Raw genomic sequence first — 67,490 nt, forward strand, 5'->3', positions numbered from 1 at the left:
TATGCTGTATCTATAAACGCGCAGAGCTCGTTCCATGATATCAGAAATAAGAAAGAAGGCAATTGTTGACAACCTGTGCCTCGTGCATTATTCAAATCATCCGCGAGATCAATCGTTTCTAGGAGAAGTTGGGGAACTGTGAATGGTCAGACAATGCGTGGAATCTCAAAATCTTCGTAACTTACTATTGGTCGTCCTGGCCTCCCACGGCTCGTCCAGGCGTTCTAGGCGAGAACGATGGCGACTGCAAATCTGTTAGTCATGACTTCATTATACCTCAAGGTAGTTCATACCGTAGGAGAATAGCCTGGGCTGGTGGGTGATTGCACCTGCCCAGGGGATCGCTGGAAGGTCGGACTCGTAGGAGAGTATGCCTCTGGCGATGTTGGAGACCAATTTGGAGAAGCCGGCGAGTAAGATGGGGAAGTCGCGTTGAAGTTCGGTGACGCCGGGCTGTAGTTCGGACTGGCTGGAGAATAGTTCGGAGAAGTAGGCGAGTTGTACTGGTTGGGCGACGTAGGAGAGTAGTTCTTGCCAGCAGTCGGCGAGGCCGGAGAGTAATTCGGTGACGTTGGGCTGTAATTGGGGCTAGCTGGGCTCGTTGGCCGAATATTTGGTGACGTTGGCGAGAATGAGGGAGACACAGGTGTGAACTGAGGTGAAGATGCATATCGTCCACCATCAATGAGCGGCGACGACGGCGAGTAACCCCCAGAAGGTGAGACCGGTGAATAACCGCCGTATCCACTGCTAAATGGCGAAGTGGGCGAAGAGCTGAACGGACTTGTGGGCCGGGGGCTTGCGCCTGAGTAGGGATTGACCGTACCCATTCCAAAACCACCACCATATTCCGTGGCAAATCCAGCCGGAGTGTCTGAACCAGCACCAACAATTGGCGAGAAGTTGCCCAATGCAGGTGAGCTGATACCGAGATAACCATCAGCCATCGGCGATCCGGTATCGTACGGGGTGGCCGCACCCTCGATGTGACCCCCTTTGCCTGTGACACCAGAAACATTGTTGGCACGCATGTCATCCGACATGAGAGTGTCGAGCATCGCCGGATCAAGTTGCACCTCAAAGTGACCTGTTCCCATTGGTGCAAGCTGTCCCAGCATCACATTCTCGGATATACCGCGGCAGTCATCCAGTTCACCAGTGGCCGCAGCCTCCAGCAGAATCTCGACTGTTTCCTCGAAGGAGCAACGCATCAGAGCACCCGTGTCAGCGCGGTTGATACCATGTCGAGTGACAGCAGCGATACTTCCCCTGTAAGTCATGACATCGACCAGAAGCGCCAGATGGCGATGGTTGACGTAAGAACCGTCGAAGGCCAAAACTAGAGTCAACTCGCGCAGAAGTGCCGTTCTAGCAGCTTCGATACCAAAAACATCGACAACCTGGTGCAGCTGATTGGTGTAAGTGCGTGTTGGATCCACACCTTCCACAGCAAGAACCTGACGAAGAGCAGTGCCCTGAGTATCCAAGTACCACTCGTCGAACATTGTATCGTTCTTTGCAGCCTTGAGCGAACCATCAGGCATCTCTAAAAGCTTAGTCTCCTTGTTCAGGAAAGCTCGTTCAATGCCAGGCACTCCGCGGAGGGTCAGCTTGTCAAGCAGATGAGTCTCGAGACGCTTGAGCATAACATCGTCTTCGATACGTCTGTTGCTGTCTTCATCCTTGTCATCGTCCGTACGAAGTGGTCGAATACGCAACACCTGCTCATCAGCGTTGTTATCACTGAAAATGACGGCCAGATCGCTGGAATAATCCTCCTTGATACGCGAGGCAACGTCCTCAACAGTGAGACCCTTGTCGAGCATCTTTTGACGATCCAATGTGATACGTAGCAGCCATCGGGATTGTTGATCCGTATTGTCAACGGCTTCCGAATCAGGAATGAGGAAGTATGATTCGACGATGTCAATATCGGCCTCAATGTTGGTCGATCTGATGTCGGGATCGTAGTAGATCTCTGTCATGGCAGTGACTGATCGAAGATTGGTATGCTCGACAGCGCTTCGCAAGACCTTGGCAGCCTCCTGTGTAGCGTCTTCTGTATCAAGGTAAACCACCATGCCAGGAGTCTTGATGTCGCTAGCGACGTTGAGAATTTCCTTGAGACGCGGCACACCGAGCGTCACGTTCTTGGACGACACACCAGCAAAGTGGAAGGTGTTCAATGTCATCTGTGTTGCAGGCTCTCCAATGGATTGGGCAGCAAGCACTCCAACCATTTCACCAGGGTTGACAAAAGACCGTGCCCAACGACTCTCGAACTCTCCAAGGAGATGGTCGAAAGCGAGGCGGTTGAGGCGTTGATGAACCGCGAGACGCTTGTATGCAAGACGTGACCTTAGTTGAGCCTTGTACAGGATGGTGGAATTATAGTCAGCCTCCTTGGAGATCGGATCGTCACCACGGACGACTGCCATTCGGTCTAGCAGGCCTTGAACAGCTGGGATGACATCTTGAGGTCGTAGATCGCTGCGCTGCGTATCATCGATCTTGAATAGCTTCTTGGCGCTGTCAATGATACGCACGATGTTGAGAGGAAGCTGCATCATTTCCTCGTCCTTCTTCCTGGAGTTGATATCCCGAACAAGCTTGCGGTCCTCCAATAGATGCTCGTACTCTGCATCGAGGAGCTCTTGCGCAACGGGATCACCAGATATCTCATTTGCATACTCCAGCGCTTCGAAGGCAGCTGGTCGCGACTCATCCATGACATCAAGTTTGTATCGGTCCGCAAAAGCAGCATTCGACATGTTGAGGTGATCCACTCTCTGCTTTTCAATGTGCATACCGTCTAGACCGTCCTCACCGTACAGGAATTGAATGATATCGTTGAGAGAGTTCCGAACGGTGCCATCGTACTTAGCACTGACATCCTCCAGAGCTTTGACAAGACGACGCTGAATGTATCCAGTTTCAGCAGTCTTAACGGCTGTATCAATCAGACCTTCACGACCAGCCATGGCGTGGAAGAAGAATTCCGAGGGTGTCAAGCCACGAAGGTAAGAGTTCTCGACGAAGCCACGGGCCTCCGGAGAATAGTCGTCCTTGGTGAAATGCGGAAGTGTTCGATACTTAAATCCGAACGGAATACGCTTACCCTCGACGATCTGTTGACCGACAAGTGCAGACATCTGAGAAATGTTGATAGAAGAGCCCTTGGAACCAGAACGGGCCATGGTGACGGCGTTGTTCAAGTCCTTCAGACCTTTCTCAGTGGTTGTACCAGCCTTGTCACGAGCGGTGTTGAGTGCCTTGGAAACCTTGTTCTCAAAGGTTTCTCGAACGTTCATACCAGGCAAGGCTTCAAGCTTATTGGCCGTTGCCAAGGCAGTCAGCTCTCTGACCTCCTCCTTTTGGTCATCAATGTGTACTTGGACCTTCTCAATGGTCTTTTTATCTGGAATCGTATCACCGATACCAATGCTGAAACCGTTGTGGAGAAGCCAATAGTTGACAACACGTTGGCATGAATTGAGGAAGTTCATGGCAGCTGTAGAACCAAGCTCGTTGTATACGATGTGAATAATACCACCTCCTGTAGCACCGACAATCTTCTTGGAGAGCAAGCCGTACATGAGCTCACCGGTCTGAATCAGAACACCGTCATCCCTCAAAGGCGCGTCCTCCTTGGTGTCGTTGCCAGAGTGCAAGCTAACCTCTTTAGGGATGACCATGCTGATAATCTGTTTACCAGTCCATCGAGGTCGTGGTTTGAGAATAGCAGGGACGGGAATAATGCCATCCCAGCCAGGGACCCAGAGCATGGCATTCATGACTTGCTCCTTGGTGAGAAGAACATCTCGGCGGCAGAGCTTGTAGACACCAGCCAAAGTATCCTGGACAATGCCCATCAATGGACCGTTTCGCTGAGGCGAGACGATGTTGAGAGGCACCATGCAAAGATTCATGACCTCAGCTCGAGTTTCCTCAGTTTGAGGGACGTGAAGATTCATTTCGTCACCATCGAAATCGGCGTTGTAAGGCGAGGTGACTGAAAGGTTCAATCGGAACGTGGAATAAGGCATGACACGCACTCTGTGACCCATCATGGACTCCTTGTGCAGCGAAGGCTGACGATTGAAGATGATGAAATCACCATCAATAAGATGACGCTCGACCTTCCAACCATACTCCAACGAGATTTGACCGGCACGTCGATGATGGCGAAGATCAATTCTGGTTCCGTCTGACCGGATGACATACTTCGCACCAGGATGCTCATTAGGCCCATTCTGGACGAGTTGATGCAATCGGCCAATATTGTATGGTGTGACGGTTTCCGGATAGGTCAGTGTGCGCGCAATGCTTCGCGGCACGCCTACCTCGTCGAGAGAGATGTTGGCATCACCTGTGATGACAGTACGTGCGGAGAAATCCACTCGCTTACCCATCAAGTTACCACGAAGACGACCTTCTTTACCCTTGAGACGAGCTCGAATAGCCTTGACAGGACGGCCGCTCTTCTGCAGAGCGCGAGGCTGACCAGCGATATCATTGTCCATGTACGTGGCAACATGATATTGAAGAAGTTGCTCAAAATCTTGGGCGATATGGGCTGGAGAGCCTTCCTGCATGGCCTGTTTGACGTTTCCATTGGCGCGAATGATGTCACCAAGCTTGAAAGTCAAGTCATCCTCGTTTCGCATACCTTGGCCAGTACCGTCCATGGAGATACTGGGTCGGACAGGCGGTGGCGGAACAGGAAGGACGGTGACGATCATCCACTCGGGACGAGCGTAGTCTTTGTTCAAGCCCATGTCTGAAAGGTCAGAGTCGCTGATCCGACGGAGAATGTTGTGCGCCTGTTCGGCTGTAATGACTTTCTTCTCCTTGACCTTGCCACCCTCTTCCTGTGGAACTTCGTACGCCGCGAAGAGGTTGAGTGCCGTATGTCGGACAGCAGGCTGAATATTACCGCAACCGCCATGGTTAAATGCGGGGGCCTTAGGCTTGCCTTCGGGATTGAACTCGTCATCCTCCTGCTTCACCTCGTTCTCACAGCGCTTCTTCTTCTTGCACGCCTCCCAGACGCGCTGGAATCGGACTTTTGGATCTCTCGTCATCACCGCGGCAGCGAACTCGGGGTCGCTCTAGTGAGGAGATTAGCAGCAAGAAACGGCAAAAGCGTAATTAGTGTAGACAAACCCTGTCAGCCAGCACCTTGCTGCAGTTGTGGCAAACCATCTCAAGGATCTTCTTTGTCTTCTTGATGAAGCCAGGGTGGTAGACAGGTTTGGCCAACTCGATGTGACCGAAATGACCAGGACACTCGGACATGTTCTCTGTGCACGTCTTGCACTTGAACTGACGATCAACAGAACCTAGGAGAGGATCATTGAGACCACCGTCGCGTGGCTTCATTCGGCTCTCATCCATCGTCTCGGGGTACAAGATATGCGCCACACTCATGTTCTTGATCTCCTCAGGCGACAGGAGACCGAACTGGATCTCCTGAATCGTCTTCAGAGGCGCACTAGAGTGCGTGAAGTAGAGATTCGCCATGTTGTCGGATTGTTCTCGATGGTCGAACGTTAGATGTATGGCGGGGTGAGATCACGGTGAGAAGTGATCGATCAAGGGAAAGTATGCGGAAGCTCCCTTCGCGAAAACTCTTCTCGATGACCGAAATAATACAGGTGCGCAGTCTGAGTCCAGAGGAAGACGCGCGGCGATGGAAAAACGGACAGCGATGAGCGAGGTGATGAGAAAACCTGACGTCCTCCGCGCTCAACCCAGGCCAAAGGCCCCGACGGAGCGACGATTTCAGAAGGTCGCCTCCCCCAGCGTCGCGACCACCTGGAACACGGGGAAAAATCGAGAATCGCAGTGATATTGTCGAGATCTCGAGTCGGAAAGGCGCTGGAGGTGGATGCGCGGGTTCCGACGCGCTTTGCGATGATCGTCGAAGTCGTGAGATGAGGTTGTGTGGTGTTTGAAAAAAGAGCACGACAGCCCCCGACTGCCAGGCTGTAAAATGGCCTGGCGCCACCCTCCTCCTCCTGTGAGCTAACCCCGATTAGGACGAGCCTCAAGTTGAGCACCCCTGGAGACCTCTACGGTACGTGTCACCCTTCTCAGCTATTGGTTAAGGCCGTACCAAAATCAGACTAAAGCAAGTACCTTTTTCGTACTGAATGCACAAAGGAGCTTCCCCCAGCCCGCCCCATCTTTTTTCGTTCCGGTCTGACTCCTCCCTTCCATTCAAACAAAGCCAGGCTGACTACAACCACACTCTGGATATGCGCCATTCCAGCCAACCAAACGCTCATTGTTGTGTACTTGGTGGGATGCATTGGTGCGGTGTAAAGTGTAAGAAACAATGGGGATATCACTGGCTTTTATTATTTGACCGAATGTTTGCGGACTATCAAATGACTCATTTCCTTTTGTTCCGACCCCTACCAGTCGTCTTCTTGCCAACGGCCTTCTCTTCCGTGCCTGTGGCATCACCATCCGCATCACCGTCTGCGCCGGGAGTTCTCCTTCGCATGGTGCCCGTCGAGACCGTGACAAACTCCTCCTCGCTATCTGACTCACCCAGGTTGAACAGGATCGGCATCCGAAATCCCTGGTCATCGCCAACCTGATCTATTGTCAAGACATCGATGTCCTCGTCCTCCTGATCTAGCCGCCGCTTGTGTATCTCTTCCTGCGGGTGGATGTCGAACTCGTCTTCGCGCTCCACATACTCGACATTCTCCTCTACCTCTACAAAGTCTGGAGCCAGGGCAGACCAACGTTGCGGGCTGGTGACTGACCATATGTTAATCCGGCCCGTCTCCAGGCCGCACGCTGCCAGTAACGCCCGGTGCGGATGCCACTCTATGACTCCCTGCTCTTCCTTCGGCCCTTCCAACATGCGTACTAAACTCCCGTGATTCCTCTCCCATATGTAAAGCTCGTGGTTATTGTATGTAGACGCCGAGACATATTCGCCCGTTGAGCTGAATGTTACGTGGTTCCAGGACAGTCTGTTTACGACATCCTGGAACTTGTGTTCAATCGGTAGTTGAATCGTGTCCGGGTCCAAATCCTCCGCTGAGAGGTTTGGGACGTGGAAAGTTCTGATGATCCTGTCTTGCGCATTGACGAGTAGCTCTCTTCCCGACCCAGTGAGGCGTAAAGTCGTAACGACTCCGTTGCAGATCTTCTCTGAGAATATGATCTCATGTGTCTTCGCGTCGATGATGTTTAACTTGCCCTTGCTAGTGCCAGCAAGTATATGGTCGCCCGTAGCCGTATAGATAGTGACTGTCGTCATCTGCTTCGCGTCTTCCTTCGCCTGTTTCTCTCGTAGGGCTGCATTGTCGTCTGTGTTGGTGCGCTTTGGCGCTGAAGGGAGGATATGCTTAACATCGATCGGTTCGGAGATGTCGACGAGGAGTGGTTGCTCTTCGAAGAGGGAAACAACGAATTGGTGGCTAAACTTGATCAGCGACGCCATGAATAGTTTGTCAGTGGCCACGCAAACTCACTGGTTCCATGGGTGAAGCTCCGCAATGTAGACGGGAGCGCGAAATCGCACCTCACGATACCTTGTACCATCTTGTAGATCCCACAGTATTGCTTTCCATCCCTGGCAAGCAGAGAGTAGGTACCGACCGCATCTTGACCAGCTCAGCGAAGAGATGCTCTTGGAATGACCGCGTAGCTTGCGCGCAACGCCCATCGTGTCCAGGTCCCAGATGACGACGGTGCCATCAACGCGACCGGAGGCGAGGTAGTCGCCCTTGCGGTTGAAGCGCAGACATGTCGAATGCCCTGATCTGATCGTATTCGTTATGTTCTCGGGATAGTCCTGCAGAAGGTAGTCATCCGACAGTAGCAAGTTCATCCTTGCGCATTCAGTCGCACGCTTGCGAGGTGCCGGCGTAATGGCGGAGGAGTGTAATCATCTATCTCCTAAGCATCATGATCTCGAAAAGCTAGCCTACCAGAATTCACATAAGCTTCTGAAATGCGGTCGTTCCTGGCAATCTCAACTAAGCCGTGAAATGGATGAGATTTAGGGCGATCTGGGCTCCCTGAACATGCAAAGTGACGTGCTATTTTTTCTTAGGTTTAGCGGACCCCGCGCTATGCAGGGAGCGGGACGGGACTTGGTAGAAAGATCCCATACCGTGTACGGACCACCAAGAATTGCCAGTGTACCGCTGTTTAGAGGCTGAATTTTACAACCATACAACCGGACAAGAACTGAGACGTATGAGTATTCGACGTCAACGCCCCGTAATTGACATACAACCGCCGAGGCTATATGCGAGACTAGCAACCTTTTGCTAGAAAAAGTCCAAGTTGATTTCTCGTAGCTCGACACAGGAACCAGAATGGCAAACTCGAAGTAGGCATAGACTGCGTCCCTCGATTACAGTTTCCTGACTCACCCTTGAAAAGATGGGAATACGTGAAACAATTCGAACAACCTGACAAGCTACTTCAGAACACCTGGATTGTAGTGAGAATAGATGGGAGGGGATTTACGAAGTCAGACAAATCTCATTTCTAACGTTAGAATCAAAGAGCAAGAAACTGACTACCTAGGTTCGCGAATAAATACGGCTGGGAGAAGCCCAATGATAGGAGGGCACTGGATCTGATGAATGCCGCCGCGAAGGCTGTCATGACAGAGATACCTGAGATCACCGTTGCTTATGGAATCAGTGACGAGTACAGGTATGAGTCTCAAAATGGTTGAATCACTTTTGGGGTCTTACAAAGGGACAGCTTTGTCTTTCACAAGACATGTACTCTGTTCGAGAGACGATCAAGGTCAGTATCTCACAAGAAAGTGCGTTTGATATGGACCATCGTACTCACAATGGCACAGCAAGCTAGTAACTACGGTGGTGTCGACATTTACATCGTACTATATCTACCTGTGGTCGACGTTTTTCCCAGATCTACCACTCTCTCCTCCCTTGCCAAGCTTTGATGGGCGAGCTGTGTGCTATCCTGCTGTTTCCAATTTGCGCGATTACATGAGTTGGAGGCAAGCAGATTGTAAGCAAACCCTCATTTCATGCGTGATTATGAAGGCGTGATTAATCCGTATTCTAGGTCATATCAACAATCTTTATAATACGGTTTTCTGGGCGCTGATCCAACAGGGAGGCTTGGATAATAAAGAAGCTGAGAAGACTCTCCTGGCACGAGTCCCTCTTCCCATTTAGCCTGACCAAATGCTGACAATGGAGGAAGGGGACACTTTCCAGCGACAAGAACGAGATTCTCTTCTCAAGGTTCAAGATTAACTACAACAACGAGGCGGAGATCTACAAGAAGGGCAGCACCATATTCCGAGACGTAAGTCATCCATATGCCCCTTTACAACAGCTACTTATGTGCTCCAAAGTATGAGCTGGTAGAGCCAGGCAGTCATCAAGCCGCAGAGGATGCAGAGAATATTGCTGAGCCCATTCAACAATCAAAGTCACAAGCGGAGAAGGAAAAGAAGAAGCGAGCCAAGGCCAGAATCTTGATCGAGCATCTGGATATCATTAAGGACGAATTTTGGGATAGGCGGCCGTGGCTGCTGTCCAACAAACCAGGAAAAATTCCCAAAGAGACATGAGTAATTGAACTCTCGCTCCTGGTGAGAGTCACTCGAGGCTACGTTGAGCTGAGTTATCTTGACGACGGTGACGTTTGGGAACTACTCGTTGTTAGGTGTTGAGAGAAAGAAGCAACTAAAAGCATAATGATACCAAACACCACCCCAAAGGTCAAGGAGATAACACAATCTCAGGGATGAAGGAAGAGACACCTTGCGTACCGAGCGTACCTAGGTAGATAGCTAGCCATCTCCGCGCGCGTGCTGGTGTTGCCTTAACCTTAGTCATGCTTCGAGACCGCGAACGAGGCCGCTGTTTGGTTAGCTTCTCAACACTATACTTAGTTAGTGGAGGTGGAAGTAGAAGGTGTTAGACGCCGAAAGAACGATAAGAGTGACCTAAGCACAGCCGCTAAGAGGCTCGGCACCATCGTCTGTCTCTGTTTGCTGTGGCGTTGCCTGTGATCCATGTGCAAACTGTAATAGCTCATTGATCTGGCCTTTCCATCAACCACAAGATCAAAGATAGAGATATCGCCTAATCACTTTCCTAAGACTCGGCTTGCCTCATCAAAATCCCAAACAACTCCGTCAGCAAGCGACACAGGCTCGCCGCGCTCTCTGTGCACTTACTTACAGTAGCCACAGCATACACATACATAGTGGGGTACAGCTTGATTGGCCCCTCATACAGCTCGTTGGTCGATTCTCCCGACCTTCCCTAACACTTATCGCTGCACGTCGCATTCACATCATTCTTCCTTCCTCCTCGTCCTCTTCCTCCTCCTCCAACCACCTGCACTCTCTCCCCCGTCTCAAGCTCCTCGCCACCTCTCTAGCCTTAAGCTTGAACTCGACCTGACAGGGGACTGCTCGTCCAAGCTTGAGAGCTTTTGACCGGTGCTCTCCGAGGCCAGCCACAGAGAGCGTTTATCAATTGCTGCATCTGTCGCCACCCAGACTCTCATCGACGCCATGGCCGACAACGCGGAAGGTAGCGGCGATCCTCAGATCACCTTCAAGGTCAAGACTTCAGGCGATGGGAACCATACCATCACCATGGCAGAGACCGCCACGGTCTTGGACCTCAAGACTAAGCTTGCCGGCACTGACTACGAGAATATTCCGGCCGAGAGGCAGCGCCTGATCTACTCAGGCCGAGTAATGAAGAACGACGACACTCTGGCAACCTACAAGATCAAAGCCGGAAACACAATCCACATGGTGAAGAGCGCTGCGAGCAATCCGGCGCCGGCTCCCAGTGCAGCATCTGCCCCTCCCCCCCAGGCTATCCCCAGCAACATGGCCGCAGGCACCTCCGCGAATAACCTTCTAGCTGGTCTGACTGGCGCACGTTTTGCTGGGCATGCCAACCTTCCGGGGCGAGAGATGTTTGGTGCTGACGGTGGTGTATGTACAAAACCCTCTTGCACGTCCTCACGCCGCTTGCTAACAAATGCTTTTAGATGGGTGCCCCGCCAAGCGAAGAGCAAATGGCCGACATGCTTTCCAACCCGGCTATTGCGCAGACCATGAACGAGGCTCTGAACAATCCGCAGATAGTCGACTTCATGATCCAGCAAAACCCCATGCTGAGGAACATGCCGAATGCAAGGGAGATGATCCAGTCACCATATTTCCGCCAGATGATTACCAATCCGGAGGCTCTTCGTATGGCGGCACAGATGCGCCGAATGATGGGAGGTAATCAAGGCGCAGGCGATGCTTTCCCGGCTCCTGGAGCAACCGATTCGACACCAACCGGCGCGCCAGCCGCAGGAGGTGAAGCCGGTAACAATGCGCAAAACCCAATGCAGTTCCCAAATCTGTTCGCCAATCCGGGAATGTTCGGAGCGCCTGGTGGTGCGCCTGGCAGCCCGAACTCAAACCCCTTCATGGCTCTCTTCAACCCATTCGGAATGCCGGCCCAGACAGGAGCGACACCTACAACGTCTCCTCCTCCTGCCGGACAAACACCGTCGACGGAAGGTACAGCACAGCGAGATGCTGGCGCAGCAGCTCATACCACTGGCTCTACAAGCCCACCTCCAGCTGGTGGGGCGAATGCAGCAGCGAACCCTTTTGCCAGCCTGTTCGGACCTCCGCCAACCCAAGGAGGTGCGAATGCCAACAACAACCCTTTCGGCCTACCTCCTCTGTCCCCTGAGATGATGCAACAATTCATGCAGATGATGGGTGGTGCTGGTGGAGGTGGTGCGGGAGGTTTTGGCGCGGGAGGCTTTGGCTCCCCGACCCCGGCCTCACCTCCAGATAATCGTCCTCCAGAGGAGCGTTATGCTGATCAGCTTCGTCAACTGAACGAGATGGGATTCTATGACTTTGATAGGAATGTGGCAGCATTGCGACGGAGCGGTGGAAGCGTGCAAGGGGCTATTGAGCATCTTCTGAGCGGCTGAAGGGTTCGAAGGAAACAAACCATCTCACTTCTCTCAAGAGCTGCGGGAAAAGATGTTTGGGACCGAGATATCATGCCGTGGCTATAGTTGTGTTGGTGGAGGTGGAGCAAAGTAGTGAGCCGAATGATGGGTACTACACATAAGGGTTACGCTCAAGCAGCCGGAAGGCTCTCCAGAGGGCTAGGACAGGGATAATTAGTGTTCCGTGTCTTTCAGAAGCGACTTATAGCATGATCAGCCTTAGATTGTCTGGTCGAGGTAGGAATAAGACGATTGACGAGATCACAACTGAGCCCACACATTAAGTAATAACTAGGAAGTTCATGTACTTCTACAGCAATTCAAAAAGGACTGAAATTTCTCAGTCGCTTGACAGACTCATGTCTTGCATCATGTCCAAATATATGAGTTTGAGTGGTAGACTTGCATTCCAGGAGGCGGTCGACGTTGGCCAATAATATTAGCGTACCAGACCGCAACTCAATTTCTTAGCTTTCCGGCTCATGATGCTGGTAGTACTTCATTCACTCATTTTCACCACCGCGACTCACAAAGACTGCTTCTCACGAGCCTGAGGCAATGTCAAAATGATGCAGCCAGCATATCAGCTGAGGCAATCCAAAGACGAGGCTCGATGAGGTGATCAAACCCTCCAGGTGATAAGATAATTTGGTCAAGATGATTCAGGGCATATTCTATGCAAGATTCCTGCCACAGGAAGGTAGGAATACCCCAAATTTCCTTGCAATGAAACCATGGACTACCGAAACTCTGCAATTGAGTCCGAGTTCTCGAATTTTCCTTGTCTGAAATCGCCCGGTTTAACACATGTACTAGGGACCAGGATCGTTGCCCAAAGCCCTCCTGGCTGCATCGTCCCAGTAGACGGCGTGGATAAGCCGTGCCTCTTCGACTTCAACGTGCTGCAAGAATACATCATTCCGCGCAAGGCCTTTTACAACCGCTACATCACAGTCAATGATCCGGAGGACAAGTACACCGTGCTAGGCTTCCCGGTCTCCATTCCCCATCACAAGTATCAGCGCAATGAGTTTCTCTTCAATTTTGGCCTGGTCGTCGAGTCCGATGTCGACCAAATTCCCTATGAACGCGTGGTCCGGCGGCTTGCTGTCACGTTTGCCGAGATGGAGAAGCAAAACGAGTATCTCAGCCAGGACCAGCGCAATATGAACAATGAAGCAAGACGGCCGATTGAGTCGCTGCTCGAGATCATCAAGGAGGATCTCAATAACTATGGAGAATGCATGATCCCCGTTGGTATGCTTCCCTTCCTTTCAGGCAATATTTCTAGTTCATAAGACTGATGCTCAGAATAGATGATGCTAACACCATCAACATGAAATTGTTTCCTCATCATAAAACTCCACCGGAGGTCAAAGGGTGGCATGTGCCCGTCGCCAAGATGAAGTTCTCCGAAGTCGTCGACCCAACTTGGGACCTCACGATGCAGAAAGTCATCGCCCAAATCGATGGCGTTACAGATGTCCGACGCATTGCCCACCAGGCAGACATGTCCCTTGAGCTAACCCAGATCGCCCTTCGCCACCTACTCTACTACGACACCATCCTCCTACTCGACATGTTCTTCTTCGGGGCATGCTACGCGCCGCGGCCGGGGATCCGTGACTTTGTGACCAACGCGAATGGCATCGTCGACGAGTGCGCCAATTACGTGTGCATCCACAGCGGCCAGCGCGTGAGCAACTACCAGCTGATCAAGCTGATGATGTCCTTCTGCGTGGGGCGCACCGTCATGGAGTGGCTCAAGGGCCATATGGACTCTGGGTTCGAAGTGCTGCGCTACGTAGACGTGCGGCGGCTCGTGCAGTTCGGCGTCATCAAAGGGCTGCTGTATCGCGTCCAGAAGTACGTCGTTTCGAAGCAGTATCTCGCAGCGCTAGCCACAGGACAGGCACTGCCTAAGGCGGGAGGGGACCCGTTGCAGAAATATACTGACGGCCTACACAACTTTGACCAAATCATCACCGAGCAAAACTTGACAGATGCTGAGATCATGGAGAAGCTAAAGAACTTCCCTGGACCTACAGGGGATCTGACTGTATTCTATAGTTGAGGTGTAATCGTTATGGGTATCATGATTAGAGATTCTATTTTTACATATACATACAGTCTATATATACATATACAGTGCAGGTGATACCCTCATCCATGTGACACGAAGCTTTGCTATTGTACAGACTCTGAGCCCGCCAGCTACAATTCGATGTAGTGATGTTTACGACTCCTGAGGTGATGACTTCGAAAGCTGCTCTATCTTGTCCTCTAATTGCTGGACATTCTTCCGCTTGGGGAAGACGATCATCGGCTCAGAAGGATCATCTGGATTTGGTTCGTAGGTGCCTTCTTTCAGCGACTGAAGCTGGTCCCGTAGTTGCCGGATCTTGCCAGTGCCTGGTTGCCCTGGGTATTTCTTCCCGGATGCCTCCCACTCCTCGTCGCTCACCATTTCTATGATTCTGACATTGTGCTTGCCCTTTCGTAAGACTAGCATTTTGCCATCGATGAGAAACCTCTTAGTATCTTCAGGGAACCAAAGACCAATTGGGGTGAAGTCAAGCTGCCCAATGAGCATACCCTTGTTGACGTTTGGCTTTTGCCCAGGTGATCCGCCGATATGGGCGCCCTTTTGCTGAGCAAGTCTATGGCCATCTGATGTACTGCTGGCTAGCCCCGCAGCGTACAGAATGCGTCCAATGGATTTGCCCATAATCAAAGACTCAGGGAGCTGCATATCGACTCGAGGTGCATTGTTCAGTGTTGTTGGATGTCCCTCTACGGCAGAGTATTCTGATGTTTCGCCGGAATCTGTCACCGTGCGTTTTCCGTACATAGATCGATGTTGCTCCTGAGCGTCTCGGGCAGCTTCCTCGCCATGCACCAAGCTAACCACCTCGTAGGCAAGAAGATGCTGGGCTACACGCTTAGAAGGGTCGATGTTGTGCTCTTCCACCTTTGCATGGATCTCCTCGAGCGGGAGAAATGTGAAAAGCTTCAGTAGCTTCTCTACATCAGCATCTGGCCGCCGTACGAAGTAGCCATACAGATCAAACGTATTTGTTAACCACTTATCGAGCCACACAGCATTGCCTGCACTCTTGCCGAATTTGACCCCAGATGAGTCTGTCAGGAGGGGTACTGTGAATCCCACGGGATCATCCCACTCAGTCTCTGGGAGTTTCTCGGCCGGGTTTGGCTCATTGGCTCGGCAAATCTTGACAGTATCAATTCCTGTGACGATGTTCCCGTATTGATCAGAGCCACCAATTTGCATTTGAACTCCTCGGCTGCGGAACATGTGCCACCAATCCCAACCCTGCATGAGGGGATAGGTGAACTCGGCGAATGACATACCGTCGCCCTCGGTGAGTTTTCTTTTGACGGTGTCGCGAGACAGCATCGGCCCAATTCTGATGGAAGCACCTAGTCGCTTGAGAACCTCGAGTAATGGCGTTGAATTCCACCAGGCATTGTTATTGACTAAAGCCCGCTTCCATGCCCATTCTTTCTTGTATCCGTATTTCCTGCCCTGAGCTTCAACATTAACCCATACCTTTTTTAATTGATAGTGGATCTTGGTCATGTTCATGGTCATTGTGCTTGGCGGGATAGAATCTCGGCTCTTCAGTCTATCGGTGGGATCCCCTATCTTGGCTGTTGCTCCGCCGATCAAACTGACTGCTTGGTAGCCATGCAGATACATCCAGAACAACGGCATTAGTGGTAGCAGATGTCCAACGTGTAGTGATTGTGCGGTGGGATCTATTCCGACGTATGCTCCGATTCGTTTGCGTCGCATGAGTTCTCGGATGTGGTCTCGCTGTCTACGCTGACGTTCAGTATGAAGCAAGGCTTGTGCTGGAAAAGCCACTTACCCAGCAAGGTCTTTGATATACCCTCTCTCTTCAAAGATATCCCAGAGGTTTCGCAATTCGCCTGCTTGGATTCTCTCCGCGCGCTCGTCCCACTGGTTCTGTGCGGCATCTTGCTTAGCTAGATACTTCTGGCCAATCCACCGTCTTTGCGACCTCGCAACAATTGCTGTTTGTAGTTGGAAGCATCTGCGACAGAGCTGGCTTGAAGCTCCCATCTGGCTAGGCAGACCAACGGAAGGGCGCATAACGACTAAAGGGAGACGCAGAGAGCGTCAATACTCGAGGACTATAACATGAACGTCCTACTTTGCGATTCACAATTTGGGCTCGTGGTATGTCGTGTCGTGTGCTTGTCCACGCGCAAATTCACCAATGCGCCGGTATTTCCATGCAAGAGCTCCCAAAATTTACTGTCATTGATGGTCCGGCAGGCACTTGTTCGGTAGCTTGATTGTTCCAGCCGACCGTGGGGCGGCATCTTTCTGCCTGACATATCAGGGTTCAAGCTCGAAGCCGCACCTATTGAGCGGACCAATCACAACGGTTCCAATTCATGGATTCCCTCGGCAATCATCACTAGGTTTCTCGGAACTCTCGTGGAAAGCAAGCCGACGACTTTCTGCCTTCCGAGTAGCAGATCCTCTACCAACGCCAGATATCAATTGATTGCCAGGACACAACCTTCGCGATGGCATCGGTTGCTCGCTCGACGCTGCTACGGCAGTCTGCCCTCCTCGCCGGCCCCGTCTCACAATCTGCGGCGTCGACAACCCGGGCTGGCCCGTCCCTGATCGCTTCCGCCCGCCCAAAGTCTCTCGCGAGGCCGACCACCAGCGTTGCCCAGATTGCTGCTTTCCATGCCAGCAGCCGAAGAAACATCCTACCGCCTCTTCCTCGTAAGTACTAGGGACACGCTTGTTGTCAATCGAGGAGGAGGGACATGCTCTGACAATCCCTAGAAACCGTGCAAGGCACAGTCAACGATCCCGCGCCTGTCCCCGCCCCGTCGCCTTCACACGGCCATTACCACTGGACATTTGAGAGACTCCTCGCTGCCGGTCTGGTCCCCCTGACCGTTGCTCCGTTTGCGGCTGGCTCGCTGAACCCGACTACCGACGCCATCCTGTGCGCGGCGCTCGTCATCCACTCGCACATGGGCTTCCAATCTATCATCATCGACTACGTTCCCTCAAAGAGGTTGCCGAAGACCCGCAAGCTGTTTTGGTATGGGTTGAACGCTGCCACTGTTCTAGTCGGCATTGGCCTGTACGAATTCGAGACAACGGACGTTGGTTTGACGGAGGCTATCAAGCGGATTTGGGCAGCATGAGTGGAATCTGGTGGGCCATTGTGTCTCGATGAGGGCGTCCTTTGAAATCATTAAACCGGGTTACCGCCGGAATTGTTGGCCTTCACAGGTGCCAATGTTGTTATACTAAGTTATATAGGTCAATTGAACGGATGAGATCAGGTGTCACCTGGTATAGAAGAATGACTTTATCGATATTACTTCAAAAAGTTGGCTCGGAAATCCCTGTTTCTGCGAAAGGGCATCGCACTTCAGTGATAATCGTTAATTCATTACATGCTCATTACTGGTATCAAATGATTTGTACATGCAAAAATATTGAAGCATCCAACAACACCGAAAACGCCTTCTCCCCGCCCGGCCCCATTGAAGGGTATCACCTCTTATGCACAACACCACTGACCGATTTAGAAGGTTCCTCGATAACATTTACGGCGATTCAAGCTCTGCGAGCATTTGCTCCAAGTTTGCCGTTCGCAATGGTGTTTCCAACTCCGCAGGGTCGAACCCACCCTCTAGACGTGGGGATTGGAAAGGGGTCAAAGGATTGCAGCGCAGCGGATCGATCATGCGGGGAGAGCTGTCCCCACAAACTTCATGGAACCTCTTCTCTTTATGCTCCACGTACAGCTCGAATGGGCCTCGAATCTGGCCTCGAATGCTCGGCAGCTTGTCCTTCGGCGGCACGGCAGGCGGCCGAATCCTAGCCCTCCTCCGCCTCCGCCGAAGCCATAACACAAAGGTAACGATGCCCGCGATGAGTAATGCCAACGCAGCGGACCCGACTCCAATGCCTGCAGCTGCTGAGATGCTTACGCTACCGTTGCTCTTGCTTTGCTTTACGGATTGCGTTACTGGTGACTGCATGGTGGAAGCTTGCCTCGTCGGTGCAGGGATAACCAAGGTCGTGGAATGTCCGTTCCGAAACGAAGGCGACGCAGTCTTGAGAGGCCAATTAGTTTCATGGCTACTCCCCAAATTATTCGCCTCACTTACAGCAGTATCCAGACTTGATAGAGCATATGATGCGGGCGTTGAAAGGCTGGCTAGATCGCTCGACTGAAGCCTGACTTCGATGCTATGAGCTCCAATGCCACTACCAGCACTCTCCAGAGCAGAAGCCACGGGATATGTGTTCCCATCGGACACAGCCGTTACTTGCACCACAACCCACGGCTTGTCGAATGTCGTTGTGCATCCAAGAAAGGGCTTAGATGCGAGAGCAGTCGCCGCACAAGAGTAGTCAACGGCACTATCATCATCTCAGCCATGAACGACAATCAATGCTCTCATGAAAAGCACTCACGTTGGACAGCATGTATAAGCGGTCTCTGTCGAGGTCCCGAATGCATAGAGGTTTGAGCAAGCCGCTGTGTAACCGCCTGGGCAGACGCCGGGTGAGTAGTAGCGCTCAGTAGAATAGCCGCTGGGGTAGCAAGAGCGGTTATCGAGGAGCGGCCCTTGTTGGTAGGAGTGGCTGTCATTGTGGTTCCAGATCTGATAGACGCCTGTGGCCGTTGCGCAGCTACTCGGGGCCGTAAATGTTGTCGTTAACGGTCCCGCGTTGGTCAAAGCCATTCCATGCACAGTAGAACATCAACCCATCTCCAGAGAGAAAGAGGTTTCATGAACAGAAAACAGTTCATGTTGGGGGCGAGCGGGCATTGACAAGCTTCATATTGGAATTCTGACAAGCCTCCCCAAGCTGTTGAGAGTGTTGCTTCCGTGACTTCCTCGTCTCTGCTGGCCGCATAATAGGCTGCTGTTGGTTCACTAACACATCCTCTCCGAGGATCAACGACTCAGAGCCTAGGACTCCCCGCAGGCCCCAAGTTGGTGACTTAGTATTGCATCCATCGCGGGCAAAGTCACCCCAAAGCAGACGCGTTTCTTGAGCTAGTTGGCAGCAAGATGCAGGAGCTGGGTTGATCAGCAAGCAGCACCATACCTGTTTTGAAATGCTGTGCTGAGCCCGTTACACTGATTCGATCAACCTAGACGAGACAGCCGCGCTGTCTAAGATCTGGGATTCCAATGATGAATAGATCTATGCATGGCCGCATTTATCAGGGATTTGCTCCGGGAGAAAATGATGGTCATGGCCTGCCAAGTCATGTCGTGATGTGAATTGAGGCTGGTTGCAGGAGGACAACCTTGAGGTCAATCACGGGTTGAGAGCCGCAAGGCCGCTGTAAATTAGTAGTGCTTGACCAATCGCGTGTTGTACCGGCATGATCCCTGGCAACGCCGGGCGGCTATCTCAGCTCCTGACTTACGCGCCGGCGACGCCTGTCTCACATTGTTGCATTTCTTGAAATCTGGATGGATGATAATGATCCTTCGTGCAGAGGTGGATTCGTAGCTACTAGATGGTGCATGGAAAGCTATCACGCTAGGTCGATTCAGCCAACGTGCCGACCCGGGAATGCGGTCGCATGTAAATCGACTCTCTCGGGCCATGTAAGGCAGACTTTGGTACAATACATTAAGTGTAGGCTGTGTGAGATTGCTAAGAGTGACTTGATGCAATGAAGGCCTGTATTATCAACTCGTTCTAATAAGTGTTCATAGCTTTTCGGATCTCAACGTTGACTTTCATCGATACCTGTAGGTGTAACGTCTCGCTTCCCGAACCTTGCTCCCAGCCCACCAATATCCCTGCGGAAGAACTTGCCAAAGTTCTTGAGGTTCTCATTGATGGTAGCATTCTGCGCAGGAGTGGCCCCTGGTCCGGCCGCAGCGCCTGCACCCGCTCCGGTCCCAAGCCTGTCGACCCCATCACGAGCTGCGCTGAGCAGCTTCTCGCCAAGAGAAGCTGGGTCAAACCTGGTCTGCCCCGCAACTCCCGTAGCCCCGGCGAGTGCTCCTGCTGGGTTGCTTATTCCAAGCCCCGTGCTGCCCAAACCAGCAGTCGACATGAGCGGTGTCAGAAGCGGTGAGTTTTGTACAAGCTGCTTGTCATTACCGGCTCCGTCACGATGGATAGCAAACAGCTCCAGAAGATGGTTCTGGTCTTGCTTACGAATGCCCTTGAGTTCAAGAATCTTCTTGAAATTTGTATCAGAGCGATCTCCGATATGAATCAAGTAGGCCTGGACTAGACCTTCGGGCGGTGATGGCCGCACTTGCAGTGTCTTCAATAGCGGGTCAACCCTCGTCATGCTATGATTTACACGTTTGAGGAAACCAGCTGGTGGATTATGTGGTTCTGAGGTAGAAGGGTTGTGATATGAAAGGAGCTTTTCAAAGTCCTTTGTGAGAGTATACTTGTCAAGCAGCATCTGGACAAGTCAGTATGAGAATATGGGCGGTTGGTTCGGAGGAGTCTGAAGACATACCTGTTCAGCACCGCCCTCGGAAATGGGACGACATTGTACTACGTTGTTGATATAGGCTGTGGCCATATGCTCTACAAGGTTGTCGCAGAATGCTCTGGCATATTGTTGCTTGACAATAAGGGGTAGGATCTCCTCCGTTCTCCCGTTGACATGCTTCAGCACTTCGCTCACATACGAGCTGTGATCGGTGACGCTCTCCATCCTGCTCCAGTTGGTGTTCCTCATTTCTCTCCATGCCCCCTCGCAGTCAACTTCCACCTTGTGAACGGCAGCTAATACGGCGGCACTTGCAACGCCCAGGAAGGCATCAGCCTGAGACGATAGGTCGACTTTGGATGCTAGTTCAGCATCGATTCTTTTCTTGATATTTTCTTCAAGTTGCGTGGTGTTGATATGCCAAAAATCGGCAGTATTCAGCACTAATATTATATCCTGCACAGGAGGACCGGGTTGACCGCCTTTCTGCAGAAATCCAAGCAAGACTTGCTGAGCGTACTCGTCCAAGTACTTCGCCAAAGTCTTGGCTAGATCAAGCAGTCGCTCTCCGGTAGATAGTTTCGCACACTGCGAGAGCGTAATCTTATAGAAGTGGAATAGTTCTATGGCTGATGGTATGACAGCCTGTGAGGAGAACTCTTCATCTTCGGCGAGCAAAGGTTGATTCTTATACTTTGGTATCATTGTAGCCAAAGCCTTATCCTGGGATTCAACCCAGAGGCTTAAATACGGCTCGAACGCAACAGAAATGGAGCCGTTGAAGTTCTGAGTTCGGTCATCTGCTGAGCTGAGCGTGTCAATGCTCGCCCGCGGCAACTCGCTTGTGAATCGCTTTTCGAGGCCCTGCTCAAAGTCCATGGTCTCCTGGAGGCAGCTCAGAAGTAAGTTCACATCGATCTTATTGCCGTCCGCTCGTCGCATACTCTTCTCCAAGATGCCCTTGAAATCTTCTCTCGTACCATCGCAAAACGCCATGGCCAGCATCTCATTCACCCTCCAATGTGGGGGAAATATCATGATGTGCTCGTCCTCGTGCGTTTTCAACATCCGCTTGAACCACGCATATCGTCTCCCGATGTTATCCAGGCTACCAGCCTCGTCATTGCCCCGGAACACTTGCCGGTACTCCCTCAGCTCCGTGTTGACATACCACGTCACCAATCTCGACCGAGCACTGTCTCCCAGAGCATCCATCACCAGGCAAGCCTCAATCAGCATATTCCGTCTTAAACCGACCTCGCTCTTGGCAAATGCCATCTCAAAGTCCTCGCACACCTGCTCCAGCAGCTCGCGCTGTAGATCTGCCACATTGCGACTCAGGACGGCAATTTGCTCTATGCTCCGGTAGCTGTTGAAGTGACGCATGAGCTGCAGCACGGCCTGCAGCAGACCGGCGCACTCGCGATACTGCCGTGTCCGCGCCAGGCCACGCAGCTGCTCGTAGGCGGTGGTCAGCATCTGAAGGCGCTTGAGTGCGGTCATGGACAGCGTCAGGTTGCGCTTGGTGCCGTCGAGCCGCTTGATGTCGGCGGTCATGGTGGTGATGTCGCGCTCCGTCTGCAGGGCGCGGCTGCGGACGTTCTCGATGCGCCGGAACAGGGAGGCCAGCTCTTGTTGAGCGGACTGCATCCGCTCGAGCGACGAGTCGGGCCCGTAGGCCTGGGCGGCCTCGAGGGAGGAGATCTCATAGGAAAGATCATCCTTATGAGACTGGATCTTGTCGGACACGCGACTGACGGAGGTGACTGTGGACGGGTGGGAGAATAGGAGGTTTAGGTGGTCTATAGGGTCATAGTCCACTGAGTAGCTTGGATTAGCTGGGTGGAACAAGACGACACATTGGCTCTTTGGAACATACCTGCATCGAGAGATGGCGGCACTGCAATACTGGTACCGTTCATCTTAAGTGATCCAATGCGGACTCTCGGGCATTTGCAATGGGAGTGCTCAGGGACGAGACATGTTGGAGCTACTAAGCTTACCGTGCTACGGGTGAACAAAGCGCCAGCTGCAGCTTCAGCTCAGTGGCTGTCGTCGCCTGCCGAGAACGGAATCACGTGTCGCTTAGCTTCCGTTCCCAGCTGTGGGGCCGCTTCACAACGGTTATGGCGGCCAGAGCCGAGCCAATTGCAGGCGACCGCCACACCGCTTTGGAGGATCTCCAATACAAGTCACGTTGCCTAATACCGTGCTGGAACTCTCTCAAAAACGGAGCTGGAAAGGTGTCTTTCCCAAACGATATCATGAAATGTGGTGAACTACCTAGTACCCAAGCTGAGAGTGCTGATGAAGGGGCTGTGATCTCCGAAGGAACACATCTCCTGACAGGCCAGATCGTTTAAAGGCCTGCGCACCCTGATGGGTTACCTGGGTAGCTAGATAGCTTACCACGCATGCAGTGTCCCGCGGAAAGACCCCGTTGGTTTAAGCATCAGAAGAGTCAAAGACACGACGGAAGATTAATGCACGCTGTGCCTTGCTATGCCGTCATTTTCAGGGTAGCACGCCGTTCTAGTGTTTCTAGAGCTGCAAGGCCAATCTCTGAAAGTGGCCCCAGCTGCGTCCTGTACGAAATGTGGCAGGTTGGCTCGGTTGGGTTGCCCTCGGCTACGTTGGCAGCATTCAATTGGAAGGACGATAGGAGATTTCAGTATGAGACACGGTTGGAGTGTGGGGGAGCTGCTGCCAGATATTGGGCCTGGATCGATTTGTCTTGAGTGCTAAACCGCCAATCTCTGATGCTGTCTATATCATGCCGTAATAAGAATGCGCTCCGGGGTTAGTCGTCCTCTTTTTTTTCTGGTCTCTAGGTATCATGGAAAAAATCTTTCGATGCAGCCTACCCACCAAACCAATCGATGCCCGTAAATGCAGAAATGAAATATGCTGAACCACCGTGCCTTTCCAACATGCATAATGTTTCTCGCTCTGGAGTAAAAACAGACACGAACGCCGGGCCACTAAATGGCCCCCCTAGAGCCGACTTTTATGCAAAACATAGCTATTGGTCTTCCCGCGGATGAACAGGAACGTGGTCTACCGTCCCTGGTCCGGTCGCGAGGTTTGAACTTAGCCGCTGCGAGAACGCTTGCGCCCAGGCAACATGAGAAAAAATAAGGACGAAAGTAATATCTCTCAAGAGCTGTGTAATGCTCGGAACCCGGCCGCTATTAGACTTCGTTTACTGTCTCTGGCGTCTGCCGGTCCGGACCAATAAAAGAGGCCCTATTTTAAGACGCATCAGCCACCAGCTGTAAGCAATCAGCGGTCGAGATCTGGAACTTACACCGAGGCCTTTCTGCTTGCAGAAGGCGGCTTTCATCTTGACTGTCTCCGGGTTGTCATACGTCACAAATCCGCCGTCTCCACCGACACATTGCGCCGCAACAACACGCTTGTCGACCTGCTCTTTGGTACCCTTTCGGGGTAGCTGATTATAGTCGAAAGAGCCGTCATTGCCTCCCGCGCCTTTGAACTTGTGGCCCGGCCCGGTGGTGTTCAAGAAGCTACGGCCAAAGACTGGAACGCCTAGAAGAATCTTCCTGGCCGGAAAACCTTGCGCCATGAGGTACTGCACACCTGAAGACCCGGATGTCTCATCCTTGCCTACGGCATATAGCTGCGCTTGGTGTCCCGCTTTCTGCGTCCACGGGCCGAAAAAGTCGTACGCCATCAAATTTATGAAGTCGACATAATCCGCGGCCCGACGCAAGTCAATGTTTTGTAATACAGCCTTGCCTGCAGGCAGCGCGGCGGTGAGCAAGTAATGCTCCTCAGGAAGGTGAATACGGATCGCAGCAAGGAGTGCCAGGAAATCAGCCCCTTGATGCGGGTCGCAGGGATATTCCCAATCAACTTCGCAAATCCACGTCAGTACAGCATATCCAGATGGCAGGGAATGATTGGAGGAGTCGCACTGTCTATGCCATCCAGGCCTGATGCTTCAACCAGCCCACGGGCCGATCGCGCGAAATTGTCTCGCAGTATGGTGTCTGACGCCACGATCGGGAACGTCTCACTAGATTGACCTCCGCCGATAGAAAGGATAACTTGCAAGTGAGGGTGCGTTTGCTTCAGATGCATTAACGATCCCAATCCTCCCAAAACACCATCACATGGCGCTCTTGCGTCCGCATACTCGTCGCTCAACTTGCAAATATCAGTAATTGGGGGTGGTTTATTGAGAGGCTTGATGAGAAACTTACAAACACCCCTCCATCTGGCGCGACATTGGCAAAGCAGTAGTAGACGTGACTAATGCAGCTATAATTCATAGCGCCCGGGGTGTCCCCATTATATATTCTGTAATTCGGAAAATAGACAGCGTTTGTGAACATGACATTTGAGAGGCTGGTCGCCTTGCGCGACTTGCGCGAAGATGATGAAGAACTCATGATGTTCGTCTTCTATGTAGAGATGGGTCGTAAGGTTGGGAACATGACCCAGTGAGTCACTTCATGTAGATTCGGCGAGAAGAGTATAAGAAGATGCTAAAGAGAGGATCGCGCCAACACATGTTGGCGTGGTGGATGGTCGCGTCGGGCAGCAAATCGCAAGACTAGTGCCTCTTTGTAGGGCTCCTCGTCGTTTTATACAAACGCGGACGGGATAGGAGGAGAAGGAAGGGAGAGACAGAAGCAACACGGTGAGCGACGGTGGTGGAGACAGGAGGCGGGTATCAAAATAAGAAGCCCCAGGGTCTGAAGATGCCATGTCGACGCATGACATAATGCTGTCAGGGGGTGCCATTTGTTGAACTAGGAGATACCCGACAGGGGAGGGCAAAGGACGGATGAAAGAGTATCTATCAAGCAGTATGCGGACGGGAGGTATGGGCTTCGAAAAGTAACGTGTCGCCTTAAGTTTGATTAGCTGCCTGTGAGAGGAGCAGATGGAGCGCACGACTTGGTGGGGTGTCCCTGGCGGCAGTTTCGACGATCCTCAGCGTTGGCGGACTCGGATATGCTCCATGGCCGCCAAATTTTTCGCAGCCGAGCTCCGTCTTGGTATCTTCCCACGGCAATCTGTAATAAGTAATTATTGAACCCCAACCGTCCCGGTGCAGCTTGCAAGAACCGCATAGCTTCAGCGCGGCAAGTACATTAACAGAAAGCTGACCCTCTATATATGGAGGCGGCTCATCGCGCCAAGGGATAGAGACTCTCGGAAGAATAGACTTGGTACACAAAGGCACGAGAACGGCGGCTTTGTGAGAGAGTTGCAATCCTGAGCGCTACGTGAAGCAATCTGCGCAGTAGTCGGACCGGGTTGCCGAGGGCTTTTGGTGCGAAAAGGGGAGTGTTCGACGCGTATGAGAGAGTTTCAGCATCTGGGGTAGGCTTCCATTCTTTCGCAACCCAACGCATCCCATCCTATCCCGTCCAACTTGTTGATACGGGTCGCCGGAATTTTCCAAGAAGCTAGGCAACTCAAATTAGTCTGAATCGAGCAGGGTCCGCATCCATGACTAAGAAGGCTTCCCCTTGCGGGAAGTATCTCCAAGATGAGCCCTCCATGTTGAAATGAAACCGCCGTGATCACAAGCTGGGATGGTGCCGGCACAAAGACCACGTTGGCGGATGTTTTCAGTACCTGAGTGCCTACGTCAGTCGGGAACCCACGCGGTGCACCCTTGTAGTTTTGGGCTAGCCTGATGCCATTAGGCGAAGGACGGGTCGGCCTCTGAGTAGGGCCAGGACAGGCGGGCGAATGAGGAATTAGAAGAGCGTTCTATCTCACCAGTCACCACATGGCAGGACATCGACCGTAAGATACCTGCTACTGCAAGCTTGAAACGGATGACCCTGGGCGCCTTAGCTTTCCAGAACAATTCTGTGCGGTACCATACCATAGTCAATCAGTCGGCCGTCTGAGCTTCCACCAACCTCCCCCAAGAGGCGTCAATAATTCAACACGAGGAACCCCTTAGGATATCTTGGTTTATCCCTCGGATGGGACTTTCGAGGAGTGGAACAATCAGATACGACTGACCATTGATAGGTCTCGCGCTGATCACGTATGGGACTGACTCGGGCTAATTGCCAGGAGGGAAGTTCGTCAAGGAGTAGCTTGAGCATTCAGGTTTGCTGGTTCGGCTGCAAAGGGAGAGGGAGACGATCGCCGTACAATGTCTCCCCATGCTGGGGGACGTCAAGGTTTCAACTGGATTAAAGGAGACGCTCGGGCCGATCCAAAGATCCATTGCAACGTCTGCAGGCCTCAAAGTTTGGGTCCTTGTCTGCGGAGATGGCCCCCGCGCAGCCCGTGGTTGATTGTATAACTCCCTCCGTGTCTACGCCACAGACTGAAAAGCTGGCCAACTGAGGAGAACTAAGCGTGGGGATATGGGGACATCGATTGCAGAGCCGTCGCAAAGGTCGTTGGATGTCTGATCAAAGTACATTGGCCAGATTGAACGGCAAGGTCGAATTTCTTGCGTGTATAAGGTCTCTCTCTCGTTACTTTAATCAGCCACTCATCAAGCCACAACGCGCGCTCGTGTCTGGATAGTTCCTTCCCGCTCTGTGAACTTACAGCTAGTTGCCCCTTTCGACGACTTGATGTCCCCATCTGCAAGGTCGCTCTTTCCGTGTAATCCTTACAGCTCATTCTTGTCTTGTCTTTTTGGAATTCAACAAATCAACAAATAAAAACAAGGTCTAAATTCTCTCTTCTCTATGGATTTCGTTCGCCGACGTTTCACCGCGGACTTGATGCCGTGAGGACATCCCCTGAACGCCGGCTCATATTGTCTATAATACAATGAACAAGAGTCACAATTGCGCCTATGACCCATACTGTCCGCATCGCCTTACACATCACTTGATAGGATCTTGCGACCTTGCGCACAGTCAGCGATGGAGTTGTACTGTCGATAGGAAGCACCGGCATTGGCCTAGTTCAACCATGGTAGGTGTTCGACATCGTGCCCTTTCCCTCCTACTAAACCGGCTTCTTTGGAAGGTGCTTGATGACAAGCACTTAATCGTATACGTTCCGGAGCTGATGCCATGCCTGGAGTCACAGTCGTCCGTGCTGCCACGCTGCGCCATTTCCGAGCTTAGTGCTGAGCAGCTAAGCGGTGCAGCGGAATTAGGAAGGCGGTGGGCTGCAACCATGCTTATTCACAAACATCGTCGCGTACTCCGAGTGGTAGCCGAGGTCATGTTTGACAGACGAGCAACGCGCTTCTTGAGCCCGGCGAGGAGACTTGCCAAGACCACGATTAGATGACGTGGTGCTTCGTCGCTGGGGTAGGGTGATAAAGTCTGGATCTGCTAAGTCAAACATGGCCTTGAGCCATCTTTGCCGATAGCGCATAGTTCACGGCATGAATATGCTTTCCTGCAAGCAATTGTTAGAGTTGCACAGTCAGACAAAGGCCAAGGGCTTCTCGAGTCATACCAGTGACCTGCCATTTCTTGAGAAATAGCTCGAGACATCGCAACAGACTGTCGACTTTCGATGGCCATTCCGGGTCTTGCATGGCTGTGTCTCCTAGGTGTATCAACAGCAAAGCACCGAGTTGGATGCAATACGCGCCGACTGGTGTCATCGGCCCGTACAGATTGAATGTCATCATCGAATTGATGACTTGCGCAATATTGTAGATGCTCTCAACGATGGGAATGACGTTTTCCACAGCTCTGCGATCTCTCGAATTGAAAGCGGATGCTGGTGGACGCCCGCTTCCCAACCATGGATGATTGAGTTTTAGAATAGCACTATGGCCTTTCAGCACAGGTCATGCGTCCGTCGAAATATTCCCTTACATATAAGCAACAGACAGGGCCGCACACCGGTTGCCGCCTTTCCAAGGGCGAGAAACGATATCACGAGCATGGGCCGTGATAGTCTCAGAGAGCTCGTTTCGAGCAGGCACGCTGAGTGTTTCAGGGGAATTTAGATGGTGTATGACCTGGACCAGATACGACGCCGATTTTGCTTCGGGCCACACGATGGTCTCGATCTTATCATCGCCGTCGTCCGCGAATCTGAAGAGGTTTTCGCCTGGCGGTGTGCCGTAACAGTCATCAGTCGAGGGCTGCAGATACTGATCGAAATGCTCAGGCAACGGTATTTGGAAAGGCAAACTCCCAACGTTAAGCGGATATCCATGGTTCTCAACATTCAAACCACTAGGAATTGTCAGCATCATCAGAGAAGGATGCACGTGAAAAAAGGAGGAATCTAACCTATCCAAGAAGCTCACTGCCCACCAGAGGATCGAATACAGCTTCAACTCTGCCGCACGAAGTTGTTGCCTGTCTGCTGCCCAAAATGACTCTTCCAACCATCCAAACGCTCGACACATTTGAATACAAGAACCTATCGACATATATGCTTGCTGTGGCATCAGATGGACCAGTTCGTAGAGAGCAATAAGTAATCGGGCTTGAAGGAGTGGGACTGAAAGCGGGACCTTGGACTCGACCACCGAGAATGTCGATTTCACTGAAAAATAGAGGCTATTCTGCATCGTAGGCCCAAAGCTTTCGTCTGGCGTTCGGATAATCAGAAGCATGCACAGCAGAAGAAGCCCAACTTCCGCAGACGGTTCCAGCCACATTTGCTGCAAGTGTTCGTCAAAACTTGCTTTCTCGATGATGGTGAACCAGCTATTCACAGATTGAAAATAGAATTTCACGACGGTCTCGATTGTTGGTCGATCACCAATCACCTGGGCGAGGCTCCGACAAACGAATTGGTGTATGTCTTCGCAACTCTCCAGGGATGAAAATAGCACAGGATGCAGGGGGTAGTTCGCATGTTGACTTTCCGCAAATGGATCGACCGGGAATGCAACCTGTGGGTGTACGTTTGCAAACATGTCAAAGCCAGTCGATGCGTGAACTTCTCCATGCCCAGATACCCTCGGATCGTCCTCATGTTGGCAATATTCGAGCGAACTACAAAGAATTTAGCTCACCAGCCTGTCGTACGAGGCACAACGCCTCGGTTCCTGATCAAACTCACTATGTACATCTGCCACAGGAAGGGAGCTTCTTGTCACACTTCTTCTTCTTGCGACGGCAGTTTAAACATACTCTTGAGGATTTCGCTCCGTCTGAGGATGGTGAAGGGGGATCAGATGCCGGCATTTTGAGTAAATTAGAAGAGCCCTGCATTGATAGGGCGTAGACACATCAACTCGGCAGGATATTATCGGACAACTACAATTTGCCTGTTGAAACGTTCACAAAAGCTTCCCGTGGCGAGAGTGTGGATGGCCTCAAGAGTTTAAGTAAATTTCGATCTGTTCTAGCTTACCCCCCACACTTGTAGGCCTGACAAGGTGCATGCATGCCGTTACGGTCGAAATACATGATGAAGCGGCGGAAGGTCGAAGAAGTGGAACTCCGCTCATACGGGGCATCAAGGGCCAATACAGGAGTGATGGTTGATCAACACCGACTGGCAAGACGCAGCATGCCTGCAGCTTTCTGCTAGTCTAGTGTGGTAGTTGGCATACCTACCCTGCAGGAGCAGCAAGAAATTAACCTTAAGGTTGTCGCTATTTTTAAAAGCGCCTCCCAAGGATAGGGTACTGCATAGTAAGGTTAGTCTGAGGCCACGCTCTGCAGCACCACTCTTGGCGTTCTACAGGGCTGACGACGGGGCTCATTACACAACGGGAACAAGGTCGCCGTCTCTCGGTACTGACGCTGTCCGTGAGGCACTGCTAGCGACAACGGAGGCAGCATCGGCTTGAGCCGAGGATTCAAGACTCAGGATAGACATCGTGGAGAAAGATTGGTTCGTTTCCTTGGGAACAGAGGAGAATCACGCAGAGTGACCTGTTCACATTATCTTGCTTGACCGTCAGCCTGATTACCTATCAAGAGCCTGAAGACGACAAATTCAATTGCCCGCGCCGCCACCGCGGAGAAAAGAGGCAAGCTAGCCACGAAAAACCTCCACCGCAGTCAATCGTGCAGGGAAGCCCTGAGCGAGTCAAAATGATCATTCCGATGCCATTGGATGGGAATATCAACCAGGTCAAACATCACCCTTGCACCACATATTGATACCATCTGTCAGTTGGCATTGGCGCAGAGTGGACGACAAGACCTGGTTAAGACAAACTAGACATAGCCCTACGTATGCAAGCCCCGGCCGCCCCCTCTCTGACATACAGACCACAGCGGTTATGTCCCCAGGTCCCCGACTGCGACTATTCCTCTTCTTTGGGAAGGTAGCTTTATCTTCCACCCTCGCCCTCGCATCTGGAAACAATCTCTGCAAATCTAACGACCCGCTAATCTATGACAACAAGCCAGACGGCCTTGGGGTCGAGAAATTGCGGTCAAGTTACCAATAAGCTGAGGCGACTGGCATCATGGCCAGCAATACTGCGGCTGCAGTAATCGGTGTGACAATGCTATCTAGTGGTGGACGTGTGCTGGAGGTCGCCGAAAAGCCAAAATTGGGATTCTCACGTAATCGCTTCCGCGCTCTTGCTAATATGCCTACATACATGGGTGCACGGTTCACGCTTCCCGACCCTTAGTCACCCCCTGGCTGCCAAGCACTCACACCCTTGAGCATATTCCATCTTCAGTCCGTCAGAGCTGAAGGTCTCTTTTTCAACTTGACTGACGCTATGTCATGGCACGTCACTCGCCCTCGGGCATCCCTTCTCGACGACTTGGCGACGGCCACTGCTGCTGGTCCGTTACGCTCGCCGCCACAACCCGAGCTGCCGGATCTCTCCTCACCGCCATGCAGGTGGAAGCCATGGCAAAATCAGTCTTATGTGTGCCTCCCGCGATCAAGGCCCGACTCATCAAAGCTGTGTGGGTGCTAGCCTAGCAGGGTCTGCTACTAGAATTTTCGCGAACGGCCCAATGAGGGCTCGAGCATGATACCTCGGCGGTAGAACAGCCATCTAGGTCAGTCACAAAAAGACATAAATTGCATAGCCACGATCAAGATCTCGCCTAACCACCTTCCCACGAGCACTTGATGCTGGTGGCCGGTCTTAAAAGACCATGTCACTTTAAGGTAAAAGCTAATACAGCTCGAGGCTGACATATCACAATTAACTTAGCTAAGCGAGAGGCGTGTGCAGTAATGGCTTTCACTCCCTAGGCTTATTGGAACATCGCCAGAACAGTCGTGACCTGCGCTCATGCAGATTCGGTCTGTATTGGTGGGATTCAAGCTATATGGCTCCGTGTCTTGACGCCTGGGGCAGGTCATGCGAGTCTTGTCCGCCGGGGTGCCGTTTCTATGAAGAGCCTGAGCGAAGACCTCTCATCATCTCGGTAAGGTGAACCGTCAGCCCGGCTCCGTACAGACAGACTGTCGGCTCCGGGTGCCTAAAATATACTTCTACGGTCGGCGCATACTTCCGTTGGTCGATCATTGAGCGATCGTCCAGTCAAAAGCGGCGATATCACATCGTCTACATCTTACCATCTGGAGGTCAAGAGTCATGTTCTAGCTTGACGTCCTATCAAACTGTTTCTCTATTCAGTATAATCATAAACAGATACATTTCAGTCTTGTGGATTTACAAGGAACTTGAGGCGCTTGTCACTCGCCGTGTTACTGTGCCGAAGATCGATCAGCATGAAGTACATGGGCATCACTGTGCGCTTGGGGATAGGTAGCCCCTGACGCGTTGGGAGACACCACGGCGGTGCTTCTCGAAGGCGCCACCTGTCACAAATTGCAGTCATCCTTGTATGTAACTATCTCAGATTCGTGCAGTGGGCCAGAGTTGGGATGATAGGGCTAGCCATCGGTAGGGCTGGCTTTGCGGGGGGCGGCTGCACCAAGCGTAATGCTGACTGCTTCGACGCTCCTCGAGTATTTCCTAGAGCTTATTACCAGTGACCGTTCTTATGCCAAGCAGTAGTCTCACAATCTTATTGGAATTTAGCATTTAAGGTTGTGAGATGGTAAGCTAGCAGCGCTTTGGCAGCTTTGCTGGCACTGCTAAAAGAAAAGGGGAGACCGTTCAAGCTTCTCCTCGGTGCTCTCCAGCGGCAATGCTACCCGGTCAGCCCAACAAGGCTCTCCTTCGACGATTGGCAGACCCTTGCGCGGTGCGCGGGCGTCTCGGCGGAGGTCACGGCGGACGAGCAGTTTCCATGCACCTTTCCGCTGTTCGAGTCTTGGCATTCGGCCGCTTGTGAGCCATTGTCTGATGCTGGGCCCGGGTGCACATTTTTCCTCCATAAAAGTCCCCGAATGAACGTTTGAATCCTTCAAGGGACCATTCGCGCGATGTCTTTGAGCAATATCAGAGTGGCAGTGCAAAATGCTCATCAGGTTGATCGGCTCGTTGCTCCTGCAGTTTCGCGTGGCCCAGCTGTCTCAACGCCCGGGCTAGACTTACACGATTGCCAGCGCACCGGCAGTATCTCGGTCGCTTCAGAAGATTGATCACTTTTCTCAAAATAGATATCAGATCCGTGATGCTTCTCGACTCTGATTAACTGAAAGGGTAAAGGAAAGCTCCATCACGGGCATTTGCTTGTCTATGATTCCTCGTTCTTTGCCAATAAGAATGGTGGGTTAACCGAGACGTGCAACCTGTTGTGAATGAACGCCTCGGGCAATCGTGGCGTACAGCCAATTCCATGAACAGGAAAAGCGTTCCGTTCTATCGTGTGCTGTCGCTAGTGCGAGTGACCACATTGATTTCGTTGTCAAGAGTCTTGGCCACCCCTCCCACAGGGCCTAGGTATGGCATCCTTTGGCATCAACGATAGATTCACGAAAATCCATGTCATGTAGCCAAGCTGCATGGCTGTCAAAGGAGGCTCTTTTTTCGCTTACGAAGCATAGTAACTGTAGTGGTACAAATAGAGACTTGGTTATGTAACATATCTGATTGATAGGCTTTGCTCGTGCTCGAGGCATTGAAGGTATCGCGGCTCTTGACCGTGATTGTTCATCATTAGAAATATGTTCAAATAAATTATTAGCTAACTCAGATGTTGCTGAGCTCATGCCAGAATATTTTTTGATGCCAAATTTATCAATGAAGCCGCTGAGCTGTATTCAACATGATGATCTGGGTCCTTGGTGCAAGGCCCAAATATCCTGTACTATCTGGTAACAGTCCTAGTCAAATGATCCTGATTTCTATTTTCGGAAAGACACAGAAGTACCGCTTGTATCTTCGCGGGATGTGTAACATGAGCAACCTTGACCGTTGGGGGCGGTCGTCTCCTGTTGAGACTGGCGGCCTCTATCGCTCCATCCACAACAGGGGTCAAATCTGATTTGTTCTCCTACGGCGGTGACACAGGTCTCGACTGTGCACGGGGTAGGTGGCCCCGAGCTATAGAGTTGCACTGGATGTACGTCGCCTTTTGCTATCAGTAGTCGCGCGTCAAGTACGACCAGTCATTGCTCTCTTTCACCAGCAATATGACTACACGTAAGATAACTCTTGCGATAGCCTCCTATACATTGGCTCCACAGGACGGCAGTGTTGCTCGCATCGATGCATGGGCGGAGATCTGCCTGACTTGTTATCAAACTCCGCATTTTTGGATGAGTGATTAGGGGGAATACGCACTCCAACCCCGATATCTTGCATTGTCGGATGATATCAATTATATTAATTCTACACATTTTTTTTTTCATGGCACACTCGTGACGCTCCTGTGTTGCTTCTTTGGCTTCTAGTTAATGTTAAGAACGTTGTAGCGCTTGTGTGAATTTATATGATGTTTACTACAATGGTACTACTCGAGGAGGCTGGGACCTGATAATCGTAAACAATAAATGGTGACCGGGTGATCAATCAGGGATACGGCTTTCGGCGGAGCAAAACGTATTTGGCATGACGCTCTTATTGTATCCGTATCCTCTGTCTGTGGAGAGCATTATTCTAATAGCTTGAGCCGTCAATAGCGAAATTGAATACTCCTTTCCAATCTCGCGTGCAAGCTTGGTAGAGTTAATCACGACTTGCAGTTATTCCCATTCATTGTACAAACACAACATCTCACTCTATCATTATGAAATTTCTGTCGTTGACTTCTTGCAAGCAACGTTAATGCATTGTGAGTTCTCAAGTAAGACCGAGAGCAGCACTACCGTAGTTATCTTCTGACACCGCTGTGAATAGAAATTGCATCGTTCAAGAATCCGACGACCCCCTTTCCAACCATCCCTCAGATAGACAAGCTCGAAATTTCAGCACCCCCAACTCTCTCCATCTCCGGCGTTGGCGGCGGCAAGTTCTGCACCTTGGTGCAGATCCAGCAGCTCGCGTACATATTGACCCGGTCGATACACTCCCCGGGGTTCCGGGCGCCGACTCTCTTCGGCTGGAACCCATGGGCGGCGAACGTCTCGACATACCACGGCTTCAGGGCGCTCGACCTCAGCATCACACGACCACCCATCTTCAGAGCGCGATTGAGCTTGGAGATCTGCGCCGCGGCGGCTGGTGAATCCGGGTCGAACCAGTCCATGCTATCCATGACGACGGCGACGGTTAACGTGCCGGGTGTCATGCGTGCAATGACCTCGTCGATCTCATCGGTGTGAATACGCAGGCCATCAAAGGCGCCTGGGCGAGACAGTCGCGCGTGTGCTTGCGGGGAGAGGTAATCCGGGTGACATTTGCGCGAGAACTTGCCTGTCAGGCAAACATGGTAGTACGGGTTGTCGGCGGCGATGTGTGTGCTTTCCACCATCGGGTCGAGCGTGTTCACCATGTAATGCCAGATAGCGTGGGAGCGGACCGCCTTTGCGGTCGGTGTCGAGCCGCACACTGCCTCGCTGGTGGCGTGGTCTGCCTCGATCATGGCCAGTTGGTTCTTTGGAACGCCGAGCGCAGTCCACAAAAAACTCTCCTGGCTGACGACGAGCTTGCTGACGAGCTTGGAAAGCAGGGCAGGTCGGATCCTGTTCCGCCAGATCTCGCGTTGTTCGTTCAGAGTTTTAGCTTCAAGGATGGCCTTGACAGCTTCACGGCAACCGAAAATATAGGATATCCACCGGAAGATGCGAATTGCATGCTTCGAGCCCCCCGTGTCATAGAGTCCAAGACTGCGATTTGTCGTAAAGATATGGGAGTTGCTAAGCCAGTACTGAAAAGCGCGACTGGACAAGTGAGGCGACAGCTTTGAGATCAAAAGGGACCGGAAGTCAGGATGTTTGCCTTTTCCGAATAACTTCCAGAAGTCTTCATAAGGCAATGCCATGTAAGAAGCCACCTTGAGCTCCAGGAGATGATTCTGGGTCGGGTTTAGATCGACGGCATGAGTTCTTGCCGGGCTTTGGGCGGCATAAGACAATATGTTGTCGCCGGCACTCGTAATTGCCAAAACCACATCGTCCGACTTGAGATTCAGGAGGTGGGCGTCCACACGAGAATCTTCCCAAGTAAACGCATAAATGTACTCGTCGTTGAATTGAGTATGCTTTTTAAGCTGGTCATCGTAGTATATGCGCCAATGGTGGTTCTGGTAGAAGAAGGCAGGCAGGGGAAGATTTGATGACAGATTCTGTATAGCAGCATCAAATGCCTTGGATCGAATTTCCGGAGCCGCACGCTGGACTGCACGACTCAAAGCATTCGAAACACTTGAACCATTCGCAGGAAGTAGCCTGGGTGACTCAGTTGCCAAAGCGTCCACATGCTCGATAATCTCGTGGGGCAGACTGGATGAAGAGAAGGGCTTCTTATGGCATCCTAGCCAAACGTAGTAGGGAATGTATCCAAGAGCGCGGTTACGGTCGTTGATATTCAGGACCGTACCGAAACGGTATTCGAGATAGTCCCGGCGACTGGGCTCAAGACTGACTCTGTCGATCTCGAACCACGCACGCCAAAATGTGCGGGTGAAGAAATTGACATGACGCCCAACGAGACCGCCCGTGTGGTTGCGAAAACTCACATCAACCTTTGATTGGACATAAAAGTCAACAACACCAATAACACCGTTTGGTGATAGAAGTGAAGAGAGAGAATCGATGATAGAGAAGAAGTCGGGCTATATTTGGGTTAGCTGGGATTTGGTCATAGAAAGGTGCTTTATGTACCATCATGGACAAGCTGTAAGACATGGTAATGAGGTCGGCACCTCCATGTTCCGGCCGTCTTTGATCAAAGTAGTTTCTGGGTGTCAGGGGAGGAGTCTGCAAGCTCTGGAGATCATTTTCATAATCTTCAAGACGAAACTTCCTCGCATCTTCGCAAATGACCTTGACATTCTGCCAACCAAGTCTGGCAAAACGCTTGCGGGCCACTTCACAAAGGGAAGGAGAGAAGTCAACAAGGTAGACGCTGGAGAAGAACTCAGGAACGTTGACAAATTCGGACATTGCCTCAATGTTCCAACCAGTACCTCCACCCACCTAGGTCTTTTGTTAGCATGAGAGGTCATTGGGTCTAGTAGATATTTATTTATGCCCACATCAACCCAGACTGTCTTCTTCCCCTTTCTCCTGCCCCCGTTCTGGGCCCTGGACTTCAGCTGGGCAGCAACTAGTGCCAGCATGTCCTCACGGCCTCTGAGAAGAGTCTTCCGCGTGCTGTCATACACGCCGGCTTGCGCCTTGTAGAAAGACTCGAGGGCATCTTGCTGAGTTCCTTTGCCGTCACCCTTGTGCGGCTTGAGGAAGCAAGAATAGCAGAAGAGAAAGATGGACCGGACGAGACTGGGGCTCTCGTCGGTCTTGTTGGACTTTGGCAGGAGTCTGGAGAGTCCAATGGCAATACAAGCCACACCAGCAATGCTGGCGAAAAGGAGTTTGGGACCTATGTCAGGGGGCATAATGTTACCACCAAGAGAAGCCATGGTACTCTCTCATTGCTAGGTCGCCGAGAGGGAGTGTGTTGAAACAAGAAGAGCTCTTGTCTTTGGACGTGCAATTGATAACCAATGATGGAGTAACAAGGAGAGAAAGAGGGAAAGACGTTAGAAACTGCGGCATATACCAATGTTTTAAATACAAGCTACTTGTACCCGTCGCGTCCAACCGTGGCCCTGAAGGTCCCGGGACCCTGAAGACCTGCGAGAGCCCCACTATGCCGTAGCTTGACCCCGCGGTGGTAGCGGTCGAAAGCCAAAGGAGCTCGGAGGTATGGTGTGGGAGGCGACTAGCCAATCAGGTGGGGGCCTAGAACACATGTTCGAGTTATATGGCGATTCAGAACTGCACAGCATCTTACCTCAACGTTATTCTAGATTCTACGAGAGTTCCCCTGAGATGTGTACGGCCCCGAGGGGCAAGATACCGCGCTTGACGCCGGATCGAACTGACGCGACTTGGTTTTACGATACACCTGGCCAGCAGAAGCTTGCACGAGAGCTTGTAGCTTTGTGGCTACGTTCCATGCAGACCACCTGTGCTTTCTGTCGAAGTGCCTGATAATGGCCGGCATTCTAGTATAGAAGAGTTCGCGCATCATTCATTGGGAAGATAGGGGGAGAGGCATTTGTTGAGGGTGTGTGAATTGTCGACCTGTCAACAAACTCAATGGCCTATGGGATTGTCATCTACCGTGCTAACGAGAGGTGAAGAGGAATCAGAGTAGAACAACAACCAGAGTGACACGGCAGTAGATCGCTTCCCATGTGTTCTGTTCCATTGTATGGGTGCCCCACACCTGATAGCTCTCGGCAGCTCAAGGATACCAATTGCATTTGAGCGTTAAGCCACATGGAGAGACAACAGCTCAGACTGATCTACTTGCTGAGTCGATCTCTGCCACAGAAACTCCCTCTCTGATTGCGCGCCATTCTATTAGCCACTCATATTCTCGACAATTCAAGAGCAAAACCAGAAGAGAGCGCATCTCGCCGATGCCAACCCGCTGCTTCTTTGTAAAGCTAGCACTCAAGCGTCCTGCTCGAGGAAGATCAACACTTACGACCCTAGGGAAGCAAATGAGAACCTTAGTCTAGAACGTGTTCCGGTGACGGGAGCCAATTAGAGTCTATGTATGCACGGACCAATTTGCGTTCTGAGCCACAGATCTATTCAGCCGCATCTTGACGCGGGCCCGCAGTTCTTCCCCTTCCGCGGGTTATGTCAGCCACATCTCGGTAATAAGTGACGATTGATCGCCTTGTCGCGACGTACATATCGCATGCAGATAGCAAGGCAAACCGGCCATCGCGACTGGCCTTCTCCCTGACGTTGCCCAATCGCTTGCAATACGTTCCAAAATGCCACCTGGCTCAAGCCAGAAAGGGACGGGAAAGAAAGGGGCTGGAGTCATGGCTCGTCAACGAAGTCGAAACACTACACCCTCCTCGGTGCCGCCGACCGCGAGCCTACCGCCTATCGAATCGGCCCAGACGGACTATCTGGACCTGACGTTTGATCTGTTTAGAAATATCACATATGAGGATCTTGTTGACCAGAGCGCATCCAATGCGGTCATCCCTGACTCGAAGAGCCTTGATGGCATCATCACCCGCCTCCAACGGCTGCAGGACACCATCGAGAAGCGGGGTACATATTGTGACAGAGGCATGAGGTTACTGGCTGCTAATCGCCGTACGAGGATGGATGAGATTGCTGCAGAGAGAAGTAGAGAAGAAGAGCGCTTGCGACGGGAGGCGGCCGACGAGGAGGAACGTGAACGCAAAGCGAATAAAGCAAATAAGAAGAAGAGGAAGGCGACCGAGAACCTCGCGCCCCAGGATAGCAACATAGGTCGGTTCCCACATCAGATGATTCGATTGTTTATTGCCGTATTCTTCACTTGATTCTTGAGCCTCAACTGACAGTAAACTAGAACGTTCGTCTCCACTTCGAGAATCCAGCAACAAGCCCAGGAAACTTTCGCGGGACCACGACTCAGCGAGCTCATCGCTTTCACCCGTCGCACCTGCTACTCCGGGCGCGATGGATGTTGACGAGAAGACAAAGGTCGAGGAGAACGAGGAGGACTCGGACTCAAGCTCAGATGATGGTGCGCCACCACCTCCTCGGATACCGCAAGCTAATACCTTCGGCGACGACCCGTCAACGTTCCCCGACCCCACAGTTTACGAGATTGTTGAAGTCAAGCCCGGCATGACCCCAGACGAGCTTAGGGAGATATACTCCGTCGCGGTCTATCCCAGAACAGATCTGGCCGATTTGATCGCTGGAGATCCCCCGGACAAGGACTTCAGCAACGCCAAACCCTCTAACCAGATTTCATTTTCCACCTTCTCAACATATATCGAGCCATACTTCCGACCGTTTGCCGAGGAGGACCTCGCCTTCCTCCGAGAGCGTGGCGACCGGGTCGGACCTTTCGTCATGCCCAAACGCGGCAAGAAGCATTACACCGACGTGTGGGCTGAGGATGATGGAGCCATGGCCATCGACTCAGCTCAGCCTGGTCGCGAGAAGCTCCCGCCTAACCAACCTCGTGGCAACATCGAGAACCTGGATGACGACCTTGCAGAGACGGATAAGCTCAGCGTCGGGCCTCTGCTGTCACGCTTACTCCAGGCTATGCGCCCAGAGTCGCGCGCCACGCCGCCGGAAGAGGGAGCCAAACCCCAGACCAATGGAGTCAATGGCGACACGCCCATGAACGGATCGATGGACCTGTCGGTCAACGGCATCGACTCCTTCGACGCGGCTACAACAACTTCTAACCCGGCAAACGCCGAGAACACTGTGCCGCCCGCGACCTTCATGACCGAGTCCAGCACCGAGGCGTGGAAGAAGGCGACACACCCCAAGCTCGACTACACGCAGGTGGACGAGCGCATCAAGCAGGAACTGCGCCACATCGGCTTCCTGCCCCTCGTCGAGCCGGGCCAGCAGCCCCCTCCCGAGGCGGTGGCCGAGTACGACGGCGCGTACGACGACGAGGTGGCCGCGCGGCTGCGGCTGCTGCAGACGCGGCTGCGCGAGCAGATGCTCATCAACGGCGCGCGCAAGGCCCGCCTGACGGACCTGGTCAAGGACCGGATGGCGCACCAGGAGTACCAGACCATCCTCGAGGACCTGGACACGCAGGTGCAGGGCGCGTACCTCAAGCGCACGCGCACCATGGGCAAGTCCAAGAAGAAGCAGCGGCCCGGCGCCACCGCGCACGGGGCGGGAGGCGCTGGCGGTGCGGGCGGCGCCGCGGGCATGGCGCGCCCGGGCATCGGCGACGTCACCAAGACGCTCATGGAGCGCCGCCGCCGCTGGATCGATAACATCGGCACCGTCTTCGACGACGAGAATCTCGGGAGGGTCCCGCGCGTCACCGATCCCGACAGCTCCATCTTCAAGCCTGGCGAGATGGGCGAGCTCCTTAAGAGGGAGAAGGAGGCTTGGGATGAGGAGGTCGAGGAGGAGTAGCTGGGGAGGATTAGGACGCTCTGTTTCATTGTACGGTACTTACTTTGTTGGCTTGAGACTGGCTTTGCATTGTTGGAAGGAAAGGCGATGGACCAAAATCACGGCGTTGGAGGAGGCGTCTTTTTTCGAGGCCGTGATGAAATAACAGACACGAAACATTCAAGGCATGAGTGGAACTCGTGTGGACAATTGGAGATGTATGAATATATTCTCTCATCATTGCAGATGGGGATTCTAGCATTCATCAGGACCACAAACATCCCATGCATCGACCCTCTCGATGCCATCTTAAGCCATACCGCTATTGCAGTGAACATATCTAGATAGACCCAGCCGTTGTGACCGACCGAACAACACCCCTGATCTCACTCCGACTTTTGATAAGGGTATATCCCAGCTCTTAACTTCACCTATAGACACCCACATCCGTTGCCTGCCCATACTCCCAAATGATAACATTAGAAAAAGAAAGCTTTGTCGAGGTACTACGACCCATTGCTTGGAGTATATCGAGCTCGAACCCAGTTGCTCGAACCCAATTGTCGTCAGATCGCCAGCCCAAGTGCTAATGCATTCGATGGTCATCATAAGCCGTTACCGAGAGAACGCCGGCCAATGCTGCTGTATATACAAGTAAAATGCAACGATAAGCAGGTTGATCATGATATCAACCACAGAAAACAATGTAAACCATGCGCCTTTGTCATCGGAAGCCGGGGAAAACAGAAATTGCGATTCTCTTCCCTGAAGAATTATTGTTAGCATCTAGACCAATTATATGCTGAGTTTGGCTAACACTTACACCTTGGCCGTCCATTCGAGCTGCTCCGCCCATCGTCCGACTCCCCTCCTCCGGCAAGAGCACGCATTCGTAGGCGCGTCTCATCCGTCACACTAAGGGGACGCGACTGTCGGGACCGGAGTTCCCGCTCTTGCGCGGCGATGGGCAGACTGCGCGTGCTGGGTCGGAATATCTTCTTTTTTACAGTGGTGCTCCAAGTGTGTATCCGACCATGAGTACTCTCGCCATCGGAGTCTTCTACGACGATACGGTCGCGGAGTTTCCGCATGGCTCGCTCACGGCGCACCATGCCGTTTGTGATCTTTGGACAATATCCAGATGGTAACATGGATGTCTTGCAAATTGGACAGAGTGAGCTGATTTCACTCAGAAACTCGTCTATACAGTCTGGATGGAAAATATGGCCACAGGGTAATTCGCGGATAATGGTGACCCTGTTTTCATAATCCTCTAGACAAATGGGACAAGTCGGTTGATAATCTGTAGCGGTTGTATTTGTCGTTATGGCTGAAATGGCGGCCGGGCTTGGGAGACCCTTTTCAGAGACCATGACAGATGATACCGGGATCGCAGGGGTCATAACTTCGTCCCTGGGATCGCGACTGCCTCTCCTGGTTTTTGTTCGGCGCGGCGAGCGAGGTGATGTAGGTGACGGTGGTGCGGTAGCCGGATCCGGCTCGTAATGGTAGGTAAACAGGGGAAATTTTTGTATTTGATTCATCGGGACAGTCATCCTTCGAATTCCCATAGCTTCAAGGTTGACTTCACCGGAGACAACTCGACGCTGAAGAGATATTCGCCGACGTCGTTGCACGTAGTGCATGAGCATTGACGTCCCGGCGACAACGAAGATGAGGACGCCAATGACCGCAAGGATGAAGATCCACATAGTCGGCAGCCCGTCTGGAGTAGAGACTCTGATTTCGGTCCATATTCGCACATAATCCATGGGATCAGGGTCATACAGAGCGGTGATATTGCTTCCAAACGGGACCTGGCTCACGTTGCCAGAGTATTCGTGCAGTTGTTGCATCATCTCAGCACCGACTACTCCCGACACGGCGTATATTGGATAGCGGTTTGTCACCTTCCAGCTGCCTCCATCGCCAAGATCCCACTCCTCGGAGTTGGCGCCTGGGGGCTTGTCGGTGTTGTTATCGGGATGGTATAAGATAAAACCGCGCAGGGGATCGACGCGGGCGGAAGCAAGGTAGGACTGGGTGCAATTGGGATTTATCCAAGGAGCGATGGCGATGAGATTGTAGTTTGTCGGCGGGAGGTCGGCTCGCCGAGTGACTTTGGAGGGAATGTACGCCTTGGAAAGGGCGTTGCACGGGTCGTTTGTCTCGAGGTCCGGGACGTAGAGAAGGCCTTGGATGATGCCGTTGTCGGTCTGAGCATACTTGTGACTTAGTATGGTCATATTCTCGGTGATGTGAGCAGAATATGCTATCTGGCCCTGCCAAGACTGTCAGTATTGGGCTTGGTGCCGCAGAGAGGGACCTGCATTGTCACGTACCGACAGAGCGGTGATGTTCTTGATGATGGTGGACGGGATGGTGCTGGCACCTCCCCAGAGGGGATTGCTGAACAGAAGGCTTGAGGCTCGTTAGCAGGCATTCACATTCACAGTAAGCATCATCGAGTCTTGGCCAAATTCCCCATGCCGAAGGGAATGCCCAGCGCGGGCCGGCGGCCATGGCATCGGTAGATTGCACTTGGCCATCGTGAGGGGCGACGCGATAGAGCCATGTCGCCCAGCACCCGACGCAGCCGGCGACTGCAAGACTCCACACATGGCGACACCGGCGACACAAGCACAGGTCCACGCGTCTGATTGAGGCCAGCCAGAGATGCCATCAAAAGGAAGTACAAATGAATTGGACTGGAACGTACACGACATTGCGAATCTCGTCCACAGAGGCTGTAAGACGTCAGTTCTTGGCAAATTCTTGGCGAGCCATGGCGACCGCAACGCCGGGAGCGAAGCGGGCGGTCAGGACAATGGGAAGAGGGACAAGACGGGACGATCAACTCAAACACCAAATCTTAAATAAATAGACTCACTCTTACTCATGGTCAACCATATTTCTGGGTTTCATCACAACCCGAGACTCGAGGCCGGGAACCATCAGTCGAGGTTGTGGATGGGCGAGTAGAATTGACTGATTGAAGTGCAGCGTGTGGAGGGGCACCAGTAGGCAGGTAGGTACAGTATGTAAGTAAAAGGGAAGAGAATGAGCGGCCAAGCAAGCCAAGCCAAGCCAAGTGAAGAGCTGCACTGGCACTGAGTGGATGCAGAATTACGGTATACCTGAGGTAGTAGCACTCTGAGGGAGCCCGGTAAGTTGAGATCAGTATGCAGGGAGCCAGCCAGCGACAGGCAAGCAAGCGAACAGGGCAGGAGCGACGGACACACAAGCTTCCAGAGTTGGCTTGGGAAAGAGAGTCTTGGAGAAAGCCAAGAAATCTTGGCGCGGGGGATGGGGACTCTCTGCTACTTTTAGGCTCGGCCAACCGCCCGGCAGCCTGCGGGAAAGAACGAGTCTCAACGGAAAACGGGGAAAGAACGACCAAGACGAACTGAACAGACCGGGCACGGCCACACTCAACTGTCCATAGAGCGTCAGGACCTTGCGCTGCACTGCACTAGGTACACATCATTCTAGTACCAGTACACCACCATCGACACTTGAGAATCCACAATTTGACTAAGGCAAGCACATAATCTAAGACTACCACCCAGCAGCGGATCCGTTTCAATGGATCTCTACATCCACCATCACCACCACCAGATTACCCGAGTTTTCGGCGGCGTGGCTAGCAACAGCAAATACTGCTTGAGGCAGCAGCAGCAGCTTTGCTGGAGGACACCGCCTGTCTGACTGAAGATGAGCAACCCAAAGTGAGGATGAAAATCCAGACCAGGCAATACCCAGGGAGGGACTGAACCGAGATGGGGGAGACACTGTAGACTGTCCCTGTCCTGGCTTAGATCGGTAGCGGCATCACAAGACCAGCCCGGGTCCAGCGAATCGAAGCACATGCTGTCGTATTATTTATGCATGCTGCCTCGTCTACTGTACCCTGATGTTGGCTAATGCAGAGCCAAACTCTCTTTGCTCCTCCTTCTCGCTCTTCCTACCGCGTACAGCCCACTCCTTAGTGCGAGTGTGCCACCCAGGGGTAAGGTATTTCCCTTATGTGCAGTACCGGTATACTACATGCTGACCAGTAAAGGGAGAGAAATGCCACGGGAACCAAAATGTCACGTAGTCATCACGATCGAGGACTACCTACCTGGGTAGATATTAGCGGTCAAGAAAGCTTCTTTTTTCCCACGAGGTCCCACTCCCTCAACGGCCGGCCAGCCAGCCAGCTAAGACAGGATCCGAGCAGGATAGTGTCGATCTCCTGCCAAGCAAGGCGTTCCGGCAGCCACCCTCGCATCCGAAAAGCTTCTTTTGCTGAAGGGTCTTTGCCCAGACACTTGGCTGACATCAGATCCGGTTGCACGAACGCACAGAAGATCTCGAAATGCCGGCAGCAGACCTTTTGGATATGTTTACCTGGGTGATGGAAACACTCTATTAACCAGCCAGACGGATCTCCCAAGAATGTCAACGATGTCGCGCAATGTCTTTCCTCGCAGCCTCGAATCCTGGGCCATTTACAAGGAAAAAGACGCGACTCTTCACAAAATCCGGGCTAGTGCATGCAGCCCAGCGGCAGAGTCAGAATCTGCTCTCATACGAAGGATCTTTCGTGACTCTGAGCAGATACCCATACGACAATCTAGAGTCAAGCACCAAGATCAAATTTGTCACCTCGATAGGACCCCTGCTACATATACTATTGATCAGTCCGGCGAATGCTAACCACAGAGCTGCCCCCGCTTCTGCTCTGTGCCACCGGCATTTCGATGCACTAAATCAGTCAGATCAGATAAAGACGAAATATCTCAGCGCTCGCGTGACCCATATAACCATCATACTGAAATGTTGTGCGTAAAGTCCTGAAGGCGAGCGTTCAGCGTTCCAATGTAAAGACGAATGCGCATTGGTGCGGATTTCGAAGGCGTTGGGAAAACACGTCATGAGGTGCCTTATGTGCCTGACATGGTGCCTGGTGTGCCGGCCGAAACGACGCCCGTCTGACATGCAAGTCGATCGCGCGTCTCGAGGCGCAGAGCCTTGTGTAAAGTAGGGTAAGGTGACATAATGCGCTGCAACTCTAAACACCACTCACAGATCCGCCCAAAAAGTGAAGTATGTTTGGGTTGTTTCAATTCAGAAATTTTATCTTGTCGTCTGAGGCTTGACACCATATGTTTGATTCTGGCTGAACGGCCGGGAATAAAATATTGTCTTGCGACATGTTCACAATACCGCGATCGGTTGCTTGATGTGACCACACTACGCTGCGTAGAGCTTGCTACTTTTCTTACGAGGCAGCATTCAGTAATTATTCCCCATGGGGTGAAGTATCAGCTGTCGAGGGTAATCACTCAAAAGTTCAAGTGTTAAGGAGGGATCTAGGACTATCAAACCGTTCACATATAAAGCTAGCTTTCTCCTTCTTACACAATCTCTGTGATATCTACCACATAAGCAAGTTGAACAGCAGTATCAAGAGAATATCCAGAAAGATGGATACTCGGCTTTTCAGATGACGAAACGATGCCATTTACGATCATGCAATATGTACAACTGAATGCTATATACAGATTTCCGATGGATCAAATATCTGCCTTCCAGCACCAACTCATCGGCTCCTTGACCAACTTCGTTTCTCATATCCTCTCCTCCCAATCTCTTTTCATCTAAACTTCCTAACCCGACGGCGTCCAAGTCGGCGTGCTGCTCTCCCCCGTCGGCGTCTCATTGATCACGTCATTGTTGCGCACGCATCCGCTCTTGGCCGTGATGGCGGCCGGGCACGCGACCTGGCGGAAGGTGACGCCCGGGTTGTCGGCGCCGCCGAACCAGTCGAAGCGCCAGTAGCAGCCGGCCTTGAGCGCGGCCGGGAAGCTGTCGCAGTCGGACCGGGAGTGGATGCCCCCGTAGCGGTCGCCCCAGCCGTTGCTCGGCGCGCCGTACTGCGACGTGCACGCGTTGAAGATGCCCACGCCGCCGCCCGGGATCGCCAGGTCGAAGTGGTTGTTGCCCAGGTCGCCGCCCGTGTTGGTCGCCTGCACGATCAGCTTCTTGCCGCTGACGGGACCGCTCTATTTGCACATTATTGTTAGCGCCGACCGAACATCACAAGATGAAGCCATCCCTGTTCAAGACTCCCAAAAGCCCTTCCGGGAGCCACTGGCTCCTAACCCCTGAACAACCTCCCGCTCTCCCTTCCTCGCAAAAATAGCCCCTACTCACCGTGAAAGTAAGCTCATAGCAAGCACAGCACCAGCTATTCTCATTGCTCCCCGCAATGTTGACCGCCGCCCAGCCGTAGCTGACCGTCTCGTTGACGGCCCACGGGCTCTGGTTCGAGCACATGAAGGCGCCGCCGCCGTTGTCGCAGCCGCTCTTGGTGCTGCCGCCGTCGTTGAGCGGCTGGTCCGACTTGGAGCACGTCTGCAGCGGGCCCTTGGACATGCTGCCCTTGCCCGGCCACGCGCACGACGGCTTGCAGCAGTCCCAGTAGCGCGTCGTCTGCCCGCTGCCCGAGGGACCCTGCGCCGAGGCCACCGCGGCGAGGTAGGCGGGGACAAGGGCCGCGAGCGCGGTGAGCGAGATCTGCATCGTTGGAGGAGGGAGAGAGTGCTTGGCCGAGTGAGGTGTTGTTGAATATAACCGGGAATTCAAGGATGGAGAGAGATAGGAGAATTAAACAAGGGAATGGGTGTGGTATATATTCTGGAAGACCGCTCGGCTTCCAGATATACCAATGATCTTATATAGCTCTTGGAGTATATACGAAAGACTGGAGATCAACAGAGAAGTAACGCTTGTTACCAGGCAATCCAGTCAACCCATCCACGATCATCGGCACGGGATAGTTTGAACGCAGCTCGCCCATAGAGCTACTCTCCTCGTTTCCAGGACCTCGTCTCCTCTATGGGCCAATATCGTGCGGCCCCTCACGGACGCATTGAAAGCTCATGGCAATCCCGAGCCGTCATCATCAGCATCATCACGGTATGGGGCCTCGAGCCAGTCGAGCATGCCCAGGACTGCCCAGACAGCGAGGGCGAGGGCGGCAATATATCCAAATGAATTGCTCCCCACAGATCACCAGGAGCAGCCCAGCTCCCCAGCGAGCGTCGCGGGCCGACTGACGTGCCTCGCGCACTTAGGGCGCCGGAAAGGGAAGTGCGCGGAGCTCGCCCTCAACAGCCGTCGGCAGGATCGACCCGGCCGCCAGTGGCCTAGGGCACTGAAGAGGCCCTAGGCTCGTCTGGAGATTGGCGATGTCCCGTGGCAGGATGGGGTCTGAGACTTGCTGGGGGCCCTTGGGGCGCCGTTTTCTGGGTGCCGCGTGCTTGGCGATGTGGAGGGTGGGCGCTATGAGCCGTGCTCGCCGTGGTGGGCTTTTAGCCATGGGATATGGGAGGGTTCCCCGCATGGTTCTCGACTGCGGAGTCGCATATCGCTAGGTACCTTACGCTGCTGACTTGCTGCTGTTCCTGCAATTGATACTCTGTATGACAACGGGATAAGTAGATCATGGCGGTCGTGCCTCGCACGATGCTATTGCGGGGTCGGGGACGAAGTAAAGGTAAAGAGCTGTGGTTTTCCTGTGTAGGGCCGGCTGTCGCTCTTGAGACCTGGGTCAACTTGTATATGTAAAACAGTAGACTTCTTGGTATTTTCTCTATTTAGACGAGTACAACGGCAACTATCCCTAGCAACCCCTATTTTTGTACCAGCCTGTGTAGCAACATTCCCCGAGACCGATCGTGTACAACCTCAAACACCTCATCATACCTCATCATCAAACTCATTGATCATTGACCTCGATCCCCGCGAGCGAGCTGCTCCTCTATCTAAGAGAACCAGCCGCCACCTCCGCGGCCCTCGTCATTGTCTCGGCGGCGTCCTCCACCACCACCAAAAGCATTCTCGGCGGCCTCCTGAACGAGATTGCCAACAAAATCGCCGCCGTCGCCTCCGCCAAAACCGCCACCCTCGTTGTCATCGCGGCGACCTCCATGACGACCTCCTCCGAAGCCTTCATCTTCACGACGGCCACCGCCCCAGCCACTCTGTTCTTCTTCACGACGGCCGCCACCAAAGCCGCCGCCGAAGCCACCCTCGTCACGGCGCTCTCCCCAGCCGCTCTGTTCTTCTTCACGACGGCCATCACGGTGACCGCCGAACCCGCCGCCTCCACCTCCGAAGGACTCTTCCTCACGTCGTCCTCCATGGTGGCCTCCGCCAAATCCACCACCGTAAGATTCCTCCTCACGGCGACCACCTCCATAGGACTCTTCCTGTCGACGACCACCTCCGTAGGACTCTTCTTGGCGACGGCCACCTCCATAGCTGTTGGTCTCTTCCTCGCGGCGGTACTCGTTTCCTCCACCGCCCTCCCAGCGCTTCTCGACGCGCTCCTCGTAGCCGCCGCCATGGGCAGGTCGAGTCTCGTGACGCTCCTCGTAGCCGAAGCCGCCTGACTGGTGTCCGCGGCGATCCTCGTCCTGTTCATAACGTTTGTAGTCTGTCGTCTGTCGGCCATCATCGTAGTCAGTCTTGGTGTACTCGGCCTGGCCATATCGACTGCCCGAGGTATCCTGGCCGTGGCCGTATTGCGTGGTGGTCTGGCTGTAGCCACCATCATCCTGTCTCTGCGGACGGCTCTGGAAGGTCTCGGTTTCGTCTTTCTTAAAGGCGTCGCCGAGGAGGGAGGCAACCCCTCCGAGGAAACCGCCGCTCTTTTGCTCTTCCTGAGGCTTCTTGTATGAGGGCAGACTGACGGAGCCACCGGTCTGTTCAGACACGATGCTGGAAATGCCGCCTGTGACACCTTCCATGATAGCACCCGCTGCAGCACCGGCGATCTTGTCTTCCAAGGTGTTCTCGCCGCCGCCGAACTGCTTGTGCATATGAAGCTTGCCGCTGCAACCATGTCCGTGGCCAGTGTCGTAGACACCCTCCTTGTGGTTCTCGCCACGTTGCACGCCATTTCGAGAGAGCTTGCGGCGGTAATCGCTCTTCTGATCTTCGCCCATATTCTGCCACCACTCCTCAACGGATCGGAACATCATCTGGCGGCCCTCACGAGCGCCATCGTCACCCATGTCGCGTTGAGCTGGGTGGTGCAAAACACCATAGATGATGCGGTTCAGAATCCGGTCAACGTCTGCGTTGCTGTCATCCCATGCCTGCATCAATTGAGGAACAACCCAACCAACGACCTTGCTGGCAGTCTGACCGGCGATCTCGTTCAAGATCTGTGACGATTGTTAGAATAATTGATTTCATCATACGCGTGTTCGGCTCGTAAGGAGCTTATGGAAATGGCTGATACTTACGTTAGAGAAGTGATCCTTTGAAAGCATCGAGTGAGTAGGGTCAGTGGATCGATCATCATCGAATACAATGTGCTGCTCATTCTTGCTGCTCTCAATGATCTCATCGGAACCGGTGCGGAGCTCGTTCTTGACCTGGTTGATGACGGGCACAATGAATGGAGCAATGATGGAGAAGACGAAGACAGAAAGCTGCTCCTCGAGCTGCTCAACGATCTTGGGGAGGATTGGGATCTTATCGATGGCCTCTGAGATGCTCTGGATGATGTCATCGTGAAACTCGATGGCTGGCATGACCTGCTCGAAGATGGATTTCACGTATTGCGTGTACTCCTCCGGCTCGCGTGGAGAGACCTTCATCTGCTGCATTTGGGCGGTGCTGGCATTGTGCTGGATATTATCCATCTTCTGCTTCTTGTCATCACCACCAAAGAGGCCGTCGGGAATCTTATCGAGGAGATCTCTGAGAATGCTGGTGTCCTTGTTCTGGCTCTCCTCGAGCGTGCCCTCGAGCTCCTGGATTTCGTTCTGAGTCAACTTGTCGGAGACTAGCCGTTGGTTAGCATTTGATGCGTCAAGAGAAGCGTATGACCATGCAGTGTGTACTTACCCTCGCCAGTGACAGAGTGCAGGAAGTCGACACCACCAAATGTTCCGGTGACCAGAGGATAGACCTCATGACGAGCGCCACGGATCTGCAAAGCAGTGCGAGAGCCGACATGTGGGAAGACATCGCGCTCGCCAAGCTCAATGAGGGCCAATTCAGTGTAGTTGCTGTGTGCCAAGAAGTCTGCTTTAAGATTAGCAAGCTACAAATCAAGATCAAATCGAAGGTATATTCCTGACCTTCCAAGCAGTGGAGACCAGTGCCCAACAGTCGAAGAGCCTCGTACAGATCTGACTTGTTACGGTTTCTCTGGTAGTTGCGAGCTAGCTCGATACACTTGCTGAAGAGTCTTCGGACATGAAGAGCGCTCGTCATGATATTAGCACGCTCGTTGGCAATGTAGTTCTTCATGCCAGTCTCCTGATCAATGGCCAGCTCAACACGCTCGTCGACGGGCCCTCTCAGGCGGCGGTCGTACTGGCGGGCGTCCACGTTGTCCGCATAATTCTTGGGGTTGTCGATGTGGTCCTCCGGGCGGTAGCAGCCGAGCCGGTCCGCAGTGACCTCAAACTCGCGGGAACCGTAGCCGAAGCTGAGGAAGCCGAGCACGCAAAGCAGCAGGCGGATGGCCTCTGCCGAGACGGACTTGACGGTACCGACGTCGATGGCCTGGCTGTAGTCTCGCAGCCAGTTGCCAAAGTAGACACGGGAGACCATCATCTTGTCGAACTTCTTGCCGCCAACGGCGCGGGCCATCAGGATCTTGAGCAGGGTATCTTCAATGTCGCCATGACGCCCTGTATTTTACCCAATTCGTTAGCTGACGCTCTCAATTGACAATCTCGATTGATATTTTGGGTAGAAAACTCACAGTTCTGGCCTTCGACCTTGGAGATACCAGCAATGTTACCAGCTCCAAAGGCGTGGGCAGGCTTGACCAGCAGGAAGAGCAGGGCGATCCCCAACAGCAGGGGAGCTGGTTTAAAGAAGGACATGTTGGTTACTTGCACTATGACGCCTTGAACAATGTCAATTTCCAGACTGTGAGATGATCTTGGGGCGTGATAGGAGCTGCCAAGACCTCTCTTCGGGAGTTGTGCGGGGCGAGAGCTTACCTGCAGGGCAAGATTTCGTTCCAGAACGAAGGTGATGTCAGTGGGTTTTCAGTATGCCCGAAGGCTGTCGTGCAGTTTTAGCTCTGGTATGTTTCAGAGTTTAAGAGGTCAGCTTCGTCAACGAAGACAGGCAGGATGTGATCAGAGGCGAAGTTGTAGGAGGAAGAAGAATGGAGAGGAGACGAAGCGTCGGTGAGAGGAGGGAAAACAGGGAAAGAAAAGGAGGCAGGAAAACGAATGACGGCGGCCTGAGCTGAAGCAGAGACCAAGCCTGAACCTGCACTGTACACTGACTGTACGCACGCACGCACGCACAACAGCACAACAGCAGCCGGAAAGCCCAGCGATCAAGCAGCGCAATGGATCACATCAGAAACATGCCAAGACTCTATTCAGAGGAATCAGAGCTCAAGCCGAGCTGCTGGTTAAGCTAAGCTAGGAAATGAGGGGTGGCAAGCTGGCAAGGAGGGGCTCTGGAGGGGCAGCAAAGACGACAGGGGCTCGAAGGGGTATCGTCAGCCAAGAGAATCAGCGATTGCGTTTCAGCGGCCCACACCCGCGCGTCACGCCGTCTATCAGTAGGTAGGTAGGTAAATAACACTACGCAGTAGTAGTAGTAGTAATAGCACCGCACCGCACCGTCCCCGCCCGCTCCGCACAGCAAGCAAGCATCCCTACTTCTAAGAGCTATCTGAGCTCCTTGTCCGGCTCTATCTGTGTGTGTTTGAAGACCCTTGCCCAGGCTCTCAGGGTAGCCTCGCGGCATGAAGATCAGGTCAGCGCTGATCACTGTCCCTTTCTGCATCATCTTCATGCCAGACATTCTGCGTTGTAGCTTTCTCTTAGCAACCGAAGCTGCCACTTATCGCGACTATTGACCGTCTCGATGACTTGACTCTATTCAGTATGGCGTTGCGGATCCAGCACTATCATATCTTGTGAGATCAGGGCTGTTCGTTTGGGTGTGCTTCTTCAACGCGTCGTGATACGGCAGCCTCGTTCATCCAGGCGATAGCCTGCGTAGATATGAGCATGGAGCCCCCCGAAGGGAAATTCTCTCCAACTCAGCTATAATGCGCTTGGTTCCCCCTTGATATAGCTTGCCAGAAGCCACCTAAGTGATCATGGCAGTCGGAATCCCGGGTAGCTAAAGGTTCTGACAGCTCCCGATGCCTCGAAAATATCCTCCGACTGGAGGAGCCCGCCCAGGCAGGCATCTAGGGTTCGCCAGTACGCCGCAACCCCGCACGAAAGTGCCGTGCCGTCATCTCATTCCCATGCTAGTGTTCACCCATCCATCCCATATTGAGCTCGTCAACGGTCTCTTCAGCGCATATCCGATCCCAGGTACTGTTCCTACGCACCATACCATGTAGCACGCCCCGAGAGTCCCGCCGTTGCGTTATAGATCCCGTAGATAACACCTTCCCTCACGATGCAAGTTTCTAGAGAGCATGCCAGGGGCTAATGCCACGTACCAATCGCGGTAGACGGAGCCTGAGACGCGTTTTCAGCACAGCTTTGTCGATAGAGAACAGCCAGGTAGCCGGCAGTTTGGGTCTTCGACCACAGCCAGGCTGAGGCAGCGTTTGATGTCCTCTAGACCGATGGGGTCGCTGAGTGAAACGCTGCTATCTCGGGCAGTTGGCACTCGAGGAGTGAGTCAAGACGCGCCAAACGGCCGTGTCCAATTCACGGCTAAGCTACTCTCTTACTGGCAAGTGGCTCAGAAAGAGGTACCTACCTACCTATCTGTAAGGTGGTGAAGGTCCTGCTACGATTCTAGACAGATCTTATCTTCAGCACTCGGTAATTTGCCCTATTTTTTCACGCACGCTTCAAGCCTGCACTCGAGGGGCTTGATCAAGAGGTAGCCTTACGAGGAAGGGACCTTTGCTTCACATGCATGATGATGGCGTGCCGGGCGAGGGCCCACACCCTCTTTCGGGGGGATATGCTAGAAGGCTCGGCCCTGAGCTCGGCCATGTGCTCGGCGGCTAGCTGAATGGAAGCCTGAGCCTTGACGGGCTCATAGGTCCATCCCAGAGTCTCTTTTCCACTCGAGGCTCTTCTCACCTAAGGCGTTGACGAGTTGATACAAGAGTATCTTCCTAAACAGCCGCCAGAAGTCAAGCTGCATAACGCGTTTTCGACCAAAACCACACTGGGCTGACGTCTTCCAGCCTTGGAACTGTCAGCTCAGAGGCTACTCTAGGTGATGGTCGTGAGAAATAAGAGTTAGAGAAGAGTAGGACACGTCAAATGGTCCATGTATCTACCCAGAGCTTTACCAAAGGGAAGTAGGTAGGTCCGGTGACCTTAAGAAGAAGCAAATGCTTTCTAGGCGGCACTCCTTGGTTGAGGCACACTTATATAAATGGAGAAAAGAGAAACTGAAGTGTAAATATGCTATGCTCGTTAAGAGCGGCAGTGCCAGCGAGGAAGGATAAGGAGGAGTGATAAGTCGACAATCTGGGAGGCGGGGTGTCCAGAGGTCCAGAGGGCTGAGGGTTGCCGTTAGACTTCAATGGAGCCTGAGCAGTTGGGAATAAATTCATTTTCTTGAGTGATGACAGTGTTGGAGAGCTGCTGAGCTGCTAAGACTTCAAAGCCGAGTGAGCTGAAGACAAGCTTACGGTGGCGGTGGAGCTACTGGGCAGTCCTACGAGACGAGAACATTGAGGGCAAAGACACGACGACGAGTGACCATCAGTAGCAAGAGAAGGCCTGGAAGAGGTGCTGTACTGCGTATGTACGACCAACTGGTAATTGAAGACCGATAGCGGCCTTGCTGTGTGACCCTGAAAGTCACATTGGAGTGATTCTACCTGACACTGGGACAGGGACGGGGCACCGATGCCCAGCTGCTCGGGCGGGCGTCTTTGCTGGGGTTGGAGGTTAAATCATGGCCTAACCACTGCGAGAGAAAATCAATCAGTAAACCTTCGTCGGGGGGTGCTTGGGGTCTCGGACGAGCAGAAGCTGAGGGGGGGGGGCTCTCTCTCTCTCTCTCTGAACTCGCCGCTTTTAGCGAGACTGGCTGGCTGTGTGGGCGATTTGATGACCCCCTGTAATTTAGGATGTGGTGCAAAAGCGTTTGCAGCCCCTAGAGCGCCTGTGATTGGCAGTGGGCAGTTGGCGCCAGCAGGACACAACGTTAGCGCAGATTGCGGATGAGCAAAGTGTTACATACTCGCCGCCCCGGGGATCACTGGCCCAGCCTGGAGCCTGCACAGCTTGTGTGTCAGCGACCGACCCGATGTCCCGAGGTCGCCAAAAAAAAAAAGCCTCAATTGGGCTGTTGGAGCGGTATGGTTCTAGCGGACGACTTACACGAGCCGTCGCTACACGGCCGTCAACTCGGCATATGGACGCGTTTTGAGGCCGCATTCGAAAGAAAATGAGTCTTCAGTAAGAGAAATGATATACTTGCAGCCAGGAGGAGAGCAACTTTGGTCGAGAAGAAGGAAACAAAAAATCGGTCTATTAGGAAGGTACGACTGGACGACAGAGTGCAGGGCGAGGAGTTACGGGCAAGAGCAGACTGCTGTTGCTGCTCCTTCCTCGAGCTGCTCAGAGCGGGCGGTAATCTGGGTGGCTGGGACCACCAAACAGTGATAAGGTGCCTACCTACCTGGGCAGACTGAGGGCCTACTTCCACTGGGAGAGGGAGAGAGAGAGAGAGGTAGGAGCGATGGGTGGCAGCTGGGAATGATTGTGGTGCTGCCTCAGCTAAGAAGCCGAAGCCGGAAAGAACCTACCTATACCTTACCGAGTGACCTACCTACCATATCTAGGTACGCACTGAAGGTTGATGGGTGCCCTGGGCGGCCACGGACTGGGAGGACAGGCAATTGAGGGCACCTCACAGGCTCAGCCTACCATGAGTCGGCAGTGCGTCGCAGCGACCGATGGCGGATGTAGTAGAAGAGAGAGAAGAGGGGAGAGGGGAGGCTGGGGGGTGGCCAGGACCTTCCAGCAGCAGGCGGGCGGACCAAAATGTGTAGGGCGCACGTCGCTGTTTTAGTGTTACTGATTTAATTGCTGCTCTTGCTCTTGCTGCTGCTGCTGCTCATCGTTAGGTGGAGCCCCAGTCTGCTTTACGGGTACAGCGCAGTTACTTACATGCCCCTCTGCACCAGCAGATACGGCGCGTCGAGTGCTCATATTATTCTCCGGCCTAAATCTGCTTTCAATTGCTGTTGAGGTGCCAAATAAGTATGTTGGTGGTTTAGGGAGGAGGGATTAGTAGATAGAGTGGTAAATGGTCTTCAATACCTGAGTTGGAGAGCGTTGCCGACAGCGTTGGCAGCTGATGAGCGAGTCGTGGTCTGGGCCGTGAATAGCAGCCTGGTGAGGTACCCAGGTGCGTACCTACCTAATTTTGTGGTGGTGGTGGTGGTGGTGGTTGTGCGCTGGTCTGATCGGTGCTTGGTGCTTGGTGCTTGGTGCGCGCCCAGCATTTTGGGGGAGCAGAAAAAAAAGAGAGCAGCAGGGCGGGTGCAGTCACAGTCACTGTCGGCGGTAGGAGGGGAGGGGGGCCACCTGGGCAGAGAGAAGGGTGCCGCAAATCAGTCGCCCCAAGTGCCCCCAACACAAATACTGGCCACCCCCCGCTCGCCCGCGTTCCCTTCCCTCTTCTCTTTCTACTCTCCACCATCTTTCAGGCCAAATCCCTCCATTTCCTGCCCATCGCGCACTCACATCAAGTGCCCTAAACCGCCTGAACCAGATCGCCAACTTCCAGCTCCCGCACTCACCATCACAATGGCACGACCTCCCAAGGCAAAGGCTGCTGAGTCTTCCAAGGCCGCCATCGCACCCCCCAAGGTCATCGACGTCGAGAATTTTGTGAGAGTCCGCGATAGCGTGAGTATTCTTTCATGTCCTGCTTTTCTTTCTCTGCCTCAGATGATTTGATCGCGTCTTGTGCCTGAATCACACTGCACATCCCCCTCACTGCCTATCCTTATCCTTATCCCCTCATCCACCATCCATCTCTCCATCGCCTTTCACCTAGGCGCCTGCGACCAGCACGGGCGCGACCCAACAACACAGACCACAACCACCACCTTTGGGCATCGCGACATGGTTGCAATCGCAATAGCAAAGCAGCAGCAGCAGCAGCAGCAGCACAACTGCGCACCACGCAGCTGCAAATGCAAAGCTACTCCCAGCCAGCCAGGCAGTAGTAGACCTTAGAGCAGATGTGCTTTGGGAGCGCCCTCTCAATTGCATCTTTTCCCCACGTGATCTCTCTGCTTGCCTGCAGCTTGGGCGCGAACTCTGCCAGAGCCTTTTCCATTGTTTACATGGGCTTATCCTTATCGGGCCCCGCGTCTGCGACGAGCTGCAAGGGAGCTATGACCTCGCGCCGCGCCACGACTAGAGCTACCCCAAGCTCCATCTCCAATTCGCGACTTTGCTATTTCCAATTACCAGAGGACGTTGAAATGACGCATTGGCTAACTGTGCAAAAAAGGTCTACGCTCGTCTCTCCACCATCCAGGATCTGATCAAGTCGTTCTCTATCGACTATCTCCGTCAGACCAACCTGCTGCTTGGCGAGGGTACTAACCTGGAAGATGGCGCTGACCTCCCTAACTTGGAGGCCGCGCTCAACATCCAGCCCTTCCCCGTCGCTGCTCCGGCCCCTGCGCCCGTTGAGGAGAAGAAGGAGCGCAAGAAGCGCGTCCACGATCCCAATGCGCCCAAGCGTCCCCTGACCCCGTACTTCTTGTACATGCAGACTGCCCGCCCCATCATTGCCGCGGACCTCGGCGACACTGCTCCTAAGGGCGCTGTCCAGGAGGAGGGCCAGCGACGATGGGGTACCATGACCGCTCACGAGAAGCAGGTAAGTTTCTGCACGTCTATCTCTGCTCCTCACGGATGCTGACAGATCGCCAGGGCTGGAACCAAGCATACCAGTACAACCTCCGCCTGTACAATGCTCGTGTTCACTCCTACAAGGCCGGCAACGCCAGCGCCAAGGACATGTCCGACACGGACGCCATGAAGTACGCCGATGACTTCCAGATCCCCATGCCCGCCGTCTCCGGCCTTGAGGACCCTGCCGGCAACGACTCGGCCGCCATTGCCGAGCAGCTCCAGGCTAGCGCCCCTGAGCCAGAGGACACCGCCGCCAAGACCCCCAAGGCGAAGGCTTCCCGCAAGCGCAAGACTGCCACTCCCGGCGGAGAGGCCGAGGTCGCTAAGAGCACCCCGGCTGCCGCCAGCCCTGACAAGAAGCGCAAGAGAACTTCCACTAAGCCGGTAGAGCCCGAGAAAGAAGAGCCCAAGAAGTCGGGACGCAAGAAGGCTAAGAGCGGTTAGGCGTCCTCGGATGGTCTTGATCCTAACATCGATCCTGCTCTTTTCTCCATATGACCATGATACCTCTCTCGCGCGTTGTGTCTCCCGACATAAGCTCTCTCTATCTCTGTCTCTCTGGCCGTACTTCACACAACGGAGACGTCTCATCTTGACGTCAAGTGTGTAACATTGGGATTCATTCTCTGGTCGAGAATGTTCCTGGGCCTTGTTTGCTCCTGGTTACGAGTTCTCTCACCTTGTTTGGGTTTGGGTTGCTGGTTCTGTATGATTTTTCACGATGGCTGGATGGTTCAAGGGAGAGCCGGATCTCAAAATAACTTGGCTCGAGGGGGATCTGGAAGGGAGTGACGGCATAGGTTTACGGCTTGCGGGTTTAGAAGGCCGGCTTGCTTCGTGTACTTATTTCAGTTTTCCCTCGTAGAAGGATAATGAACATGACAACTTTGCAAACATCTTATAAAATCAGACGTTCCATCTGGCATTCGTGATGAATAGTTCTTTGTCCATTTGTGCTTGTCATACGGTTGTGACAAGCAGCAACCATCTCAGACTTTACGCTTGTCGATAGTTTAGGTCTATCTAATTGCCTTTCTTATAAATCTATAGCAGCTTGCAGCAGAGCTCAAAGGTGCGTTGCAATTAGTCTCGCATAGAAGCAATGAGACATGTTTGTGAGGTACCACACACGGCCTACTGAGGAAGCTGTAACATCTTGGTTGATGTGCTGTCTCTGACTAGACCGGCTGCCTATCAATGTCACTGAGAGCATTGGTGCGGAGAAGAGCAGCTCCTCCCTGTAGTGGTCTTGGGGGTGTCTTTTGCAATACCTATTGGGGCATCCGGATCCCTAATCCAAAGGCACCTCCTCCCGGGGTGTTTATTAAAGTACCTAGCCAGGTAGGTTGGACTTAACCTGGAAGGCGCTTGACTCCAGCATACCTAGATACGCAGGTATCAAAGAGATACCCTGCCTACCTAGGTATATAACGCGCAGGGAAGGTGCCCTGCAGCCCCTCTCCTGCCCATTTCACTACGCAGAGGCTTTCTGATCACCTAGGCAGGCACCTCAAGGCTAAGGATGTCAGACACAATCGTAGCTTCCTTCAAGTCATACTCTGATCTCAGAACAGCTGTAAATTACATACATCGATACTTCGTCCACCTTTTGACAGCCTACCTTACCGTGCTTACTTAGCCTGCTACTATTGCTCAACGAAGATGTATTTTTCTTTGCGGGCCTATTTCCGTCAATTTCTTTTCTCAACATCCACCTGTGGCTATCTTACTTCAGTACACGAAATAAGTCTGCGTCAGGGGTAACTCGGAGCTCGGCTCCGCGGTGCACACTTGGCCATCTGCCTCAACCGTATATCTCTCCGGGTCGACCTTCATCTTTGGCATCACATCGTTGTAGCGCATGTCCTTCTTGCCAATGTTTCGGCATCCCTTGACCGGCTCGACGCGCTTGCGGAGCCCGTAGGCCTGCACAACGCCATGCTCAATAGAAGCCTGTGATACAAACAACACTGACGTCTGCGGCACCAGAGGTGCGAACATTGGTCTCGCAATCACGGGCTGTACAGTCGGAATAGACGCGTTCGGGTCGCCCTTCATGAGATTTGTTAGTTATCGATTCGCATAACAGTTGAATGAGATGAGTGGCTTACCATCTGGCTCCAGGCGATCAGGCCGCTCTTGATGACATGGCTGGGCTTCGTACCAAACCATGCTGGATCCCATACCAACAGATCGGCCAACTTGCCAATCTCAATGCTACCAACAAGATGGCCCATACCCTGAGCCACTGCAGGGTTGATTGTGAATTTGCTGACATATCTCTTAACTCTGAAATTGTCCGCTCCAGACCCTTCGTCTTCCGGCAAAGTGCCTCTTTGGACTTTGTTCTTGTGGGCGGTATTCCATGTCCGGAGAATGACCTCACCACATCGACCCATGGCTTGGGAATCACTGCTCATCATACTGATCGCGCCAAGATCGTGTAGCACGTCTTCAGCGGCGATTGTCTCGGCACGGATACGGCTCTCCGCAAAGGCAACATCCTCAGGAATGTTCTTTGACAAATGATGGCACACCATGAGCATGTCGAGATGTTCATCTAGAGTGTTGCGAGTGTACGGACGAGTCGGATTCGTACTACTGGGGAGCACATTGGGATGCTCCACCACACTGATGATATCAGGTGCATGGCCACCACCAGCGCCTTCAGTATGGTAAGTATGAATAGTGCGGTTCTTGAAAGCGGCTATGGTGCTCTCGACGAATCCAGACTCGTTTAGAGTGTCAGTGTGGATTAGGCACTGCACATCAAGTTCATCGCAAACGGTCAAGCACGAGTCGATAGCGGCGGGTGTGGTGCCCCAATCCTCGTGTAATTTGAGACCACACGCTCCGGCAATAACCTGCTCGCGGAGAGCACTCGGCGAGCTGTCATTGCCCTTGCCGGTGATACCAAGGTTCAGAGGCAGCTCATCGCAAGCCTGCAGCATCTGTCGCATATAATTGGCGCCTGGTGTACAGGTGGTGGCGCTTGTACCAGCGCTGGGGCCAGTACCACCGCCCAGCATTGTCGTGATGCCAGAAGCAATAGCTTCATACGCCTGCTGTGGGCAGATGAAGTGGATGTGCGTGTCGATACCACCAGCAGTTATGATCTTTCCTTCGCCGGCCACAACATCGGTGCAGCTGCCGACTATCATCCCGGGAGTAACGCCGTCCATAACGTCGGGGTTACCAGCCTTGCCGATACCCACGATCATACCATTCTTGACTCCGATATCTGCCTTGTAGATACCAGTCCAGTCCACAATCAGCGCGTTGGTGACAACCATGTCCAGCGAATCGGCATCGGAGCAACCGCTCATCTGTCCCATGCCCTCTCGAAGAGTCTTTCCACCGCCGAACTTGCACTCATCTCCAAAGGTAGTGAAGTCTTTCTCAACCTTGATCCAAAGATCTGTCTTACCCAGTCTCACAAGGTCACCGGTCGTTGGGCCAAACATGGTCTTGTAAGCAGCCCGGTCCATGGAGAACGCATCGATATGGCCTAAATCACCAGCTGGCTCAGGGGCATGTGCGAACCCAGCCTGCTGCAGCCGAGCCACAATGTCATTTGCACGGCTTAGATCAACAACGCCCGATGCGATGTTATTCCCGCCCCGAATGACCTTGTTGCCTCCGATCTCGACGAGCGTCACAGTCTTCGTGTCGCCAGGCTCGAAACGCACAGACGTGCCGGCAGCAATATCAAGCCGATAGCCATATGCCTTTATACGATCGAACTCTAGCTGCGGGTTTGTCTCAATGAAGTGATAGTGACTACCGACTTGGATAGGTCGATCACCCTTGCTGGTAACCTTGAGCTTGACACGTTTACGGCCTTCGTTGAGCACCACGGTACCCTTGACCACAACTACCGCACCTGGCTGCGCTGTGGCCTCGTAGGCCTCAGCGGCCGGCAGAGGAAAAGCGTCCTTGTCTGGAATTGGCAGGAAGCTGCCGTAAAGGGCGCGTGCTAGGTCACCATCGTCTGAACTGATAGGGTTGTGTACAGTGACGAGATAGGTTCCAGAGGGGAAAGTGCCTTCTACCTGGATTTCATGCAACGTGCTGAGAACAGATGGCAGAACATGGCGTCTCCCAAGCATGGTGGCGCCAATGCTCATCAAGTCAGCCACGGTGTGGTTGCCATCCCGGATGAGCTCTTGAAGATTGCTAGCTATCAGAGCCTGTGGGAAGTCATGTTAGTTACATACTGTGCTTTGCCACCCGGACTCCCTGATGTAGGGTAGTCGTAATGGTGTTATTCGAGATTGAAGCTTACAGTCGCCTCTGAATGGTTCAGCTTCACGCCGCGGGCTAGACGGCGTTGGGCAATGAAACCCAGCTGGGAGATGACGAGCTTATCAAGCTGTAGGTGTCGTGTACCGCGTTAGCTTATCAGGTCCAGGTAAAACGGAAGTCAATGCGGCCAATTGACGAACCTCTTTGGGTACGAGATGCATGTTGAGGGCCTACTGCTTTCCCTCGGGAGTAGACTCTCTTCCACAGGCCCTTGTAAGCAAGAGTGTAAGCAGAAGCCAGGGAACGAGGCTTGCGGCAGGAGAAGGGAGGCGGCGTGTATTATCTTGAGCTTCAAAAAGCTCTCTCTCGCTCGGCGGCTCTTTAGTCTGCCGCTTCCAGAGTACTCGGAGCTGTGCGCGCTGCAGCTGGTGGACCACTCGGTGGGTGGCATGAGGAGCCAGACCATTGCGGGGTAACGGAAGCATGATAAGGTCCACGGGTGGGCTCGACCAATTCTTCCAGCGGTGTCCTGCCCAATGAGACTGGCTGGCGGCACCGGCCGCAGCGATCATGTTGGACGGCGGCGAAAGACGGTGCTAAACGATTTGACAAACAGTACCCTGGGATCTGAGATGGAGAACCCTATCGACATCTTCTTACTGGGCAGCTCGGACTGCATGTCAGTCTTCATATTGAACCACCTGACAGAGCCGCCGGTGGCTCACTTGCTTCTCGTCTACAGTTATTTCATGGAGAGATGGATAGCTCTATGTAGCACCAGGTTGTTGTCTCGGCGACACAGAGCTCTTCACCATGGCGAGGGACACAGTATATGTGGAACGGGTGATGTCTTCAGTCAACCTATACGCGTCAAGTCAGGTTAATTTGTTGAAGTCTCAGGATGTTTGGCTCTTGATTTCATGTTAGGGCTACCATCTCGGTCGATCATGCATCATACGTTGGTGTTCAAAATCATTAGTCTCTCATTAAACCCCGGGTATCATATTCATTATACTGCCATGATCAAGAACGTGAAGATAATTCATCAGTGTTTCTCCTGTGATCCACCCATCATGAGACTCCCAACGCCAATGTGTGCTGAGCCATATTCATATCCTCGTTAACCCGAAACATCGAAATCTAATGTTCACCGTGATTTCTCATCCAACGTCGTGATACCATCAAGTTGAGTCAATCAATCTCTCTTCATCCTTGCCTCTCGATAAAACTTGGCGAATGCGATCATTCTCAACTGCCCGGATGCGACTGCGCGCTTCCTCGAGTCTTTCCACGCCGCGGTCGATTGTCTCAATGTGCACGCTCAGCGGCATGTCCGCCTTGCCGCGGGCCAGTTCTGGTTCCGCGACCCTGTCACGGAGGTCGTCGAGCCCGGCCTGGATCTTCTCCAGCTCCACGATCAGCTCCGAGACCTGCTTGACGGCATCGGTGCGCTGCGAGTCCACCCGTCGCAGGAGGCTGAGCTGGCTGTTGAGGTTGTGCAGGTGGCGGTTGTTGGCGCCGACGAGCGTCCAGATGGTCCACAGGATCTCGTCCTTGCGCGACTGGACGCTCTTCTGCGTGCGCGTGACAAAGTCGTAGATGATGCCGAGGTGGTCCTCCGCCTTGGACAGCTCGCGCAGCACCGCCTGCGCCTCGATGATCAGGTCGGCGATCTTGTCGGACACGAGCGCCGTGTGCTCGACGTACTTGTCCAGCAGGTTGCGCTCCGAGAACACGGCGGGCTGGAAGGGCGCGAACGCCCACGACGTGAAGTCTGTCAACCAGCCGTGGGACTGCTTCTCCGCGGCGACGAGCCCGTCGAGGTACCGCGAGGTCCAGCGGTTGATGCTGATGACCGAGTCGACGGCGGACCCGACGTGCGTGTTGAACTTCTGTAGATTGTTCGACGCAGTCCTGGCCGTATCAATGAAGCCGTCAAACTCGAGCACTAGCTCCTCTTTGCCTTGTAGATTGCTGTATCGCACCATCGTGCGCACGTCTCGGATCGCGGCCTCGGAGCGCTTCATCTCCATCGGGAGAGACACTCCCTGTGCGCTTTTCTCCAGTACTTCTTCAAAGCGCTCCTGCACGTCCATCAGGCCGTCAAACTCGACGGGCTTCTTGCCGCTTTCTGATGTGGATCCGCCGGGCATCTGTGAACAGAACGGCAGGTCAAGATACGACGCCCCGGGAATACGGCAGAGCGGCGACAGCGATGCGTAGATCGACTTGGTCGCCATGTTCTGCGCGATGATGAGTCCGCCAAAGCAGAAGTAGATGGCCAGCGCGATAGCCAAGGGCTTCTGCGCATATCGGAAGGCCAGGCCGACAACGCCAAAGAACCAGGCCAGAACCTCAAAGAGCGCATTAGGCAGCGACTGCGATAGGCGCTCACCGATCCCTGGTGGCTCGTCGACCTCGTGGCGCCAGCCCTTCTGCCCTCGCTTGGTCGGGTTGCCATTGCTGGCAATCTGGCGCTGCCGCAGCACAGCTCCATCACCGGGGCGAATTGTCCGCGAGGAGCGCGCGCTCGCGCGCCTGGGACTCTCTACCGCGACGGTGGGCATGTAGAACTCCGGGTCGGGCGAGCGGTGCCTGTTGATGTCGCGGGGGCTATGGCGGGTCGCCGCGACGGGCACGGAGGGGCGGAACGGCGAGCGCAGGATGACCTGCTCGTCCTCGGCCTTGCTGATGAAGTCCTGGATGGTGCTGTCGTCCTGCGAGCCGCCGATGCTCCAGTTGGCGCCCTGCGAGCCGGACGACAGCTGCGAGGGCCCGCTGGACAGGACTATGTCGTCGTGGTCGTCGTCCTCGGGCACGATGGACGTGTCGAAGCTGTCGTGCTCGCCTTCCACCATGCGCCAGGAGCTCTCCACGGGCAGCTCTTGCTTCCGTGGCCGAGCCATGGCTTCGGCGCCGAGGTTGTTATGGTATGGTATTGTAGTGTGTTGATGACGATCAGACCAGAAGCGTGGATGAGCGATGTATTATTGCGGTGCGCGGAACTTCGCGAGACTCGAAGTTGGCGACTTGACGTCGGCGGGGTGGCGAAGTCGCGGGGAGGCTGGGGTGACTGATATATCCTTCGCGTGGGTGTGGATGTGTTCAAAGGTTGAGATCGAGAATGCGCACTAAGATTCGTTGATGTGAGTCATCCGAAGGTGTAGCCTAAGACGTTCGAGAAGAAGCTTAAACTCGACGGCTGCCTCGTTCGATCTCGGTCGTTGCTAAGGTGAAAGATGCAAGATGCAAGATGCAAGAAGGCGAGCTTTTTGGAGGCTCCCGCACTGCGTGGCTGGTCAACATAGCTGGCTGGCTGGCTGGCTGCCTTTTCACTCTGGATGACGTCTGGGAAGAGTAGCAGCTTACTACGTAGTAGTGTAGGTACCTAGGTAGGTAGGCAGGCGGGTGATGCTACAAGTGCGGCACACATCCCTGTCACATGCGCTGGCCTGTCTGACACCCCTTGCAGAGCCAGGATCCAGGACCCGGCCTAGGCCTTTTTGGGGAACGAGCTCTGATGGGTCGCCAATGGCCTTGCGCGACACTTTGAATCTCTGTGATTTTAGGAGAAACAGCCATGCGCTGCTTTCTGTCGCTCATTACGCAGGCACCAGCGTGATGCTCCACATAAGAGTCGCGAGAAGCTCCTCGCGGACTCTGAGGATAGCATTGTCACATACATCTTCGAGATTGACTCCCCGATGCGCGTTTCGGCAGTGTTCCTCGACAACCGCTCCCCTGCCCAAGCCGCCGGCTGATCACCGAGACCTTGGTGTCAAGCAAGAGCTCTTCACGACCTCCATATACAGCCCCGGTTCTCCCATCTTCCTACCGAATGGCGCACGAATCTTCAATCGACTCGTCGAATTCCTGCGCAAGCAATACGTCCACTATGGCTTCCAGGAGGTCATCACGCCCACAATCTACAAGAAGTCGCTGTGGGCCAAGTCAGGCCACCTGGAGAACTATGCCGAGGACATGTTCACCGTGACGAGCCTTTCGCCGTCGCGCAGCGAAGGTACAGAGAACGCCGAAGAAGACGAATACGGACTCAAGCCTATGAATTGTCCGGGTCACTGCCTAATCTTCGGCTCCCAGCGGCACAGCTATCGCGACCTCCCGATCCGGTACGCCGACTTTAGCCCGCTACATCGGAACGAGATCTCAGGTGCGCTGAGTGGCTTGACGAGAGTCCGTCGCTTTCATCAAGATGACGGTCATATCTTCTGCCGGCCGTCACAAATCGAGGAAGAGATTCGTAGGACACTGGACTTCGTCAAGCGGACGTACGAAGTGTTCCGCCTCGGGCCATACAGGCTTGTGCTGTCTACGCGGCCGCTGGAACATTACATTGGCTCACTAGAGGAATGGCAGCAGGCAGAGGATGCTTTGAAGCGAGCACTGGACCATGGTGGTCAGACGTGGACCTTGAATGAGGGGGATGGCGCCTTCTACGGGCCCAAAATCGATATCATCTTAAAGGATTCAGATGGCAGAGAGCATCAGACAGCGACCATTCAACTGGATTTTCAGTTACCAAAACGATTCGAGCTGGAATACGAGGCGCCGGCTCCAGAGCTGGAAGTCAAGGGTCAAACCACCACAAACCCGGAACTTCTGGCTGATTATGGCCGGGTGCGGCCAGTGCTAATTCACAGAGCGGTGCTTGGATCAGTGGAGAGGCTGATGGCCTTATTAATAGAGCATTACGATGGGAAGTGGCCATTCTGGTTGAACCCTCGACAGGTCATCATCCTGACCGTCAACGATAGCGAGCCAGTCGTGAACATGGCTCGTCACACTAGAAATACCCTGCTTGGTACGGCGCCGATGAGCGAGCCGTCTGCAGAAGCCTTCGCGGCTCCAGGCGATATCAGCCACCCGTCACAATTAGCAGTAGATCTGGATGACAGTGCCCGATCAGTATCTCTCAAGGTACGCGAGGCGAAGTCAAAAGGCTATGGAGTGATCGTGGTGGTAGGTCCCAAGAACGTGACTAACGGCACTGTCACTGTTGATACCAATGGTATACCCGAAGGGAAGGATGCTCCTTCGGAGAAGCCAGTAGAAATGAAGCCTGACGGGCTTCTTCAATTGCTCAAGAGCAAGGTAGATGCATACCAATAAATACTCTCGACTCTGCAATCCTGAACCTTAACAGCATATGCCTCTTCCATCCATGCAGCTCGCCTACAGGCGCAAATTCTTGGTGCCGTGTCATTCGGATGCTGTCAAATGTAGATATTCCGCAACAAGACCCACAACACACTCTCGGCGCAGGGTTGTTTGCACCTCTTCAGACCTTCCTGGGCTTTGCGCGATGCTGTGATAGGTACTCATACAAAGTATATACACGGGATGTTTATTCTCAGCCTCTTGTCCGATTGCCGCCGGTGGTCAGGAGTGGCCTGTTCTTGTTAGCGATAAGGATCAACTCAACTTATCTTCGAGTCTCACCTCTTCATGGCCTCGTCCACCTGTCCGCCATTCTGCTCAATTTTCTGAACGATCTTGCGCCTCTCCTCGA

At 53.2% G+C, this 67,490-nt stretch overlaps 18 protein-coding genes across 18 annotated transcripts in view; 7 read left to right on the forward strand and 11 right to left on the reverse strand.

The window, feature by feature from the left end:
* Window positions 1-224: 224 nt before the first annotated feature.
* On the reverse strand, window positions 225-5,523 carry UCRPA7_6152 (putative dna-directed rna polymerase ii largest subunit protein; the record flags this gene model as incomplete). Its single annotated transcript, XM_007918692.1, has 4 exons — window positions 225-244; window positions 294-576; window positions 822-5,111; window positions 5,167-5,523. 4 exons carry the CDS (start codon window positions 5,521-5,523, stop codon window positions 225-227), a joined length of 4,950 nt encoding a protein of 1,649 aa, XP_007916883.1.
* Window positions 5,524-6,397: 874 nt separating this feature from the next.
* Window positions 6,398-7,855, reverse strand: UCRPA7_6153 (putative set1 complex component swd1 protein; the record flags this gene model as incomplete). The annotated part of the gene is made up of 2 exons (XM_007918693.1): window positions 6,398-7,442; window positions 7,497-7,855. 2 exons carry the CDS (start codon window positions 7,853-7,855, stop codon window positions 6,398-6,400), a joined length of 1,404 nt encoding a protein of 467 aa, XP_007916884.1.
* Window positions 7,856-8,672: 817 nt separating this feature from the next.
* On the forward strand, window positions 8,673-9,592 carry UCRPA7_6154 (putative trna guanylyltransferase protein; the record flags this gene model as incomplete). Its single annotated transcript, XM_007918694.1, has 4 exons — window positions 8,673-8,694; window positions 8,762-8,790; window positions 9,220-9,324; window positions 9,374-9,592. The coding sequence occupies 4 exons, from the start codon at window positions 8,673-8,675 to the stop codon at window positions 9,590-9,592; spliced, it is 375 nt and encodes a 124-aa protein (XP_007916885.1).
* A 954-nt stretch (window positions 9,593-10,546) lies between these two features.
* On the forward strand, window positions 10,547-11,988 carry UCRPA7_6155 (putative deubiquitination-protection protein dph1 protein; the record flags this gene model as incomplete). Its single annotated transcript, XM_007918695.1, has 2 exons — window positions 10,547-10,981; window positions 11,038-11,988. 2 exons carry the CDS (start codon window positions 10,547-10,549, stop codon window positions 11,986-11,988), a joined length of 1,386 nt encoding a protein of 461 aa, XP_007916886.1.
* Window positions 11,989-12,666: 678 nt separating this feature from the next.
* On the forward strand, window positions 12,667-14,083 carry UCRPA7_6156 (putative tumor suppressor candidate 4 protein; the record flags this gene model as incomplete). The annotated part of the gene is made up of 3 exons (XM_007918696.1): window positions 12,667-12,709; window positions 12,826-13,266; window positions 13,326-14,083. 3 exons carry the CDS (start codon window positions 12,667-12,669, stop codon window positions 14,081-14,083), a joined length of 1,242 nt encoding a protein of 413 aa, XP_007916887.1.
* Window positions 14,084-14,245: 162 nt separating this feature from the next.
* Window positions 14,246-15,622, reverse strand: UCRPA7_6157 (putative tyrosyl-trna synthetase protein; the record flags this gene model as incomplete). The annotated part of the gene is made up of 1 exon (XM_007918697.1): window positions 14,246-15,622. One exon carries the CDS (start codon window positions 15,620-15,622, stop codon window positions 14,246-14,248), a length of 1,377 nt encoding a protein of 458 aa, XP_007916888.1.
* A 968-nt stretch (window positions 15,623-16,590) lies between these two features.
* Window positions 16,591-17,232, forward strand: UCRPA7_6158 (putative succinate dehydrogenase subunit protein; the record flags this gene model as incomplete). Its single annotated transcript, XM_007918698.1, has 2 exons — window positions 16,591-16,798; window positions 16,862-17,232. 2 exons carry the CDS (start codon window positions 16,591-16,593, stop codon window positions 17,230-17,232), a joined length of 579 nt encoding a protein of 192 aa, XP_007916889.1.
* Window positions 17,233-19,793: 2,561 nt separating this feature from the next.
* Window positions 19,794-22,447, reverse strand: UCRPA7_6159 (putative garp complex subunit vps53 protein; the record flags this gene model as incomplete). Its single annotated transcript, XM_007918699.1, has 3 exons — window positions 19,794-20,492; window positions 20,550-22,327; window positions 22,405-22,447. The coding sequence occupies 3 exons, from the start codon at window positions 22,445-22,447 to the stop codon at window positions 19,794-19,796; spliced, it is 2,520 nt and encodes an 839-aa protein (XP_007916890.1).
* A 12,237-nt stretch (window positions 22,448-34,684) lies between these two features.
* UCRPA7_6160 (putative 3-amino-3-carboxypropyl transferase protein) lies at window positions 34,685-37,297 on the reverse strand (the record flags this gene model as incomplete). Its single annotated transcript, XM_007918700.1, has 3 exons — window positions 34,685-36,514; window positions 36,564-36,878; window positions 36,938-37,297. The coding sequence occupies 3 exons, from the start codon at window positions 37,295-37,297 to the stop codon at window positions 34,685-34,687; spliced, it is 2,505 nt and encodes an 834-aa protein (XP_007916891.1).
* Window positions 37,298-39,380: 2,083 nt separating this feature from the next.
* Window positions 39,381-40,823, forward strand: UCRPA7_6161 (putative transcriptional regulator protein; the record flags this gene model as incomplete). The annotated part of the gene is made up of 1 exon (XM_007918701.1): window positions 39,381-40,823. One exon carries the CDS (start codon window positions 39,381-39,383, stop codon window positions 40,821-40,823), a length of 1,443 nt encoding a protein of 480 aa, XP_007916892.1.
* A 703-nt stretch (window positions 40,824-41,526) lies between these two features.
* UCRPA7_6162 (putative ring finger domain-containing protein) lies at window positions 41,527-43,712 on the reverse strand (the record flags this gene model as incomplete). The annotated part of the gene is made up of 5 exons (XM_007918702.1): window positions 41,527-41,567; window positions 41,626-41,926; window positions 42,440-43,084; window positions 43,145-43,223; window positions 43,699-43,712. 5 exons carry the CDS (start codon window positions 43,710-43,712, stop codon window positions 41,527-41,529), a joined length of 1,080 nt encoding a protein of 359 aa, XP_007916893.1.
* A 2,744-nt stretch (window positions 43,713-46,456) lies between these two features.
* UCRPA7_6163 (putative glycoside hydrolase family 45 protein) lies at window positions 46,457-47,372 on the reverse strand (the record flags this gene model as incomplete). The annotated part of the gene is made up of 2 exons (XM_007918703.1): window positions 46,457-46,852; window positions 47,004-47,372. The coding sequence occupies 2 exons, from the start codon at window positions 47,370-47,372 to the stop codon at window positions 46,457-46,459; spliced, it is 765 nt and encodes a 254-aa protein (XP_007916894.1).
* Window positions 47,373-48,616: 1,244 nt separating this feature from the next.
* UCRPA7_6164 (putative nima-interacting protein) lies at window positions 48,617-51,703 on the reverse strand (the record flags this gene model as incomplete). The annotated part of the gene is made up of 5 exons (XM_007918704.1): window positions 48,617-50,023; window positions 50,105-50,649; window positions 50,712-50,891; window positions 50,948-51,505; window positions 51,580-51,703. The coding sequence occupies 5 exons, from the start codon at window positions 51,701-51,703 to the stop codon at window positions 48,617-48,619; spliced, it is 2,814 nt and encodes a 937-aa protein (XP_007916895.1).
* A 4,887-nt stretch (window positions 51,704-56,590) lies between these two features.
* On the forward strand, window positions 56,591-58,159 carry UCRPA7_6165 (putative high mobility group protein; the record flags this gene model as incomplete). The annotated part of the gene is made up of 3 exons (XM_007918705.1): window positions 56,591-56,692; window positions 57,306-57,680; window positions 57,734-58,159. 3 exons carry the CDS (start codon window positions 56,591-56,593, stop codon window positions 58,157-58,159), a joined length of 903 nt encoding a protein of 300 aa, XP_007916896.1.
* Window positions 58,160-59,446: 1,287 nt separating this feature from the next.
* Window positions 59,447-62,181, reverse strand: UCRPA7_6166 (putative urease protein; the record flags this gene model as incomplete). Its single annotated transcript, XM_007918706.1, has 3 exons — window positions 59,447-59,767; window positions 59,827-61,905; window positions 62,161-62,181. The coding sequence occupies 3 exons, from the start codon at window positions 62,179-62,181 to the stop codon at window positions 59,447-59,449; spliced, it is 2,421 nt and encodes an 806-aa protein (XP_007916897.1).
* A 960-nt stretch (window positions 62,182-63,141) lies between these two features.
* UCRPA7_6167 (hypothetical protein) lies at window positions 63,142-64,866 on the reverse strand (the record flags this gene model as incomplete). The annotated part of the gene is made up of 1 exon (XM_007918707.1): window positions 63,142-64,866. The coding sequence occupies one exon, from the start codon at window positions 64,864-64,866 to the stop codon at window positions 63,142-63,144; it is 1,725 nt and encodes a 574-aa protein (XP_007916898.1).
* Window positions 64,867-65,581: 715 nt separating this feature from the next.
* On the forward strand, window positions 65,582-67,090 carry UCRPA7_6168 (putative threonyl-trna synthetase protein; the record flags this gene model as incomplete). The annotated part of the gene is made up of 1 exon (XM_007918708.1): window positions 65,582-67,090. The coding sequence occupies one exon, from the start codon at window positions 65,582-65,584 to the stop codon at window positions 67,088-67,090; it is 1,509 nt and encodes a 502-aa protein (XP_007916899.1).
* A 326-nt stretch (window positions 67,091-67,416) lies between these two features.
* Window positions 67,417-67,490, reverse strand: part of UCRPA7_6169 (putative helix-loop-helix dna-binding domain-containing protein) — a gene marked incomplete at both ends in the record, with an annotated part of 377 nt that continues 303 nt past the window's right edge. The window contains one exon of the mRNA XM_007918709.1: window positions 67,417-67,490. This exon is cut by the window's right edge and continues 129 nt beyond it. Within this exon, the coding sequence (XP_007916900.1) occupies window positions 67,417-67,490 (74 nt within the window).

Source organism: Phaeoacremonium minimum (assembly GCF_000392275.1).
Source record: "Phaeoacremonium minimum UCRPA7 unplaced genomic scaffold PA7_03_scaffold_454, whole genome shotgun sequence".
NCBI classification, from domain to species: Eukaryota; Fungi; Ascomycota; class Sordariomycetes; order Togniniales; family Togniniaceae; genus Phaeoacremonium; species Phaeoacremonium minimum.